This window comes from Rhinoderma darwinii, chromosome 7 (assembly GCF_050947455.1).
Source record: "Rhinoderma darwinii isolate aRhiDar2 chromosome 7, aRhiDar2.hap1, whole genome shotgun sequence".
NCBI lineage: Eukaryota > Metazoa > Chordata > Amphibia > Anura > Rhinodermatidae > Rhinoderma > Rhinoderma darwinii.
In genome coordinates this window covers 139,014,131-139,085,696 of record NC_134693.1, presented here as the reverse complement: position 1 = coordinate 139,085,696, position 71,566 = coordinate 139,014,131, and the positions used below count along the sequence as shown (strand labels likewise).

General features: G+C 46.7%; 3 protein-coding genes across 5 annotated transcripts; 1 reads left to right on the top strand and 2 right to left on the bottom strand.

Annotated features, from left to right (window-relative positions):
- The first annotated feature begins 3,728 nt into the window (after positions 1–3,728).
- Positions 3,729–23,789, top strand: RBSN (rabenosyn, RAB effector). Its single transcript, XM_075832425.1, has 12 exons — positions 3,729–3,830; positions 11,325–11,563; positions 12,319–12,462; positions 13,203–13,303; positions 13,981–14,026; positions 15,695–15,856; positions 16,083–16,327; positions 17,528–17,598; positions 18,114–18,200; positions 20,225–20,327; positions 20,524–20,628; positions 21,978–23,789. The coding sequence occupies exons 2-12, from the start codon at positions 11,401–11,403 to the stop codon at positions 23,028–23,030; spliced, it is 2,280 nt and encodes a 759-aa protein (XP_075688540.1). The 5' UTR covers positions 3,729–3,830; positions 11,325–11,400; the 3' UTR covers positions 23,031–23,789.
- Positions 23,790–33,188: 9,399 nt separating this feature from the next.
- Positions 33,189–38,939, bottom strand: MRPS25 (mitochondrial ribosomal protein S25). The gene is made up of 4 exons (XM_075832424.1): positions 38,730–38,939; positions 37,905–38,011; positions 37,468–37,555; positions 33,189–33,512 (listed from the first exon to the last, which is right to left on the bottom strand). Exons 1-4 carry the CDS (start codon positions 38,861–38,863, stop codon positions 33,320–33,322), a joined length of 522 nt encoding a protein of 173 aa, XP_075688539.1. The 5' UTR covers positions 38,864–38,939; the 3' UTR covers positions 33,189–33,319.
- A 2,848-nt stretch (positions 38,940–41,787) lies between these two features.
- Positions 41,788–70,234, bottom strand: NR2C2 (nuclear receptor subfamily 2 group C member 2). 3 transcript variants are annotated; one of them, XR_012849769.1, is made up of 15 exons: positions 70,155–70,234; positions 66,247–66,336; positions 65,484–65,753; positions 65,289–65,391; positions 64,202–64,381; positions 60,730–60,877; positions 59,458–59,551; positions 59,235–59,368; positions 57,069–57,240; positions 56,793–56,914; positions 54,672–54,811; positions 54,428–54,565; positions 53,280–53,385; positions 51,144–51,530; positions 41,788–43,743 (listed from the first exon to the last, which is right to left on the bottom strand). XR_012849769.1 is itself a non-coding variant. In XM_075831835.1 (14 exons), the coding sequence occupies exons 2-14, from the start codon at positions 66,316–66,318 to the stop codon at positions 51,356–51,358; spliced, it is 1,854 nt and encodes a 617-aa protein (XP_075687950.1). In that variant the 5' UTR covers positions 66,319–66,336; positions 70,155–70,234; the 3' UTR covers positions 41,788–51,355. The 3 variants fall into 3 exon arrangements, 2 of the variants coding, with proteins under 2 accessions (XP_075687950.1, XP_075687951.1); XM_075831835.1 differs by having other exon boundaries at positions 41,788–51,530; XM_075831836.1 differs by lacking the exon at positions 70,155–70,234 and adding an exon at positions 69,324–69,371 and having other exon boundaries at positions 41,788–51,530.
- Between the last annotated feature and the right edge of the window lie 1,332 nt (positions 70,235–71,566).

Genomic DNA, 71,566 nt, shown 5'->3' with positions numbered 1-71,566 from the left:
ATAAATTATAAAGATAGAATTATGAGAACAGGAACAAGGCGCCCCCCCCCCCATATTAATTTCCTTACAACCCCCTACCATTCACATTATACCACCCGCAGTTCAGGATCATCTTCTGTCGATGCGCTTGACTTTGATGCGTTAATCGGGATCCATTCACGCCTGATACGGTATATAATACACAAGATAATGGTCGGGCCACAAATAAAGCGCAAATTAATATGGGAATGATGCCTGCGATGATTTGCATAATCCTTTGTCACTATGAATATAGACAGATTAGTGATACAGATCACCAGTTAGTAATAACCTTGTAGAATACAAGACATACAGACAGGGCCGATTCCAGCTTTCCTGCTGCCTGAGGCGAAAATTAAAATGGCGCCCCCCCCCTCCCTCCATCCGCAAAAAAAATCATAAGAAATCCAAGTAGCCAAACTCTGATGGATCATTCACACTACAAAAATGTTCATACTGCTACTTTTTTTTGGTAGGTTCCGCTGGACTAAGTCGTGGATTTGTTGGACTACTTCCATGATCTATGTTTTTTTTTAAAATAAAATAGTAAAAGAGGGTTGCGTGGGGGAGTTTTTAGTTCAATTAAAAATATTTTCTTTTGCCTGTGTTTTTTTTTATACTTTATAGCGCCTTAGTAACGGCAGTTGTCTGATTGACAGCATTCGATCACTAAGGCGGGGCTTAGTGTTTGCCAGTAAAAAGGCTATCACTAACCGCCCCATTATTACCCGGTACCCATCGCCACCAGCGGTACAGGGAAGTGCCGGGTACGATCCAGCACCCGACCATCTGTAGTGATGCTCGGGCACCGGAGCGGCCGCAGGCTGGTATTATTAGGCTGGGAAGGGACAAAAACCGTGGGCCTTCCCACCCTGGTAATGCTAGCCTGCTGCTGTGTTGTATCTGGCTGAAAAATAGGGGAACCCCACAAAGTTTTTTTCAAATTTTTTTTTTTTTAAAAAGACGTGGGTCCCCCCCTATTTTTTATAACCAGCCAGACACAACACAGCAGCAGCAGCCTCGCATTACCAGGGTGGGAATGCCCACGGTTTTTGTCCCTTCCCAGTTCCATAATACCGGCCTGCGGCCGCCCCGGCGCACATCCATCGTTACAGATGGTCAGGTACTGGATTGTACCCGGCTCTTCCCGGTACCCCTGGTAGTGGTGGGTACCGGGGTAATAATGGGGGGTTAGTCTTAGCCTTTTTACTGGCTAACACTAAGCTCCAGCCTTAGTAATGGATGTTGTCAAACAGACACCTGCCATTAATAAGGCGCTAATAAAGTATAAAAAAAACAGAGGCATAGGAATTTTGTTTTATTTAAATAAAAACTCCCCCACACAAACCTCTTTGACCATTTACATTTTTTATTTTTTTTAATGTGTAAATCATCGCGGTGGTCCAACGAATCTTCGACGTAGTCCCAACGGTCCAGTGGAACCTGCAAAACAAAAATTAGCAGTATGAAAATAAAAAAAAACGTGTACTCAAGTCCAGCGGTCTTCTGTCTTCTCCCCTGTGCCGCAATAGAAACTGGAGGTCAATACTATTGTGGCGCACAGGACCTAGAGATGAACCGGAAGTATCAATAGATATTAATAATTCTAGCGCATCTGGGAGGTCCTGTGTGCCAGAAAGAGCTAAAGCAGGGACTCCTAATAAAAATTATAGCACCTTTCCTTTAAAGTGTAACTAAACTTTTAAAAAACTTCTGAGATGTCATAGTTTTGATCGGTGGGGGTCCGAGCACTGAGACCCCACCGATCGCTAAAATGAAGCGGCAGAAGTGCTCGGGTGAGCGTTGTGCCGCTGAATTTCTGATCGGCTTTTCTCAGAGCGGTGTACGAGCTCAATAAGTCTATGAGCCCGTACACTGCTCCGAGGAAAGATGATCAGCAACTAAGAGGCACAACGCTTCTGCCGCTTCGATCGGTGGGGATCTCAGTGCTCTGACCCCCACCGATCAAAACTTCTGACATGTCACTATGACATCTCAGAAGTTTTTTAAAAATTCAGTTACAGTTGAAGCCGCCAGACACCCCCCCCCCCTTGCAATATAATAACGAGGGCGCTATGGGGGAAATGAAACTACAAGGGGGTCTGAGCATCTGACTGCCGAGGGCTCTATGGGGAAGTATTATACTGCTCTCAGCCTCTTGCCCCCACTAATTTAAAAGTGATTGGCTGATGCTGGGGGGAATTATACTGCAAGGGGGGGGGGGTCTGAGTATCTTGCTGACAGCGGAGGGCTCTGTGGGGGGAGAATACCCCCCCCCCATAGAGCCGTCAGTATTTACTATACTGCGAGGGGGGGTTGTCTGAGCATCTGACTGCTGAGGGCCCCCATAGAGCCCTCTGCTGTCAGCAAGATGCTCAGACCCCCCCTTGCAGTAAGACCCCCCCCCCGTAAGCGGCGCTCTGTCAGCCTTACCTTACAAATCACAGGCTGCTCTGCTCCTCCTGCTGCTGACCTGCTCCTATCTGGCGGTGCGTGCTTGGTCAGAGAGGAGTGTTCTAGCGGATGTGCACCTATCGTGGTGCATGTCTGCTAAATAAGTGCCGCCTTGCCCTGATCCCCTACGACGCCCCTCCGATGCCCAACCTGTCTCTGGCTCAAAGTGCAACAAAATGTCGCCCCCATTTTTAGCAAGGTGGCGCCACCTGAGGCAGCAGGCTCACGTCGCCTCATGGCAGGTGCGGCCCTGAATACAGATGTAGCAGAGCTGAATGTGTTACTTAACTTTTTGGGGCTGTATCTTTTGCATCGGGTGTTAACTCTACCTGCAGTCCTATGTAACACCACTGATAACATCGTAATGCCACCATGAGTTGTGCCAAATGACAAACTCAGCACCTGCGCATGATATTGCTATCTACAACCATTAAAAGTGAAGGGGGCACAAACTTATACATGTTATATAAAATTCTCCACCTGCACTCTAATGTCAGGGTTGTTTGACGTATCCCAGCCAAAAAATGTGGCAAAATGATGTCAGAAATTTTAATATATGAACTGTGTGTCATATTTATTAACCCTTCTTCAGAATCAGAAGAAGCCGAAATTAGCAGAAACTCAAGTCGGGCGAGTACAGTGTCCCGGCGTACCTCTATATGTGGATTGTCATCCTCCATTACTCCTAGGCTTGTCAGTATGATTGAAGGGTAAGTAGAATTTAGCAAAAATTAATTTTAATTGCTCCAATACTTCTAAAATAAGAAACCACTTTGTGTCTACCCCCCTATATTTTACTTTGCACTGGAGCAATACTAATACCTGGTTGTGTTTTCACCCTTTAAAAGAATCGCAGTTTGTGGTTGCGGTGAACTGAGGAAAAATCCCAGGAGAATTACAGGACTATTCGTATTGTTCAAAAGGCTTCTCTGCTGCGGTGTGCGCCATTATATCCTGGATCATATATATATATACACTGTATACATACACCCATACCATATACCAAAGATACAAACATGATGACAAATAACATAAAATAATACACTGACATTAATAAACATGTTACAATATTCTGCAGCAGCAATAATAATAGTAGTAGTGATAATAATAATAATAATAATAATAATAATAATATTGGTGGTAGTAGTAATAATAATGATAGTAATAATAATAAGAATCTTATCATTACCATATTATATGAATCAGACATCTGCTTTCAGACCTGACAATCTATTGCTCGGCGCTCCGCTCTCTCTGCCTCTGTCAGGCTGCATAGGATCAAACGCCGAGCTATCGATTCCGGGAGTGACAGCTATGGCGTCCGGCGGAGGAAGAGGGAGGGACACAAATAACTGGGGGTAAGAGACGATCACGGTGAGATATTAAGAAGGAGAGTGTGTGGAGAGACAGCTCTGTGACAGGAGAGTGAGGGTGTATGGAGAGACCGCTCTGTGACTGGAGAGAGTGCGGGTGTATGGAGAGACCGCTCTGTGACAGGAGAGTGCGGGTGTATGGAGAGACAGCTCTGTGACTGGAGAGTGCGGGTGTATGGAGAGACCGCTCTGTGACAGGAGAGAGTGCGGGTGTATGGAGAGACCGCTCTGTGACAGGAGAGAGTGCGGGTGTATGAGAGACAGCTCTGTGACTGGAGAGAGTGCGGGTGTATGGAGAGACCGCTCTGTGACAGGAGAGTGCGGGTGTATGGAGGGACAGCTCTGTGACTGGAGAGTGCGGGTGTATGGAGAGACAGCTCTGTGACTGGAGAGTGCGGGTGTATGGAGAGACCGCTCTGTGACAGGAGAGAGTGCGGGTGTATGAGAGACAGCTCTGTGACTGGAGAGTGCGGGTGTATGGAGAGACAGCTCTGTGACAGGAGAGAGTGCGGGTGTATGGAGAGACAGCTCTGTGACTGGAGAGAGTGCGGGTGTATGGAGAGACAGCTCTGTGACTGGAGAGTGCGGGTGTATGAGAGACAGCTCTGTGACAGGAGAGAGTGCGGGTGTATGGAGAGACAGCTCTGTGACAGGAGAGAGTGCGGGTGTATGGAGAGACCGCTCTGTGACTGGAGAGAGTGCGGGTGTATGGAGAGACAGCTCTGTGACTGGAGAGAGTGCGGGTGTATGGAGAGACAGCTCTGTGACTGGAGAGTGCGGGTGTATGGAGAGACCGCTCTGTGACTGGAGAGAGTGCGGGTGTATGAGAGACAGCTCTGTGACTGGAGAGAGTGCGGGTGTATGGAGAGACAGCTCTGTGACTGGAGAGAGTGCGGGTGTATGGAGAGACAGCTCTGTGACAGGAGAGTGCGGGTGTATGGAGAGACAGCTCTGTGACAGGAGAGAGTGCGGGTGTATGGAGAGACAGCTCTGTGACTGGAGAGAGTGCGGGTGTATGGAGAGACAGCTCTGTGACTGGAGAGAGTGCGGGTGTATGGAGAGACAGCTCTGTGACTGGAGAGTGCGGGTGTATGGAGAGACAGCTCTGTGACAGGAGAGAGTGCGGGTGTATGGAGAGACAGCTCTGTGACTGGAGAGAGTGCGGGTGTATGGAGAGACAGCTCTGTGACTGGAGAGAGTGCGGGTGTATGGAGAGACAGCTCTGTGACTGGAGAGTGCGGGTGTATGGAGAGACCGTATGGAGAGACAGCTCTGTGACTGGAGTGAGTGCGGGTGTATGGAGAGACAGCTCTGTGACTGGAGAGAGTGCGGGTGTATGGAGAGACAGCTCTGTGACTGGAGAGAGTGCGGGTGTATGGAGAGACAGCTCTGTGACTGGAGAGAGTGCGGGTGTATGAGAGACAGCTCTGTGACTGGAGAGAGTGCGGGTGTATGGAGAGACCGCTCTGTGACAGGAGAGTGCGGGTGTATGGAGGGACAGCTCTGTGACTGGAGAGTGCGGGTGTATGGAGAGACAGCTCTGTGACTGGAGAGTGCGGGTGTATGGAGAGACCGCTCTGTGACAGGAGAGAGTGCGGGTGTATGAGAGACAGCTCTGTGACTGGAGAGAGTGCGGGTGTATGGAGAGACCGCTCTGTGACAGGAGAGTGCGGGTGTATGAGAGACAGCTCTGTGACTGGAGAGTGCGGGTGTATGGAGAGACAGCTCTGTGACAGGAGAGAGTGCGGGTGTATGGAGAGACAGCTCTGTGACAGGAGAGAGTGCGGGTGTATGGAGAGACAGCTCTGTGACTGGAGAGAGTGCGGGTGTATGAGAGACAGCTCTGTGACTGGAGAGTGCGGGTGTATGAGAGACAGCTCTGTGACAGGAGAGAGTGCGGGTGTATGGAGAGACAGCTCTGTGACAGGAGAGAGTGCGGGTGTATGGAGAGACCGCTCTGTGACTGGAGAGAGTGCGGGTGTATGGAGAGACAGCTCTGTGACTGGAGAGAGTGCGGGTGTATGGAGAGACAGCTCTGTGACTGGAGAGTGCGGGTGTATGGAGAGACCGCTCTGTGACTGGAGAGAGTGCGGGTGTATGAGAGACAGCTCTGTGACTGGAGAGAGTGCGGGTGTATGGAGAGACAGCTCTGTGACTGGAGAGAGTGCGGGTGTATGGAGAGACAGCTCTGTGACAGGAGAGTGCGGGTGTATGGAGAGACAGCTCTGTGACAGGAGAGAGTGCGGGTGTATGGAGAGACAGCTCTGTGACTGGAGAGAGTGCGGGTGTATGGAGAGACAGCTCTGTGACTGGAGAGAGTGCGGGTGTATGGAGAGACAGCTCTGTGACAGGAGAGAGTGCGGGTGTATGGAGAGACAGCTCTGTGACTGGAGAGTGCGGGTGTATGGAGAGACAGCTCTGTGACAGGAGAGAGTGCGGGTGTATGGAGAGACAGCTCTGTGACTGGAGAGAGTGCGGGTGTATGGAGAGACAGCTCTGTGACTGGAGAGAGTGCGGGTGTATGGAGAGACAGCTCTGTGACTGGAGAGTGCGGGTGTATGGAGAGACCGTATGGAGAGACAGCTCTGTGACTGGAGTGAGTGCGGGTGTATGGAGAGACAGCTCTGTGACTGGAGAGAGTGCGGGTGTATGGAGAGACAGCTCTGTGACTGGAGAGAGTGCGGGTGTATGAGAGACAGCTCTGTGACTGGAGAGTGCGGGTGTATGAGAGACAGCTCTGTGACTGGAGAGTGCGGGTGTATGGAGAGACAGCTCTGTGACAGGAGAGTGCGGGTGTATGGAGAGACCGCTCTGTGACTGGAGAGAGTGCGGGTGTATGGAGAGACAGCTATGTGACAGGAGAGTGACGGTGTATGGAGAGACAACTCTGTGACTGGAGAGAGTGCGGGTGTATGGAGAGACCGCTCTGTGACAGGAGAGTGCGGGTGTATGGAGAGACAGCTCTGTGACTGGAGAGTGCGGGTGTATGGAGAGACAGCTCTGTGACTGGAGAGAGTGCGGGTGTATGGAGAGACAGCTCTGTGACTGGAGAGAGTGCGGGTGTATGGAGAGACAGCTCTGTGACTGGAGAGAGTGCGGGTGTATGGAGAGACAGCTCTGTGACTGGAGAGAGTGCGGGTTTATGGAGAGACAGCTCTGTGACTGGAGAGAGTGCGGGTGTATGGAGAGACAGCTCTGACTGGAGAGAGTGCGGGTGTATGGAGAGACAGCTCTGTGACTGGAGAGAGTGCGGGTATATGGAGAGACAGCTATGTGACTGGAGAGAGTGCGGGTGTATGGAGAGACAGCTCTGTGACTGGAGAGAGTGCGGGTGTATGGAGAGACAGCTCTGACTGGAGAGAGTGCGGGTATATGGAGAGACAGCTCTGTGACTGGAGAGAGTGCGGGTATATGGAGAGACAGCTATGTGACTGGAGAGAGTGCGGGTGTATGGAGAGACAGCTCTGTGACGAGAGAGTGCGGGTGTATGGAGAGACAGCTCTGTGACTGGAGAGAGTGCGGGTGTATGGAGAGACAGCTCTGTGACTGGAGAGAGTGCGGGTGTATGGAGAGACAGCTATGTGACAGGAGAGAGTGTGGGTGTATGGAGAGACAGCTCTGTGACTGGAGAGAGTGCGGGTGTATGGAGAGACAGCTCTGTGACTGGAGAGAGTGTGGGTGTATGGAGAGACAGCTCTGTGACAGGAGAGTGCGGGTGTATGGAGAGACAGCTCTGTGACTTGAGAGTGAGGGTGTATGGAGAGACAGCTCTGTGACTGGAGAGTGAGGGTGTATGGAGAGACAGCTCTGTGACAGGAGAGAGTGCGGGTGTATGGAGAGACCGCTCTGTGACAGGAGGGTGAGGGTGTATGGAGAGACAGCTCTGTGACTGGAGAGAGTGCGGGTGTATGGAGAGACAGCTCTGTGACAGGAGAGAGTGCGGGTGTATGGAGAGACCGCTCTGTGACAGGAGAGTGCGGGTGTATGGAGAGACAGCTCTGTGACTGGAGAGAGTGCGGGTGTATGGAGAGACAGCTCTGTGACTGGAGAGAGTGCGGGTGTATGGAGAGACAGCTCTGTGACTGGAGAGAGTGCGGGTATATGGAGAGACAGCTCTGTGACTGGAGAGAGTGCGGGTATATGGAGAGACAGCTATGTGACTGGAGAGAGTGCGGGTGTATGGAGAGACAGCTCTGTGACTGGAGAGAGTGCGGGTGTATGGAGAGACAGCTCTGTGACTGGAGAGAGTGCGGGTGTATGGAGAGACAGCTCTGTGACTGGAGAGAGTGCGGGTGTATGGAGAGACAGCTATGTGACAGGAGAGAGTGTGGGTGTATGGAGAGACAGCTCTGTGACTGGAGAGAGTGCGGGTGTATGGAGAGACAGCTCTGTGACTGGAGAGAGTGTGGGTGTATGGAGAGACAGCTCTGTGACAGGAGAGTGCGGGTGTATGGAGAGACAGCTCTGTGACTTGAGAGTGAGGGTGTATGGAGAGACAGCTCTGTGACTGGAGAGTGAGGGTGTATGGAGAGACAGCTCTGTGACAGGAGAGAGTGCGGGTGTATGGAGAGACCGCTCTGTGACAGGAGGGTGAGGGTGTATGGAGAGACAGCTCTGTGACTGGAGAGAGTGCGGGTGTATGGAGAGACAGCTCTGTGACAGGAGAGAGTGCGGGTGTATGAGAGACAGCTCTGTGACTGGAGAGAGTGCGGGTGTATGAGAGACAGCTCTGTGACAGGAGAGAGTCCGGGTGTATGGAGAGACAGCTCTGTGACTGGAGAGAGTGCGGGTGTATGGAGAGACAGCTCTGTGACTGGATAGAGTGCGGGTATATGGAGAGACAGCTCTGTGACTGGAGAGAGTGCGGGTGTATGGAGAGACAGCTCTGTGACTGGAGAGAGTGCGGGTGTATGGAGAGACAGCTCTGTGACTGGAGAGAGTGCGGGTGTATGGAGAGACAGCTCTGTGACTGGAGAGAGTGCGGGTGTATGGAGAGACAGCTATGTGACAGGAGAGAGTGTGGGTGTATGGAGAGACAGCTCTGTGACTGGAGAGAGTGCGGGTGTATGGAGAGACAGCTCTGTGACTGGAGAGAGTGTGGGTGTATGGAGAGACAGCTCTGTGACTGGAGAGAGTGCGGGTGTATGGAGAGACAGCTCTGTGACTGGAGAGAGTGCGGGTGTATGGAGAGACCGCTCTGTGACTGGAGAGTGAGGGTGTATGGAGAGACAGCTCTGTGACAGGAGAGAGTGCGGGTGTATGGAGAGACCGCTCTGTGACAGGAGGGTGAGGGTGTATGGAGAGACAGCTCTGTGACTGGAGAGAGTGCGGGTGTATGGAGAGACAGCTCTGTGACAGGAGAGAGTGCGGGTGTATGGAGAGACAGCTCTGTGACTGGAGAGAGTGCGGGTGTATGAAGAGACAGCTCTGTGACTGGAGAGAGTGCGGGTGTATGGAGAGACAGCTCTGTGACTGGAGAGAGTGCGGGTGTATGGAGAGACCGCTCTGTGACTGGAGAGTGAGGGTGTATGGAGAGACAGCTCTGTGACTGGAGAGTGAGGGTGTATGGAGAGACAGCTCTGTGACAGGAGAGAGTGCGGGTGTATGGAGAGACCGCTCTGTGACAGGAGAGAGTGTGGGTGTATGGAGAGACAGCTCTGTGACTGGAGAGAGTGCGGGTGTATGGAGAGACAGCTCTGTGACTGGAGAGAGTGCGGGTGTATGGAGAGACAGCTATGTGACAGGAGAGAGTGTGGGTGTATGGAGAGACAGCTCTGTGACTGGAGAGAGTGCGGGTGTATGGAGAGACAGCTCTGTGACTGGAGAGAGTGTGGGTGTATGGAGAGACAGCTCTGTGACAGGAGAGTGCGGGTGTATGGAGAGACAGCTCTGTGACAGGAGAGAGTGCGGGTGTATGGAGAGACCGCTCTGTGACAGGAGAGAGTGTGGGTGTATGGAGAGACAGCTCTGTGACTGGAGAGAGTGCGGGTGTATGGAGAGACAGCTCTGTGACTGGAGAGAGTGCGGGTGTATGGAGAGACCGCTCTGTGACTGGAGAGAGTGCGGGTGTATGGAGAGACAGCTCTGTGACTGGAGAGAGTGCGGGTGTATGGAGAGACAGCTCTGTGACAGGAGAGAGTCCGGGTGTATGGAGAGACAGCTCTGTGACAGGAGAGAGTGCGGGTGTATGGAGAGACAGCTCTGTGACTGGAGAGAGTGCGGGTGTATGGAGAGACAGCTCTGTGACTGGAGAGAGTGCAGGTGTATGGAGAGACAGCTCTGTGACAGGAGAGAGTGCGGGTGTATGGAGAGACAGCTCTGTGACTGGAGAGTGCGGGTGTATGGAGAGACCGCTCTGTGACAGGAGAGAGTCCGGGTGTATGGAGAGACAGCTCTGTGACTGGAGAGTGCGGGTGTATGGAGAGACAGCTCTGTGACTGGAGAGTGCGGGTGTATGGAGAGACAGCTCTGTGACTGCAGAGAGTGAGGGTGTATGGAGAGACCGCTCTGTGACTGGAGAGAGTCCGGGTGTATGGAGAGACAGCTCTGTGACTGGAGAGTGCGGGTGTATGGAGAGACAGCTCTGTGACAGGAGAGAGTGCGGGTGTATGGAGAGACAGCTCTGTGACAGGAGAGAGTGCGGGTGTATGGAGAGACAGCTCTGTGACAGGAGAGAGTGAGGGTGTATGGAGAGACAGCTCTGTGACTGGAGAGAGTGAGGCCTCTTGTCGTGTGTGGCCCTTTAATAACCAGTATGAGACCACTAGTCGGGGGTCTTCTGTTTGTTCCCTCTGTATTATGGGATGTCACTGCCGTTTCTTATTGGTGGACTTTCTGAGGTCCGCGGTTCACATTTCCAGTATTTCTTTTATTCCCCCCCCCCCCCCGACTACAATTTGTCTTCACCTGTAATAGCCGTCATTACCGCTCTCCCCGGACAATCACCCAGCTTTCCCACGCCCCTGAATGGTAAATCTGCTTGGTTATGCCTTTATAGATTCCCCCGCTCCTGTACTTACCACATATCCAGGCAGGTTTGCTGTTCAGGTCCCTAAAAAATCCAGATGACACCACCCCTGGGAGCTGTAACGACGGCCATATTGGCTACCACCCAGCTTTCCCAGAGACTTGGCTACTAAGAAACGTCTAAATATAATTTTTTACTACTTTACCTAAAAGGAATCAGATGATTTTTAGGGTAAATGACTCTTTATAGAGGTCGCCCACCTCTGTACACCCCTAGGGGACTGCAGGACCCCCCTGAGATCAGCTTCTCCCAATGAAGCCCTGTGATATGATTGGGGGTCTGTTCTCTGGACCACGCTCTTTGCAGCACCCCCTATGCTCCGGCTACTAGATGAGAGCCCCAGGCAGAGGCCTAAATGCCCAACCAGGACATATGTAACAGCCATGACTGGTCCTAGAACCTGCAGGGATCTCCCGGTCCGATGACGGATGTTTCACTTTCTGTCTCCGCAGGTTTGTCTGAGGGAGTTGCAGAGTTTCTTGAGTTACTTCAGCCTCGTTGTAGAGGTCGGGGGTGCCCGGGTTACTCATGGCGGCGCAGTACAATGCCCCGTTTGATGAACAAGGCGAAGTTCGAGAAGGTTTCCTGTGCCCCCTGTGCCTGAAGGATCTTCAGTCCTTTTACCAGCTGCAGTGTCATTATGAAGAGGAGCATTCCAGTGAGGACAGGGATGTAAAGGGCCAACTCAAAAGTGAGTGTTTCGTTTCCAATATATGATCTGTCGCTTTAAATACTGGGGTCAGTGTGGAATGACACTACTGGAAGATCAGGGACCATACAGAAAGAAAAAGGGGACATACAGCTAAAAATATTATGGCATCTGACCGCTGAAGGACTGCAGCACTCCCGGGATCGGTGTAATCTGACGACAGTGTATATGATGCGTCAAACAAAAAAGCATGGCGGCTTTTTTCCAGAAAGAGCGCCACACCTGTCTATGGGTTGTGTCTGGTATTGCAGCTCAGTTCCATTGAAGTGAATGGGGCTGAGATGCAATACCGCACCCAACCTGTGGGCAGGTGTAGCGCTGTTTCTGGAAGAAAGCCGCCATGTTTTGTTATTTGATGCATCATATACACTCATTAGGTTACACTGGCAGCGCCTCCAGGCGGGCATGTTTTTCTAATCCTGGACAACCCATTTAAAGGGGTTATCCAACATTTTTTACAAACTGCTGCAAGTGTTATAAAAATAAAAAAAAACAGTACTGACCTCCTCTTTCCCCCGAGTATCCAGGGCTTCAGCATGTGACTGCTGCAGCCAATCAGAGGCCTCGGTGGTCACGTGCCGTATTCCTGAATTAATGGTTTCGTCCAGCAAGTTGAGCCAACGTCATCCTTATATCTTACACAGTCCCTATCGCCTACAATTCATCATCTCATATCAAATGACAAGTTTTCGAGCTACGGCCTGGGGTCCGTCTTAATTTTGTGTCTTCTCTTTAAGATCTGGTTCAAATTGCTAAGAAAGCAAAAAACAAACTGCTGAAGAAGGATGGAGGTGATCGGGCCGAGGGTGGATCCCAGGATCGCTATGAGGCATTCAGCTACGGAGGAGTGGACCCCTGTATGTGGGACCCACAGGAGATCGGTAAGTTGAATGTACTAATACTGTTAATGCTGCCCCGATGAGGGGCGGCTGGAGCTGGGATGAGGGGCGGCTGGAGCTGGGATGGGGGGCGGCTGGAGCTGGGATGGGGGGCGGCTGGAGCTGGGATGAGGGGCGGCTGGAGCTGGGATGGGGGGCGGCTGGAGCTGGGATGAGGGGCGGCTGGAGCTGGGATGGGGGGCGGCTGAAGCTGGGATGGGGGGCGGCTGGAGCTGGGATGGGGGGCGGCTGGAGCTGGGATGGGGGGCGGCTGGAGCTGGGATGGGGGCAGCTTCTAATATACACCCAGCCCCGATTCTACGTCTGCCGACTTGAGTATTGGACTCTGCACGGAAGCAATGCCACGTCTGTGCCAAGAATCAGGTTGGGGTGTATATTCGAAAACTGCACCCCGGCCTGTGTGCCAGCATTAAATATACGTTGTGAACCCCTTTATTTAAAGTTTGTGGGAGCGCTTCTGGTAGCAACATCACAATAGGGAATCGCCCTACTGGTAGAACCGGAGCACAGATGTCCGGCAGATGTGGCAGCTATGACTCCCCGATATGGCTTATGATATGGGGCCGTGTGATAGGCCGGTGGTAGATACATAAAGGATGATGATATTCCAGCGTGTTCCACCCTTTTGCTATTGGGGTGCTCTCTTGCATCTCGTCGTCTCCACTTATTTGGGTGGGTTTTTCTTTTAAAGTTTTTTTTTTTTTTCTTTTGGCTTTTCTCAGGGGCATTGCGGAGTCACCTGTCCGACTTTAAGAGGCACCGAGCTGCTAGAATTGATCACTACGTGGTGGAAGTCAACAAGCTGATTATACGCCTAGAAAAGGTGAGTTTTATCGGGGTTTAGACCGCTCGGATTTCTCGGACAGCCCGGATGTCTATTGATTTCAACTGCTGCCTTCTTATGCTCTGCCCTCCCTGTAAATGTAATGCAAGGAAAACACAGGATAGGTAATAAATATCTGATCATTGAGAGGCCGATCGGCGGGACCCCCACGATCTCGAGGACAATCTTACCTGACCGCCACCGCTCCATTCATTTTCTATGGGGTTGCCGAGCGCTATCTCCCCATAGAAAGTGAATGGAGCTGTGGCCGAGTGTGCGCAGTTCTCATATGGAGCACACAGGGATGGCCAGGTCAGCCATTCTCAGGATCGGTGGCGGCCCCAGCGGTCGGACCCTCACTGATCAGACATTTATTATTTGGTGGTATTTACTTGTGCAGTATATTAGTTTTGCGGCATATAGGGGTGGCGGTAACATATGGCACTGTACGGTGCTTTTTATTCTGCAGTGTTTGCTATGATTATTTGTACACTGTATGACCATACACCATATGGAGCAGCAGGGGGCGCCAAAAAGGTACCACATCGGGCGCCATCCAATATAAGTCCGGCCTTGGACGCTCTGATCAGTTAGAATCCGATTTCCCGACGGTTACATTGAATATTTGGATCAGCGGGGAGAAAGGATTGTCATTAACTCTTCCTATTTGTCTCTAGCTAACATCGTTTGATCGCACCAATACGGAGTCCGCCAGGATAAGAGGTACGCCGGATCTACTTCCCGAATGATTGCAATGGGTATTGGGATTAAGGGGTATTCTGATAACTGATCAATAGGATCTGCCATTAATGTCTGATCTTCTGGGTGCTCGACCATTGGGATCTCCACTGTGGGCGGCTTTTTTCCTATACTGCGCCGCTCCCAACACGGCTCTGTGTAGGCTATTCCTGCACTATTTAACCCCTTAGTGACCACCAATACGCCTTTTCACGGTGGCCCAATCTAAGTCCTGCACGGGTGTCCCGTGCAGGCTGGAGCCGGGGCTCTGTTGTCTGATGGCAGCCGAGCTCCTGCTGCGACAACCGCGATCAAAGTTTACTTCGATCGCGCCCGTTTAACCCGTTAAATACCACCGTCAATAGCGGCCACGGCATTTAACTTGATTACAGAGGGAGTGAGCTCTCTCTCTCATCCATCGGCGGCCCGCAAATGCAATCGCGGGTCTCCGATGGGGTGTCATGGCAGCCGGGGGCCTGATAAAAGCCCCCAGGTCTGCCCTGGACATATGCCTATTAGGACGCCGGAGGCACGTCCTAATAGATTGCCTGTCAGATTTACATTGACAGGCAATAATGCTCTAGTATACAAAGTATACCAGAGCATTATAGCAGCGATCTGAAGATCACATAGTAAAGTCCCCGAGTGGGACTAAAAAAAAAAAGTAATAAATGTGAAATAAAAATTACAGTAAAAAAATCAATTTTTTCCCATAAAAAGTGGTTTTATTTAGTAAAAGTGTAAAAAAATAAAAGTACACATATGTGGTATCGCCGCGACCGTAATGACTCAATTAAAGTTAATATGTAATTTAATCCGCAAGGTGAACACCGTAAAAAAAAAAACGCAAAAAACTATGGCAAAATTGCTCTTTTTTTCCATTGCCCCCCAAAAAAGTCGTCATAAAAATTAATCAAGAAGTCCCACGTACCCCAAAACAGTACCAATCAAAACTACGTCTCGTCCCGCAAAAAACAAGCCCAAAACATCACTAGATTGATAGAAAAATAAAAAAATTACGGCTCTTGGAAAGCGACGATGCAAAAACAAATAATTTTAGTTCAAAAGTGTTTTTATTGTGCAAAAGTCGTAAAACATAAAAAAAACTCTACATATGTGGTATCGCCGTAATCGTACCGACCCATAGAATAAAGGTAACATGTTATTTACGCCGCACAGTGAACGACGTCAATTTAAAACGCATAGAACAATGCCGGAATTTCAGGGTTTTTTTCTATCCCCCCCCAAAAAAAAGTTAATAAAAGTTAATCAAAAAATTATATGTACCCTAAAATGGTGCCATTAAAAAGTACAACTAATCCCGCAAAAAACAAGTCCTCATCCAGCGATGTCGACGGAAAAACAAAAAAGTTATAGCTCTTTGAATGCGACTATAGAAAAATGTATAAAATAGCTTGGTCATTAGGGCCTAAAATGGGCTGGTCACTAAGGGGTTAAGAGAATGTGTTGCAGTTCCCAGACAGCGTTAGATCAGGAGTAGGGCCACATAGGAGACCAGACAAAGGGGATGCTGGGCTTCCTCGCACTCGGCTTCATTGAGGTCGCAATGGACGGACCCCGTTAACCGATTGATGACATTTGATATCCATCATTGTCAGACGACCCCTTTAATTTGTTTTGCTTTTCTCTCAGCCATAGAGCGGTCTGTGGTGCCGTGGGTGAGCGACCAAGATGTGCCCTTCTGTCCAGACTGCGGGAACAAATTCACCATCCGCAACAGGCGACACCATTGCCGGCTTTGTGGGTCCATCATGTGCAAGCGATGCACGGAGCTGATCACCATTCCATTTGCCAGTAAGATGTAAAACCATTTGGCCTTGGTGGTTTATCTGTGTCCCTGGTATACGTCACGCTGTGTGGTCCGTTTATTCCTGAATTATTCTGTATTCCCGTCCGGGGGATCTCCCTGTATACAGTATATCTCTAACCTACACAACAAACAGTCCCATGTCAGGGCTATAATAATACATTCGAGGGTTCTGTTTTATTAATACTTTTTGTCTTGCTTTTCTCTTCACAGATAAATTAACTAGTGCCAGCAAACACTCCGTCTCTACCCATGGCAGCCCCAACTTATCCCCTAACACTAGTGCTCAGACCTCCCGTCGGGGCAGCATCAGCAGCCTTAGCAGCGTCAGCTCCGTCCTGGATGAGAAAGACGATGATAAGATCCGCTGCTGTCAGCACTGCAAGGACACGCTACTAAAGCGGGAAATGCAAATGGATGAGAAAGACCACACACCGGAAATTGTCAAGGTGTACCAGGTAAACCTTCTGCGGTGAGGGTGCTGCTCATGTCCGATATGTAGACAAGCAGAAACATTTTTCTGGCATCCATATATTTTGGGGTTATGACATTTTTATTAGTTTGCTACAATGGCACTCTGATACTTTGGGTACAGGATAATGATACACTGACACTTGGGGTGCAGGATAATGATACACTGACACTTGGGGTACAGGATAATTATACACTGACACTTGGGGTACAGGATAATTATACACTGACACTTGGGGTACAGGATAATGATACACTGACACTTGGGGTGCAGGATAATGATACACTGACACTTGGGGCGCAGGATAATGATACACTGACACTTGGGGCACAGGATAATGATACGCTGACACTTGGGGTGTGGGATAATGATACACTGACACTTGGGGTACAGGATAATGATACACTGACACTTGGGGTACAGGATAATGATACACTGACACTTGGGGTAAAGGATAATGACACGCTGACACTTGGGGTGCAGGATAATGATACACTGACACTTGGGGCACAGGATAATGATACACTGACACTTGGGGCACAGGATAATGATACGCTGACACTTGGGGTAAATGATAATGACACGCTGACACTTGGGGTAAAGGATAATGACACACTGACACTTGGGGTGCAGGATAATGACACGCTGACACTTGTGGTGCAGGATAATGATACGCTGACACTTGGGGTACAGGATAATGATACACTGACACTTGGGGTGCAGGATAATGATACACTGACACTTGGGGTGCAGGATAATGATACACTGACACTTGGGGTACAGGATAATGATACACTGACACTTGGGGTGCAGGATAATGATATACTGACACTTGGGGTACGGGACAATGATACACTGACACTTGTGGTGCAGGATAATGATACGCTGACACTTGGGGTGCAGGATAATGACACGCTGACACTTGTGGTGCAGGATAATGATACGCTGACACTTGGGGTACAGGATAATGATACACTGACACTTGGGGTGCAGGATAATGATACACTGACACTTGGGGTACAGGATAATGATACACTGACACTTGGGGTACAGGATAATGATACACTGACACTTGGGGTGCAGGATAATGACACGCTGACACTTGGGGTGCAGGATAATGACACGCTGACACTTGGGGTGCAGGATAATGACACGCTGACAATTACACTTTTTTTGTTTGTTGCAGAGACTCCGACTCTGTATGGAGAGGGTGGATGAGAAGGCCCCTGAATACATCAGAATGGCACAATCTATAAAGTTCGTCCAATCATTTTTGAGTGATTCTTTCAAATGAGTGTTTTGTTACATGTAAATAGGATATCAAACAGAGAGTAGTGGGACCCCAAACAATCCTAAATTCTTGGGAGTTTCCATTCATAGCTATAGATAGTAACTCTGCATGCTTAGCTGATTCTCTGTGAATGGCTGTGACCAACAACAACCTGTCCTCAGAATCTCAGCAGCCGGACCCCTGACACCCGTATATATCTATTACATGCGCCGCTCATAAAGGACTTTTTCTGATTTCTTACTCTGCCTCTGAATGGCGATGATCCCTCTGCTGTGTTTGGCGCGTGATCGTCATTCTCTGATATCTGTTTTATTCCTTTAAACAAATTCTTTACAAAAAGAAACACTGGCTGGTGAATGCAATGGATGTGGGTGGTAGTGGAGGCTGCGCTGCATCTCTCCTGCCCTCCCCCAATATGTGACAAGGGGTAATTATCTGACAAACAGTCTGCAACATGTTTTGTGTTTATTTTAATCTGCAGCGCTGGCGAGACAACCTACAATTTGGACCATGCCAACAACCTGAGGATCGAGGTGCAGAAACTCTATGAGTTAATAGATGCTCTGAGGTGAGACGTGACGCTGCTGTGGGGGCAGGGAGAACGCTGTCTTGTACCCCAAATGCATGGAGGCTGCTCTGTGCAGGGAGGACGCTGGTCCAGCACCGCGCATGACCGCCGTGTTTACACATTCAGGACATGATGAGGATTTCGGCGTGGATCATTTTATACCACGGTCACATGCAGCGGAAAAAATCCATGTGGACTATTGACCGCGCTGCGTATTTTAAAGTCGGCAGCACGCTCATTATTTGCGTGGAATTCCCATGGAAAAGCAGCGGATTAGCCCCATTAAAGGGTAGCTAAATGTTTGACAAACTTCTGACGTCGGAAGATTTGATCGGAGGAGGTCCGAGCACGGAGACCCCCACCAATCGCTAAAACGAAGCAGCAGAAGCGCTTGTGTGAGCGCTCAGGCGCTTCGTGTCTATTCGGCTTTTTCCGGAAATCAATGTATCAGAGTACGGACCCAATAGAAAGTCTATGAGCCCGTACACAGATACACCGGCTTTCCGGAAAAAGCCGAACACAAACTAAGCGACTGAGTGCTCAGAGAAGCGCTTCTGCTGCTTCGTTTTAGCGATTGGTGGGGGTCTCCGTGCTCAGACCCCCTCCGATCAAAACTTCTGACATGTCACTATGGCATGTCAGAAGTTTGACACACATTTAGTTACCCTTTTTTTGCAATGGGGCTCATCCAAGTGCAGATTCACTGCAGCAGAGTCTTTTAATAACCTATGTTGGATTAGCCTATGGCAAATCCTGAATACGTGACCACGCTGCCGACTTGTTTCGCTGCAGATTTATTTTTTTTAGCAAACCACGCCATGATGCCTGTGGATTTAGGTGCATATTTTACCCTATACATTGCAAAGGGTTCGGCTTCTTTCACACTAGCGTTAGTCCACGTTTACCTCCTCGTCAGAGGAAGAGAGGATCGAAAGATTAAAACGGAAAGTAACGGTTCCGTTAGACTTACCATTGATTTCATTGGTAATTCTTTTGTTTCGGTTGCTTTCCATTTCTCTCCAATCGCTACCTTTCTGTTTTTTTGTTCACGGAAACAAAAGTTCTGCAGACTGCACTTTTGTGTCCGTCAAAAAAAAACGGAAACCTAGCGAACGGGGACAAACGGAAAGCAACTGAAACAAAATAATTACCATTGAAATCAATGGTGAGTCTAACGGAACCGTTACTTTCCGTTTTAATCTTTCGATCCTCTCTTCCTCTGACGGATAAATGGTAAACGTAGACTAACGCTAATGTGAACTTAGCCTAAAATCCGCGACGAATGCGCAGCAGAATTGTCATGCTTAGGATTCGGATATCCACAGCATGCCCTTAATTCCGCGCCAATGTTTCCTGCTACATGTGGATGGGGGTTTTACCAATCATTGTTACAATTCTCGATCGGACCGCCGTGTGCCCTTTATTATTTACACCATGTTGTCTCTATGGTTGGCTGTGGCTGCAGTACCCAGTACAACGGTCTGTATGGGTGATCCGCCGTAACCCCCGAAGGTGACGTGGCACTCCAGCCCCTTAATTCTGATGATCGGTGCGGGTCCCGGGGGTTAAACCTCCACCGATCAGAGGCCTAGATGGCTTTTCTAGTGTAAATATATGGAAACGTTCACATCCTATAGAATTGAATATTACATTTGTCTATAGCTGTGTTCACATTTGCATTATGGCTTCTGTTCATTTTGCTGGATCAGTCATACGACGGATACCACCAGCACCCAATGGACCCCATCAACTTATAATGCAATCCTTTGGGTTCGGGCATGGTGTCCGTCGTTTTGACCCAAAAAATAGCGCATACAAAGCCTTCGATGCAGAATTGATCAGTGTGCTTCCATCCTGGGGTGTCCGAAGAAGGATTGAAATACCCATGCAAATTATTTGCCTAAAAAAATTTAACTCATTCATAGCATCAGCGTTTCTAATCGTATTATTTTACACAATTCTGTCATTTAGAATTCTTAATATTATTTATTTTTCTTTTCTTTTTTTTTTCCCATCGGCCTTAGTAAGAAAATACTAATCCTGGGATTGAATGAAGAACCCAAACCCCACCCCAAGAATCTACGGCTGCAGAAGATGATCAGATACTCGGCGACATTGTTTGTGCAGGTAAGTCACCTTTTCATTCCGATAGGCCAGGACTCCATGGCGACAATTTTGTTTGCCGTAAAATCACGACTGTTGCAAAACTTCAATATTTTCCTATTGGAGTAAAAGTTGCAAGAATCCCACTATAGTCATCCCAATTCATGGTTTGACCCCCATGTCGTTTTTGTGACGTGACCGACCTTTTTTATTTCCTTAGGAAAAACTGTTAGGTTTAATGTCACTGCCAACTAAGGAGAAGTATGAAGAGTTAAAGGAAAAACGGAGACAGGAGAACGAGCAGAAACTACAACGAGAACGACTGGTGAGATTTTACTCCTTTAGGGCTCGTCCACACGTAACGGAATTGCGGATGGAAAATATACAGCGGAATACGGTAGCAGCAAAGTGGGTGAGATCTGACAAATCTCATCCACGCGCTGCGTAAAATTTCCGTCCCGGAATTCACCTGCGGTGCTTATTTTTTGTTCTGCAGCGTGTCCTGCTGCGGAAAGTGGACTGAATTGCTGCGTTTTTTAGAGGAGACGTCACCATCCCCCAACATTGAGGAAAACAGAAAAATCTGCACCATTTTCTGCAGTAAAAAACACAGGAAATGGTGCAGCTTTTCCGCAGCGGAATTTCTTCTAGTTTTAGGTTGCATGCACACGTTGCGTATTTTGCTGCGGAAAATACGCAGCAAAACCACAAGAAATTTGCAGGAGAAAAACACACCGGAAGGCGCGTTTTTTTTATTTTTATGCGTTTTTCGATGCTGCGTAAATCGCGGAGTTTTCATACTGCAGGTTTTGCTGCGTATTTCTGCAGAACTACAGGGATAAAATTCGCAAGCGGAATCGCGAGCTAAATTGACATGCGGTTCCGAAAATACGCACTTTGGGTCAATTTACGTCCTAAAAATACTGCAGCGTGGACATATTACCTGGAATCTCATTGACTATGCTGGTACCGTATTACGCTGCAAATACACGCAGCAAAACCGCACTTAATACACCGTGTGCATTGACCCTTAGCGGAAACGCTGCAGAAATTTTCTGCTGCAATTCCGTTACGTGTGGACGAGCCCTTAATGTCCAGCGTACAATGGCGGGTTTACAGTTTTATACATCTTGTGGGATTACTGACGTTTTTGCATGCAAATTGGGATACATGACCGCACAGGATTATGGGAATCGATCAAGTTATGTCCAGTTCAGAAAAATTTAAGATAATTCAATAAATATTACAAGCAATAGAATAAAGTCACCATAGACATCATCATCATCATCAGTTTGGGTACCCCCCCAAATTATCATTGCAAATATGCTCAACTTAAAGGGGGTTTATAATTTTATGTAAACAAAGATCAACTATTGTATAGTAAGTTTGGAAATTTTCTTATATACTTTATCTTTGAATTTTTTGCAGTTTTCAAAATCTCTGCTTGTTGAGAGTCATTGTTTACACAATCCTGATAACTTCCAACTGACAAGGGTGCACAGCGCTAACACACTGTAGCGAACCATGCAACTATTCAAGCAGGACATGTGTAGGATAGGTTTCCAGACTGTGGCTGTAAAGGTTTCCCGTTACTGACAGCAAGCAGAGATCTTTCAAATAGTAGGAACTAAAAACATACACATTTTTTAAAAATTGCATATCTTTTTCCGGCAGGCTGCTCTTGAAGTACAGAGGAGAAGAGATGAGAAGAAAAAAGACGCCCTCCCGCGGTCCTCTGAAGCCTTGAATGGAGAGCTCCAGCAGACGGGTCGTATTCGGAAGGTGGAGGGATGGTTACCAACCTCTGGTGTTCCTCGAAATCGAGAGACCTCTGACCCCCTCCTCCAACAAATCGAGAACATCACTTCCTACATCCAGCAGGCTCAAGTGGCCGGACGTGCGGACGAGGTTCAGATGTTGGAAGAAAACCTGAGACAACTGCAGGACGAATACGACCAGCAGCAGGTGGAGACGGCCATTCGGATGTCCAACAAGCTAGCAGAAGAGGAGGAGATGCAGCGAGAACAGCTGGAGGTGCTTAGAAAGCGGGAGGAAAGCCGAGAGCAGAAAAAGAGCTTGTCCCAGCACAGCAGAGCCCACTCGCTGGACTTCAGAGACCATCGACAGGTGACGGGGTGGCAGGATAAACACACGGCAGCACTAGATCTGCAGCTTCCCAGACAAGACGTCATCCCTGTCCAACCAGCACCGCCTCAAAGTCCTCCGAGACCGGTCCTCAACTTCCGCATCTCTCCTCTACTCCCTAGCAAACCTGTGCCCTTAAATCCCTTTGAGGATGCAGAAGATGAGGCAGAATCGGCCCCTTCAGACCACATCCGGCAGAACGGCAACAAGGAATACAATCCATTTGATGAGGATGATGAGAACAATCCAGAAGATGAAGCGGGGAGCAGCCATGAGGTCACACAAGCCGCTTCCAATCCCTTTGAAACGTCACCGGAACATGACAATAAGCCACAGGGTCCAAACAACCCATTTGAGGAGGGGGAGGGAGCCGGCACGGGGAATCCTTTTGAGGAGCCCGATGACTTAGGAGCCAATGAGGAGGTGATTGAGGAAGATCTGCTCCTACAACAGATCGATAACATCAAGGCGTACATATTTGACGCCAAGCACAGTGGACGGCTGGACGAGGTGGAACTCCTTACCGAGAACCTGAAGGAACTTAAGAAGACGTTGGCCAAGCAGAAAGGACAGACCGAGTGACCGGGCGACTGAAGAATCCACACTGCAGTTCACTCTACCAGTTTACCAGCAAAGCCTATGGTATCAAATACATTACCCAGATTATACCTGCGTGCTTCATAAATACCAGCGGAACCGCTTTTGGATCGCTGCTGTATAAGGTATAACCGCGGTATAGACTGGACAGGTCAATGGAGAGAGGTGGGTTGGAACTTTATTGACCCTTATGCTGCCTGACCGTAAAGGCCACTGAATGTGAAGAGACCCTTAAAGGTTGTATTTAATCTCATGAGTCCATTATGTGGATTAATCCCTAGGGAAATTAGCCACTGCCCATAGGAACAAAACTACATGGACCATATTATGTTGTGAAGGAACCTGATCTAAGCAGAATGATGTGTGGACCAATAATTTGCTACAACTTCATTACACTACAGGAAGGGAGTGGAGAACATATGATATTATCAGACAAGGGGAAGCTACTGCCATCCTGTTCCTGCCTCTAACTGGTGAGCCCTGTAGAAAGACGTGTAAATTCTGGCATACCCTAAAACCGGATTACAAAATCATGGTTGCATTATTTAAAGGGCATGTCCACCTTTTGAACACTAATATATATATATATGTCACTTTGTAAATGCATGACTACATCCTGTATTATACTCCAGAGCTGCACTCGCTATTCTGCTGGTGGAGTCACTGTGTACATACATTACATTACTGATCCTGAGTTACTGCCTGTATTATACTCCAGGGCTGCACTCACTATTCTGCTGGTGGAGTCACTGTGTACATACATTACATTACTTATCCTGTACTGATCCGGAGTTACATCATGTATTATACTCCAGAGCTGCACTCACTATTCTGCTGGTGGAGTCACTGTGTACATACATTACATTACTTATCCTGTACTGATCCTGAGTTACATCCTGTATTATACTCCAGAGCTGCACACACTATTCTGCTCGTGGAGTCACTGTGTACATACATTACTTTACTTATCCTGTACTGATCCTGAGTTACATCCTGTATTATTCTCCAGAGCTGCACTCACTATTCTGCTGGTGGAGTCACTGTGTACATACATTACAATACTCTCCAAGCAGAATAGGGAGTACAGCTCTGGAGTGTAACTCAGGATCAGTACAGGATAAGTAATGTATGTACACAGTGACTCCACCAGCAGAATAGTGAGTGCAGCTCTGGAGTATAATACAGGATGTAACTCAGGATCAGTACAGGATAAGTAATGTAATGTATGTACACAGTGACTCCACCAGCAGAATAGTGAATGCAGCTCTGGAGTATAATACAGGATGTAACTCAGGATCAGTACAGGATAAGTAATGTAATGTATGTACACAGTGACTCCACCAGCAGAATAGTGAGTGCAGCTCTGGAGTATAATACAGGATGTAACTCAGGATCAGTACAGGATAAGTAATGTAATGTATGTACACAGTGACTCCACCAGCAGAATAGTGAATGCAGCTCTGGAGTATAATACAGGATGTAACTCAGGATCAGTACAGGATAAGTAATGTAATGTATGTACACAGTGACTCCACCAGCAGAATAGTGAGTGCAGCTCTGGAGTATAATACAGGATGTAACTCAGGATCAGTACAGGATAAGTAATGTAATGTATGTACACAGTGACTCCACCAGCAGAATAGTGAGTGCAGCTCTGGAGTATAATACAGGATGTAACTCATGATCAGTGCAGGATATTATTTTAATATGTAAACTGTAAAACAATGTTCACAGGTGGACATACACTCCAATGACTAATGCCGTTTTCTACAGCATCTAAAACACTAAACCAGGGCTGTTACCCATCTCTCCATAATACTAAACTATCCATGTGATCTCTCACCTTCCCTTTGTAGACAGTATGGTTTCTACATTGTAGCAGTCAAAGGAGTTTCCACTTTGATGTAAATTAAGCTTAACCACTGTCTGATGAAATGTTCTACAACTTTCTAATATACTTTGTGCTGCAATTCCTCACTATTTAAGATTTTTGCTTGCGGTCAGTGAACGAGAACAATTTTGTTTACAGCCAGCTGCAACAAATCTGTAGATCCCTAGTCCTGTCGATACAATGAATACATTGTAGCAAACCACCAGAGAGATTTGTTCTGCTGCTGCTGCTGATGTATTTCGCTCATTGTCTAGACTGATACAATTGTATGAACTTCTCAGCTGAGATCTGGACCCGCTATGTACCAGTTTCCAGTCTCTGAATGTAAACAAGAATGTTCTGATTCACTGACTGCAAACAAATACCTTGGAAATGGTGAGAAATTGAAACACAAAGTCTATTACAAACTTATAGAACTTTTCATTTATACAGACATTACGCTTTATCTATATACAACCCGAGAACCCCTTTAATGTTTATTTTGTGCCGTCGGATTCCACCCCCTTCTGGTATTTCACTGCCGCTACACAGATGTCATGTGACCTAAGCTCCACCCCCAGGGTAGGAAGGATTAAGAAAATGATGGATTGAAATAATGCATCATGTGACTTTAGTAAAATTAAAAAAATAAGATATTTATAATGTTCCGTTCTACAATGCCCAAATCTCCTACGGGGGGGGGGGGGTCGGTCAGTCATCAATGTAATATCGGGTGATGCGGCGCACGTCCTGTAAGGATCACCGCCTCTCTTTGTCTCCGTCCTTCATGAGCGATCCTCTATGATCAGGTCGTAGTATCCAGCGTGGATGCAAATACTAATCTTTATACGAATCCAGCAGCTTCCACCGTTATGTGAGACATCGGCTCTTAGGGAAGGTATCATCAGGACAGGGTCCCTATAGATTAGGCCATACACAATGGTCTAGCAAAGCTTAGGCTGTGTTCACATCTGTGCTTCTCTGTCATAGGAATAGTACAACGAATCATCAAAGCCTCCGGATCTGTCGCATCCCCGAAACCAACGGCGCCTGACGGAATCCATTGATTTGAATAGGTTTTGTCGGGTTTCCGGCGCGGTGTCCGCGGCTTTGCCTGCAAAATATTTAATTCCCGCCCAAAACAACTAAATCTGCAACAGAGGTTCCGAACGGAGCCTCGGACACAGATGTGAACAGAACCTTAACTAGTGGGCTCGATACTTTGTTACACTGTATCAGTGCGAGTAAAATGTTTTAGCTTATTCCATTGTCTAGACTGAATAGAATTGTAGCGAAGCCTCAGCTGTGACAAGTTTTAGGCCCGTACAAGTGGTGAATGTTCCCATTCACTGACAGCAAACAGAGATCTTGAAACAAAATATATTAGAAAGTTAGACTTTTCAGTATACATTAAATTAAAGGGACCTGTCCCGAGGACGAGCACCGGAGAATGACAATCCCCATCCTCTAAGCTGCGCTGTTTAGAAATGGCCGAATTAAAGCGACGGTTCCCCTGTATTTTCTAACGTCAGAGACATTCGGTGGGGTCATAAGCGGACAGCCCCTCGGAGTGCTACAATAAAGGGGTCTCTACCTCTACCGAGCGTGTTGCCTCTGTCATGTCAGAAGATACAGCCGAGTCCTCACTTTACTGCCTGTTGTGATGTCGGTATCTGGATAAGTTCATGGAGGAGACTTTTGCTTGAAGCACAATTGATCTCATCAGTATTTTATATGTTAATGCCGAAGATTGTATTATAAGGAGCTGCAGTATTACAATGTGTGTGTATCATGTGTGCGTGTGATCGGATCTGGCGTCGCCGACCGTCCCGGTTACCTCTATTTATTCCTGATTGGCTCAGAGCTCCGCTCTCAGAATCCCTCTGCGTCTGCTGCCGAGATAATGATTGCAGGATGGATCATGTCTTATGCTCCGGTTACATCCAAAGCTGCATTTTACATTTATGCTGGTTTCCTGCCCCCTCACTCCTCCCTCTTCTGGTTCACTGTGTGCATAGAGCATGTGATGCTGTAATGTATTGTGGGAGATGTAGTTACTGCTCACACCAGGCATTTTTCAGCAGAAACACACTACCTCTCCTTGAATGCAATGCACCAACATACAGTCCATTTCAGTATAAGCTGTCAGTGCTGGGTCGGTCACCCGCTCAGTGCAGACTGGTTCTAGTGGCATCCATGCAGCTCTGGATGTGACTGCAGCGTAAGACATATGATAAAAAGCAGAGCTACATTGCCGAGTGCCCACATGAAGGGGGCAACTTCTGATTCTGCCCCCTTACACCAGTTGTGGGACTTGGGGGGGGGGGGCATGAATTCTGAGTTTTACTTCTGCCTATTGCTGTTTTTCCGTTAATGGGAAGCACCACTGATTCTGTTACCCAGCGCACGTACACATTACATGACGCCCTATACAGCGCTGCAGAACCGTTACAACCAATCAGCAGTCAGATGTGGGGTCCACAATGAATGCTGATTGGTAAATGACCATCTGTGGCATTATTATTATTATATTTATCTTTCTTCTTCAGTGTTAATACGTTTCTATATATTCGATTATGCTGACCTGGTGCGGCTGCGTGGAGAGTAGAGGGGGCACTGCTCCCTCCGCTGAGATGATGTTTCGCTGTAAAGCCTATGTGCACTTTTGCAAACTTTTTATTTTCTTTGCTCCAATGAGTCTAAAATAAAAATCAGCAACTTAAGTCTTGATTTAAAAAAATAACAAAAAATCTGTTTTGTATTTACAGCTCCTAGGCAGACCTATGTGTCTCCTTGGTTACAGACTACAAAAACAAACTATGTGTAGTCTGATCCTGCCGTCATGTATTCTTCCTTCTGCAGAGGCCTTTATGGTGAGTGCAGGTCAGTGTTGTTCACACACAGCACGTTGTATATCCCTGAGCGGCATTATCTCCCACGAATCGCTGCTTGCACAGCTGTGTCAGGGTGAGAGAGGGAAGGAGGAGACACAGGGTAGAGCATTGGGAGAAAGCAGGTTTAGGGGGAACACCCACTGAGCCCTGAACCTGCAGCTCACAAGCAAAATGTCCAAGAAAACTGTTCAAAGAAACATTATAAAGCAGCCTGAACCTCCGCAGGTTCATATCTAAAAAGAGTAGTTTCCATGACAACGGTGCACATACGCTTTAAGCTGCAATGGACCAAAGACGGCACAGGCGTCTTCAATCTCAAGATACAAGGAAGGTTTTCTGCAGAGCAACTATGTTATCACCTACTTTTAGAACAATCTATGGGAGAATAAGTGTAATCATGTTGATCCAAGGTCCACCATAGAATGTACTTAAAGGGGTGCCCTCTACTGTTGCTGGGTCTTAGTGGGATCCATATTTGCAGAAGGATTTTTCAGATTACCACAATATTTCTCCCTTAGTTCTGTATATACCTGGATAGGACATATACAAGGGAGCACTAATCACACTGTTCACAGAAAATCGCTAACTTAGACCATAGCGGCCAATGTCTTGTCTATCCACTGAGGACTTGGCTTCCTGACTAGACTTGTCTGGGTGCAGCTACTTAGGCCTGGTTCACACTTTGCGGTAGTGTTGCAATAGTCTCCTCTCAAGAAAGCTGTGCATTAAAACACGCAGCGCATGTTCCTCGAAATATGGAAAACCGAATAGTGGCATCAGATGTACGGAAACCAATCGTGGTTTTTTTTCGCCATTAAAGTTAAGTGGGGGAGAAAACCCGCAGCAGAGCCTAGAAACTGCTTAATAGTCAAATGCAAAGTGTGAATGGGGTCTTATTTTTCTATCTGGTCCCTGCGGTTATTCCATAGCGAGAAAAAAATGCTGCAAATAACGGCACAAAAAACGCAAAATGTGAACGAGGTGCAAAGAAGCTGTACTTGTTGCCTTCTGTGTATGATTTGTATTAGTAGAGAACAGCAGCCGCCTATGACGGGACACTGCCGCTGCTCATTGACAAATCAGCCGATTACTAACAAACAAATATTAACCAGATCTGCACTATAATCAGCCCCAACATCCATAATGTAATGATTGAACGTGATTATCGCCCTGTAAACACTATCAATATCGCGCCACTACTAGTATTACAGCGTATAGGTCTCTATAGTGGAGCCGCAAAGGGGGGAGATGCTGGGAGTTGTAGTTTCAAAAGCACTTGGGAGCCACGAAGTTGGCCAAGATTGATGTATTTCATGGCCCATAAACCTGCAAGATGCCACCAGGGGACTATACCTCCCATCAGACGGGTCTTGTGCTAATTATTGGGGTTGTCCACGTTAGGGCCCCAAACAATACATAAGGAAGCGCTAAAAGAGGGGGAGGGGGTCTCAATTAAAGGGGTTGTTCGCTCTTAGGTAAATAAAGCTCAAAGAGTAACTAATTCTAAAAACTTCTGATATGTCGCTATAACATATCAGAAGTTTTGATCGGTGGGGGTCCGGGTGCTGTGACGATGACGACCGATCACAGCCGAAGGTGCTGAGCGCTTCTCCTTGTCTCAGCACCTGAACCTGAGCCCCCACCGATCTAAACTTCTGATATGTTGCTACAATATATCAAAAGTCTTCTGAATGGGCAGTTGCTGTTTATATTTTAAAAAAAAACTTTGCAACTTTATTTTATACTTTTGGTTTCCTTTTCTGATTAGCCATGCTTGCTGTCAGTAAATGGAAACATTGTTAAATACATTCAGAGAATAAAAATTCACCCTAACCTGATGCTTCTCACAGCCGGGGCTTTGTTACAATTGTATCCAGTATATACAGAGAGCAGGTTTACCTGCACTAATACATTGTAGCAAACAGGGGAGAGATTTGTGCTGGTGTGTTCATCTCACAGAAGATTGTCTATACTGGATACAATTGTAGCAAGCCCTCAGCTGTGAGAAGTATTAGGCGTGTCCCTAGTTTGCAGCCTTTGTATGTGAACAAAAATGTTCCCATTTCACTGACAACAAGCAGAGACCTTGAATCACAAAGTATATTAGAAAGCTGCAGAACTTTTTATTATACAATCTACGTAAGACTGGACTGGCCCTTTAAGACTGTTTAATGGGTGGCCTGTAGATCAGCGTTATCTATAGGGCTCTGTGCACACTGCGTTTGCTGTATATGCTGGAAAAGCTCCTGGCGTATACATTTAAACGTATTTATAGGCCTCCGTCAGGGCGGTAGACGTCAGTGTATCGCCCCAAAAAAAAAGTATGGACTAGTGCATTTGGGACTGTTCACATCGGCGTTGGAGGCTCCGTTATCTGCGACGTGTGAACTCAGCCCTGGTCACAGATTTCCATTGCGGATTTTACCCTTTGCAATGCAAAAGGGTGAAATCTGCATCAAATCCACAACATGTGAACTCAGCCTTAGGGGCCTCCGTTGCAGATCCGGCCGAGATTACCGGACACGAAGAGCAGAATCTTTCCGGTATAACCATGGACACCCTGACGGAACCCATTAAAGTCAATAGGTTCCGTCGGTGATGTCCCTGGTGCAACGGAACCGTTGCTTCCAGTTTTACCTTGTTCTGCTCCTCTGACGGAGGAAACGGGAAAGCCCCGACGCCCGTGTGAAGACTACGCTATTCAATACAACGGTATCCAGTAAAAAAAACTTATGCCGCGCAGTCGTTTTTTTTTTACAATGGTACCCTATGGGTGATCTTTACCGCTGCTCGCCTATACAGTGGGATACGTTGCAGCCTCCCACCGTACATGGTGCACAGAGCCTATGGGTATGTTCACACAGGCTATTTCCTGCTGTTTTTCAGGCCAAAAACGGCCAGACAGACGGCTGAAAAATCGGAAGCAGAACGCCTCCAGACATCTGCCCATTGATTTCAATGGCAAATACGGCGTTCTGTTCTGATGGGGCGTTTTTTTTACACCTCATTTTCCAAAAACGGCACGTAAAAAGACGCCTGCGAAAAATAAGTGCAGGTCACTTCTTGAGCCGTTTTTCATTGACTCTTAGAAAAACCGCTCCAAAAACGGCCGTAAAAAACACAGCGAAAACAGCGCCGTATTTTCTGACGTTTTTGGTTAAGCGTGTGAACATACCCGAAGGTGACCCAGCGTTATGTGACAGGACCAGCGCGGTACAGACGAGCTTACGCAAGATCACTAAACCTAAGACGACACTGTAACGCCCGCCGCGGTGCTGTGAACATCCAGGAGCCGCCTGAGAGTGACGCGGTTATCGTAAGAGCCTGAATGCACGTGATTTATTTCTGCTAAAGACCGGATTACGCGGAGCAGATCGCGCATGTAATAACTTCTCGTCCTGCTGTGACTACTGGACACTTTTGTATAATTAAAATGAAATAAAAGTCGAATGATCGCAGTTTGTGTTATTGGTCATTCAGAGAACTCCAAAGTGTTAAAAATGCAAAATATACTGAAGGTCTCCGACTCTGGACCCCCCTTTAAAACCCAGAGCCGATAAAAGCAGCTACCGCTGTCGCACACCCTGCCCACCATGGATTACCGTTCGTGCTGGCGGCAGCAAAGGAAATCTATAATGGGGTGGCAATCGCTGGACCTGCGATCATCTGCTGATCACTAAGGGTCTCTCTCTAGAAAGGATCTCCTCCAGCATCATCTTATTTCAGCCAACGCGATTGTGGCAGCCACTCACTGGACGGCGGCGGTGCTGTCACCCTGGATGACCTGTCACGGCCTCAACCAGCGAACGGCTGCCACGTTCATATGTCAAAATATCCTCACCAGCGATTGCCCAGAAGGAACCCAGTATCGGCAGCTTGGTTGGAAAGTCCCTTTAAATCGAACGTGTCATTGGGGGCAGGGTGTTTCACATGAGGTCATTCTACAGGCGCCGCAATAAGGCCGGAGCTCCACCGCATTTTATCGCCTGCGAAGTGTATTGCAATCTCGTGTGTGTGATCACGTAATATGTGAACTCGTGTAATAGGGGAGCCACGTTTGTCGGCACCAGGGCGAAGGACTGATTTTTTTGGGGATCGTGAAGTCGCAGGTAACACATGCGATGTCATAGCGTTCCCATAGGCTAGAATAACATTTGATATCGCAATGCAATTTAGCGCGTGATAATCAAACCGCCATCGAGCCTTGGCCTAAAAAAAATACACAACCAGAGCGCACAACTGCACCATTATATGGACCCCAAGTGGCAGTCAGGTGCTGGAAAATAGCTCAACACATACAACCCCCTAGGAGTAGCGCCAAGGGTACTCACATGACACTTCCTGGCAGTCCTGACTCCTTGTAATAGTCCAGTTTTCTAGCAGTTATGGGCAGGCTCCTGAATGGTTTTCCTTATTGTAGTTCTGTCTCCTTGTTTAATACCCTGATCTGAATGGATCCTGCACCGGTGACCGTTTCTTCAACAAGAAAAATCCCCAAATTTCCAGTGTACATATTCAGTTGCTGGAGGTTGGAATCATGGACTATATAGGCAGCCACCCAGGCCTATGCAAAGGGACGATCTGTAGTTTCACATTAATGGACGCCAGTTAACGGGTTAAGGATATTCATTGGAATAAAGAGCTGCCCTACTTAGAGCAGGCGGCAGCGGGTATCGCTCTGATCTACTTCCGTATCTGCGATCCCTTTCGCTCTAATCACTGAGAGGCAGACATGGAAATGAGCCGCTAATTACTGCTCCGACATCAAAAGGCTCCAGAGAGAGGGGAGAAGTCGGCTGATCAAAAGCTTCGGAGAAATGTAAATCACCCCGGATTACCTGCCATTACACGAGCGCTCGATGGCGTCGGAGGTGTCGCAGGAAGAACTGACGGAATCGGAGAAAACTTCCTTAATTACATTTCACTCCACAGACATAATACTATATATATATAAACGACATATCACGCCAACAAACTAATCTCCAGCTGGTGTAAAACTACAACTCTCAGCCGGCAGCTGTCAGGGCATGCTGGAAGTTGTAGTTTTGTAACTCCAGGAGAGCCCCAGGTTGGAGACTAATGCACAGGGACCTCATCCAGGGTGTATTTCATGGGGCTGCAGCCTTGGGCTCTCCCCCCATAATGGGCGAGGGTGGAAGGCAAAAAAATTGTACAAAGAGGAAGGTCCTGGCCGGGACTTCGAGAACTACAATGTCGGCAAAAACCACCACCTGCTAGAATAAGGGCAGACATGAGATTTCCGCACAGGGGTAACTTTTTTTTTTTTTCATGGTAATTCTCCTTCACTAGTATTATTATATCAATCATGGGGCGCACAAGAGCGGCGGAGACCGACCGAGGATAAAATAGGCGTGAAAATAACCAATATCTTTTAATTTAACAGAATATAGAAAAATATTTACCACAGCGATAAAAATAAAACAACGATCCGTGATCACAGCCCGGTGACCCCCCCCCCCCCCCGGTGCCTCTCCGCATCATTATGGGGGTCACACCTCTGTCCCGGCCCTCAGTTTAGCTTTGTATTTCCCAGTCATTTCCTTTGGCAGCGGCACCAGTCCTGGGCACGGAACCTGCCCGTCCACCTCACACATGCACTCACGCAGGTAGTACTTTTTAGGGCCAAAGTTGGCCGGATTGGATAACACCATTTTTGCCTTTTCTTCTGCTTTCAGGGTCTCTCTGCGGGGGGGGGAAAGACGAGACATTTACACATGAACGTCATAAACGTGTAAGTGACTAATAAAATCACCTCTGAACATCCCCCCAATTTGTTCTAAATATGTCCAAGATCCTGTACCGATTGGTTTCTTAATATGTCCTTATATCAGTTGAAGATCCATTATTCTGATACACAGCTCCAGATCCCCTGCATAGATAGTTACATGATAAAATTCTACCTGCAGTCACCACTAGAGGGAGCTCACTACATAAAGATATATAAAGCTCCTTTAGTTACATTATAACATTCTGCTGCATACAGCCACCACTAGGGGGAGCTCACTACATACAGATATATACAGCTCCTGTAGAGTTACATTATAACATTCTGCTGCATACAGTCATCACTAGAGGGAGCTCACTACATACAGATATATAAAGCTCCTGTAGAGTTACATTATAACATTCTGCTGCATACAGTCACCACTAGGGGGCGTTCACTACATACGGATATATACAGCTCCCGTAGAGCTACATAACATTCTGCTGTCTGTAGCCACCACTAGAGGGAGCTCACTACATACAGATATATAAAGCTCCTGTAGAGTTACATTATAACATTCTGCTGCATACAGTCACCACTAGGGGGCGTTCACTACATACGGATATATACAGCTCCCGTAGAGCTACATAACATTCTGCTGTCTGTAGCCACGACTAGAGGGAGCTCACTACATACTGTTCATACATTGAACTCAATGAAAACACAGTATATATAATAAGCTCCCCCTAGTGGTGGCTGCAGGAAGTCAGCATGTTATTATTTATATCTATGCAGGGGATTTTGAGCTCTGACCCCTATAAAAAGATATATTAAAAAATTAACTAGGGCAGAATTAGACCTAAAAATGGCATAAAGGCCTATCGTCAATATTTTATAACCTGGTTTTAGATTGTTGACACCCCCTCTCCCTCATGAGCTGATCGCAGGCACGATGGGAGTCAGCTGGAGAGCCATAGGTTGGGGACTACTATTCTAAAGAGCAAGGCTGCAGGTCACGGTGTCATGTGATCAATTCTCATCCTTGTATTCTGGAAAGTTCAGATATACTTTGTTTCAATTTCTCACCATTTTCAAGATCTCTGCTTGCGGTCAACAAATAGGAGCATTATTTTTTCTTTTATTCAGAGACTGAAAACCTGCACACACCTGAGAGCTGAGGGGTTGTAACAATTATATCCAGTCTAGACAATCCTCTGAAGAAAACACATCAGCAGCACAAATCGTTGTCCTGTCCTTTGATACATTTTACCTACACGGATACATTGTAAGGGCGGGTTCACACATGGCGGAATTGCACTTAAATTCCGCTGCGGACACTCCGCAGCGTTAATCCGCAGCGGAGCCGTTTCTACATTGACTTTCACTTTAATTTAGCAGTGTTCGTTTACACGATGCGTACAATTCCGCTGCGGAGCATAGGCTGCGGAGCGGAATTTGGTGTCCGCAGCATGCTCTGTCTGTTGCGGAGCAGTGGCGGACTCATGGCGGAATTTCTCCATTGACTTCAATGGAGATTCAAAGTTCCGCAATGAAGTCCGCAGCTGTCATGCACATGTCATGTGTGCTGCGGATGCGTCTTGCTTTTTTTACTTGACATTTCTTCATTCTGGCTGGACCTATGTATTTCTAGGTCTACAGCCAGACTGAGGAAGTCAATGGGGCTCCCGTAATGACGGGAGCGTTGCTAGGAGACGTCAGTAAATAGTCACTGTCCAGGGTGCTGAAAGAGTTACGCGATCGGCAGTAACTGTTTCTGCACCCGGGACAGTGACTACCGATCCCAATATACATGTATCTGTAAAAAAAAATGAAGTTCGTACTTACCGAGAACTCCCTGTTTCTGTCTCCAGTCCGGCCTCCCAGGATGACGTTTCAGTGTAAGTGACGGCTGCAGCCAATCACAGGCCAAGCACAGGCTGCAGCGGTCACATGGACTGGCGCGTCATCCAGGGAGGTCGGGCTGGATGCCGAAGGAGGGACGCGTCATAAAGACAACGGGCGGTAAGTATGAATTTCTTTTACTTTCACTAGGGAAAGTGCTGTCCCTTCTCTCTATCCTGCACTGAATAGGGAGAAGAGAAGCACTTTTCCTGCAGTCTGCAGCAGCTAGTCCGCATCAATGTACTGCACATTTTGTGCAGATCCGCTGCAGAATCTGCAACGCAGATTCTGTGCGGCATCGATGCGGACAGTTGCGGAGGAATTCCGCCATGTGTGGTCATGCCCTAACAGTCTGGAGTCCGGGGTGTTTAGTTCACAGAGGATTGTCTACACCGGATACAATTGTGGCAGATCCTCAGCTGTGAGAAATATTAGGTCTGTGCGGGTTCTCAGCCGCTGGATGTAAATAACAATGTTCCCATTCACTGACAGCAAGCAGAGATCTTAAAAATTGAGAGGAATTGAAACACAAAGTATATTAGAAAGTTGCAGAACATTTATTTATACAAGGATTTAAAGGGGTTTTCTCTTAAGTAATATTTTTAGCACATGGATATCCAGGAATTATGGGTAAACCCCCTTCAGGCCATTTTTCAGTTTCTAATTTTCGTTTTTTTTCTCCCCACCTTCCAAAAGCCATAACTTTTTTTTATCAATATAGTCCTTTGAGGGCTTGATTTTTGCGAGACGAGTTGTAGTTTTTCGTAGCGCCATATAATGTACTAGGAAACGGGGGAAAAAAATTATTTGTGGGGTAGAAAATTAAAAAAACAGCAATTCCTCCATTGTGTTTTGCGCTTCGTTTTTACGGAATTCAATGTGCAATTAAACAGAATGTTAACTTTATTCTGCGGGTCAATCCGATTACGGCGATACCAAATATATATCGTTTTTTCTATATTTTACAAGTAAAAACCGAAGTGTAAAACATGAAAAAAAAAATGTGTCGCCAAATTCTGAGAGCCAGAACTTTTTTCTTTTTCCGTCGCTTAAGTGGCGTGAGGGCTTATTTTTTGCGGGATAAGATGTCGGGTACATGCGACGGTTTGATTACTTTTTTATTCAATTTTATGTGGGCGGCGATGTGACCAAAAAAATAGAGATTCTGGCGTTTACATTTTTTTTTTTTTTACGGCGTTCACCGTGCGTGTTAAATAATGATATATTGTAACAGTTCAGACTTTTACGGACGCGGCGATACCAATTATGTTTATTTAGGGGGAAAATGTTTTTTGTTTTTTTTAACTTTTAATATTTTTTTATTTTTACATTAAAAAAAACAACAACTTTATTTTACTATTTTTGACTTTTTTTTATTAGTCCCCCTAGGGGACTTCAACCAGCGATCGTTGGATCGCTTGCACGATATACTGCAATACTAATGACTGCAGTATATTGTGATTCTGACAGACCGGAGGCAGCGCTTAATAGGAGAACAAAGATGGCGGACCTGGGGACCTTCATTAGGCCCCCAGGCAGCCATCGCCATACCGCGATTGCATTGCGGGGGGCACGATGAGCCGTTCGAGGGGGTCTCCCCCCTCTTTCTAACGATTTAAATGCCACGGTCGTTATTGACCTCGGCATTCAACTAGCGGGATCGCGCTCATTACTCTGAAGTGTCGGCTGTAACAAACAGCCGACACCCGCATCGTATGGAGCGGGTTCACTACGTGAGCCCGCTCCATACTTCCCCTACCCGACTTTGGCGTATGGATACATCAAATGTCGGGAAGGGGTTAAAGAGGTTGTCCAGGATAAGAACAACATGGTGGAAAACAGCGCCACACCTGTCCATGGGTTATGTTTGGTATTGCGGCTCAGTTCCATTGAATTGAATGGGGCCTAGCTGTAATACCATATACAACCTGTGGACAGGAGTGGCGCTGCTTCTGATCAGTTTCTAGCACGATCAAGATCCAACCGATGGAGACATCACATGACCCGTATACAGAGGCGTCGTGGTCTTACTCGGTCTTGCCCAGGATTTTCTTCACGTGATGTAAGATCTCCGTCCGGCTTTTGTCTTCCATATCGACCAGGACCTGATCCCCGTCATCTGCCGAAACAAGACAGGCGGACAGTGAGAAACAGCGGGACAACCCTGGATTTATAAGACGCTCCCGAGACCGCCGCATCCAGACTGGAGATAATCAGAATGAATACATTGTCTATTAATAAGAAAATCCTGTTTACTGTAAGAAAGTGCTGCTCATCCGGTGCTTCCTGGTTCATGAACAGTGAGGACTGACACAGGCAGAGCAGGAGGAGATGTGGACGCTGGGCGGCGTTGCTATTAGAGGTGGTCACTCAGGTCATATAAGAAAAGCTCAGTGATAATCGGTGATTGATGCCGCTGATCTCCTCTCCCCCAGAGATAACGTGAAACAAGCGGCTCCTGCACTTACCGAGGTAGAACCTTAGGAAGGGCGACGGCGTCATGTTCTTCAGCAGCATAATCTGCAGCCAGGGATTCTTATACTGGATCTGAGGGATGTTAAAGAACACGAAATTCCTGCAAGAAGAAGAGAAGAATTAAAGGGGAAGTTACAAACAAACCCTGAGCCCCTAGTGCCTTACCCTGTGCCCTCACCCTGTGCCCTCGCCCTCCTTATACCACTCACCCCGTGCCCCACCCTGTCCTCGCCCTCCTTATACCACTCACACCGTGCCCCTAGTGCCTTACCCTGTGCCCTCACCCTGTGTTCTTGCCCTCCTTATACCACTCACCCTGTGCCCCTAGTGCCTTACCCTGTGCCCTCCTACCCCTCACCCTGTGCCCCTAGTGCCTTACCCTGTGCCCTCACCCTCCTTATACCACTCACCCCGTGCCCCTAGTGCCTTACCCTGTGCCCTCCTAATACCACTCACCCCGTGCCCCTAGTGCCTTACCCTGTGCCCTCCTAATACCACTCACCCTGTGCCCCTAGTGCCTTACCCTGTGCCCTCCTACCCCTCACCCTGTGCCCCTAGTGCCCTCCTACCCGTCACCCTGTGGCCCTAGTGCCTTACCCTGTGCCTTCACCCCCCTCACTCTGTGCCCTCACCCTCATACCTCTCACCTTGCGCCCTTAGCCTCCTCACCCTTTGCAAGTACACCCCCTCACCCTTTGCCCTCTGTCAGTACACCCCCCTCACACCTTGCCCTCTGTCAGTACACCCCCTCACCCTTTCCATCTGTCAGTACACCCCCCTCACCCTTTGCCCTCTGTCAGTACACCCCCTCCCCTCACCTGGCTCCCTCTCCGTGCTGGCTCCGGGTGTTGTAGTTGACGGTCATGATCTTGACGCTGTTCTTGAAGACGATCTCCCCGCTCTGTAGATATTGCAGGGTGCGGCGGATCGGGTAGAGCCCCTTCATCGGCATCTTACTGCTGGCCGGGGACACTTACAGGAGCACGGGCGCAGAGCACGCCGGGAACCAGTGCATGGTGGGAGAACACTGTCAGCAGCCACCGCATTGCATGCCGGGAATTGTAGTCCTGTCACATCTGTGCCTGCTCTTGTCATGTGACCTAAGCTCTGCGTGTGTGCTGCAGCCTGATCTTATTGCGACCATCGACAGTTATCTGCCGCAAATCACGTGACGATATGATATTGTTATTTGAGCGATGGTCACCAAAGCAAATGTCCATCTTTAAACCCCATTTTACATATAGAATTAAAACATTGTATTACTTATTCTGTACAGTCTGTACTCTGCTAAGCTGTTCTGGAGATATCTGACAATAGGTTTGCTGACTGAATCCAATAACCACTAGCAGCATAGTGAGTGCAGCTCTGGAGTGTAATACAGGCTGTAACTCAGGATCAGTACAGGATAAGTAATGTAATGTATGTACACAGTGACTCCACCAGCAGAATAGTGAGTGCAGCTCTGGAGTATAATACAGGATATAACTCAGGATCAGTACAGGATAAGTAATGTAATGTATGTACACAGTGACTCCACCAGCAGAATAGTGAGTGCAGCTCTGGAGTATAATACAGTATGTAACTCAGGATCAGTACAGGATAAGTAATGTAATGTATGTACACAGTGACTCCACCAGCAGAATAGTGAGTGCAGCTCTGGAGTGTAATACCGGCTGTAACTCAGGATCAGTACAGGATAAGTAATGTAATGTATGTACACAGTGAGTGCAGCTCTGGAGTATAATACAGGATGTAACTCAGGATCAGTACAGGATAAGTAATGTATGTACACAGTGACTCCACCAGCAGAATAGTGAGTGCAGCTCTGGAGTATAATACAGGCTGTAACTCAGGATCAGTACAGGATAAGTAATGTATGTACACAGTGACTCCACCGGCAGAATAGTGAGTGCAGCTCTGGAGTATAATACAGGATGTAACTCAGGATCAGTACAGGATAAGTAATGTAATGTATGTACACAGTGACTCCACCAGCAGAATAGTGAGTGCAGCTCTGGAGTATAATACAGGATGTAACTCCGGATCAGTACAGGATAAGTAATGTAATGTATGTACACAGTGACTCCACCAGTAGAATAGTGAGTGCAGCTCTGGAGTATAATACAGGATATAACTCAGGATCAGTACAGGATAAGTAATGTAATGTATGTACACAGTGACTCCAGCAGCAGAATAGTGAGTGCAGCTCTGGAGTATAATACAGGATGTAACTCAGGATCAGTACAGGATAAGTAATGTAATGTATGTACACAGTGACTCCACCAGCAGAATAGTGAGTGCAGCTCTGGAGTATAATACAGGATGTAACTCAGGATCAGTACAGGATAAGTAATGTAATTTATGTACACAGTGACTCCACCAGCAGAATAGTGAGTGCAGCTCTGGAGTATAATACAAGATGTAACTCAGGATCAGTACAGGATAATGTAATGTAATGTATGTACACAGTGACTCCACCAGCAGAATAGTGAGTGCAGCTCTGGAGTATAATACAGGATATAACTCAGGATCAGTACAGGGTAAATAATGTAATGTATGTACACAGTGACTCCACCAGCAGAATAGTGAGTGCAGCTCTGGAATATAATACAGGATGTAACTCAGGATCAGTACAGGATAAGTAATGTAATGTATGTACACAGTGACTCCACCAGCAGAATAGTGAGTGCAGCTCTGGAGTATAATACAGGATGTAACTCAGCATCAGTACAGGATAAGTAATGTAATGTATGTACACAGTGACTCCACCAGCAGAATAGTGAGTGCAGCTCTGGGGTATAATACAGGATGTAACTCAGGATCAGTACAGGATAAGTAATGTAATGTATGTACACAGTGACTCCACCAGCAGAATAGTGAGCGCAGCTCTGGAGTATAATACAAGGATGTAACTCAAAGGGTATGTGCACACACACTAATTACGTCCGTAATTGACGGACGTATTTCGGCCGCAAGTCCCGGACTGAACACAGTGCAGGGAGCCGGGCTCCTAGCATCATACTTATGTACGATGCTAGGAGTCCCTGCCTCGCTGCAGGACAACTGTCCCGTACTGTAATCATGTTTTCATTACGGGACAGTTGTCCTGCAGCGAGGCAGGGACTCCTAGCATCGTACATAAGTATGATGCTAGGAGCCCGGCTCCCTGCACTGTGTTCGGTCCGGTACTTGCGGCCGAAATACGTCCGTCAATTACGGACGTAATTAGTGTGTGTGCACATACCCAAACAGTCGAGTCACTGTGTACATACATTACATTACTTATCCTGTACTGATCCTGAGTTACATCCTGTATTATACTCCAGAGCTGCACTCACTATTCTGCTGGTGGAGTCACTGTGTACATACATTACATTACTTATCCTGTACTGATCCTGAGTTACATCCTGTATTATACTCCAGAGCTGCACTCACTATTCTGCTGGTGGAGTCACTGTGTACATACATTACATTACTTATCCTGTACTGATCCTGAGTTACATCCTGTATTATACTCCAGAGCTGCACTCACTATTCTGCTGGTAGGGTCACTGTGTACATACATTACATTACTTATCCTGTACTGATCCTATGTAGAATAATTCTATATGGTAACTACACGATGGAGGTTGGACATTCTCCATAGACATTATACACTCCTGTCATATACCAACAATCCCTCCTTGGTCACTCTGATCACATCTCATGCTCGATCACTACCGCTGACCCTCTGACCTTGGCTGCAGCTTTTTGTGTTGCGCTGCAGTCACATGATGATGTATAAGTTTGCTCAGCGTGCGGTCTGTGTAAAGCTCCATGGAAACTTTTGGTAGTCCACCAGTGGTCGTAAGCGTGAAATAAATAAGAACACGTTGGGAAAGTTTGTTATTCACTTTAATAGTATAAACCTCATTCAGGGAGTTATGAAGCAACGAGAAAACAACGCCACGAGGAATCTGCATTTAATAAAATGCATCAGCTAATCCATGCACCGCAATACTCTATATACAAAACAACAATGCAAATCTCTTCGTGACGAAGACAATGATTAGATAGAAAATTCAGATAAAAAAAGAAAAACGCACATGCTGTATTCTAAAACAAGGCTGGTGACGGAGGAGGACTGACGTGGAGGGCGGAGGAGCCGGACTGGCGGGTGGTCAGTGTCCAGCTCTGAATCAGGGAGAGAGATCAGACCTCCTGACAGCTAAGAATATATAATGCAGCGGCTGACAGATACAGGTTCAGGTCCTCCAGATCCTGCAGCCACTAGAGGGCGCCTGAACCTCCAAACGCAGCAAAACCTCTGACCGTTAATACAATTGGTAGAAAATTGTAGAAAATATTTTCTGCTCGTTATTACAAACAGTAAGGAGTGAAAATGACAGGAGCAGCGTCCTCAGTGCAATCCGTCCGGGAGGTGACAACATGAGGCTGAATTACAGGTAACTGCATGGCTGAGGCCGTCCACCCCCTTCTACTGGAATGGATAAGAGGGAGTTTGCATCCCGGCCCCCATACACCTCATGTATCATTTGTAGAGATGAACCCCTGCTTTTGGCTGACAACCCCCGTGTAAGCCCTCAGTTGGCCCTGAATCCCCCCCTTCCCACTACATTGGCTGCAGTGTGGAGACCTGTGTGTAGTCAAGGGTATGACTGAAGGATCTGACTACACAGGGTTGGTTTGTAGTCTGTATCCATGGAGACACATAGCTCTGCCTAGCAGCTGTATATACAACATTTCTAAATTGCTAATTTTAGCTGCATTGGAGCAAAAATAAATAAAACATGGTTTGTTACAAAGGTGGACATAGGATGTAAAGGGTCGTTTCCAGCTGACACATTTATGGAACCCTGTTTATTAAAAGAGAAGGGGTCCCAGAGCCCCGCTCTTCTAGCCAAGGTAGGTGTATCCATGCTTAGACCAACTGGAGAGGTGTCTCTTTCCATTGAGTTCTATGGGAGTTACGGAAACAGCTGAGCAAGCAACTGGCCGCTTTGGCCCGCAGAAGGGGAGCAGGGGACCTCTGTTTCCCTGATCGGTGGGGTCCTGCTGATCGTATCGTTTTAAAAAAGTAAAATATTATCGTTGCCGGCAGCGAATCTTGGTGTGTAATCAGGGAGACGCGCTGCTGACATGATAATAATGTATGGGGACGAGCGATCGGAGTAACGACCGCTCGTCCCCATCCATAGCTCCGTGTGACAGGAGCAAACGAGCGCCGATCAACGATGTCTCATTGATCGGCGCTTGCTGCACCGGCCGAATATCAGCCGGTGTAAAAGGCCCTTTAGACAGTAAACAACCGTAGTTGTTGCCGCTTATCTTTTCTTTTTGTTCCTTCGTGCAATGAGCTGCTCTGTCCAGAAATCCTTTGCCAATGGCCAAAATCATACAAAATACATATAACAAATAAGTGTTTGGAAATATGAAGACGTTGGGATCGGAGTTGTACTTCTGCGACAGCTGGAGAGACACGATGGGGACCACCGCCATGAACCTCTTTATAAGTCGCACTTTCTATACTGGATTCAGGTAGACATATCGGATTTCTGGTCTTCAGATAAAGGACAAGTAGCGGAGGGGGGGGGGGGGGGGGGTAGACGTGACGCGTCGTATGTTCTCTTCATGATTGTCTGACGCGTCCTATGAACTAGTGAATGTCTAGAGGTCTCGCCTGTGGCAGGTCGTCCGTCCTCAGGACTGGTTAATAGACGCTGCATGTTAAGCCGGTTCACAAAGTGCTCGAGTCACAAGATACATAACAGTCCATATAAAAGGCGGGGATCACGGGGGGAAAAACAAAAAGTCTGCAAATGATCCGGGGAGCTGTAGGAGAACACAAAGGCAATTTGTCACCAGGCACTGGAACATGTTAAATGAGTGATCTCCATCCTGCGGCTCTTAAGATGTTGCAAAACTACAACTCCCAGCATGCCCTGAAAGTCGCATGCTGTTAGGGAATGTTGGGACTTGTAGTTTTTCAACAGCTGGAGAACAATAATCTATAGGAAACAACAAAGGGGCTGAAATAACGTCTATAGAGCATCTAATGGGAGCTCCTTAAAGGGCTCTGTCCAGGTGATAGACTTCATTTAATATCGTATTTACAGTAAAATTCCTTTAATCCGGCAGCCGATAATCCAGAGATTCTAATAATATGGCACTTATACCCGGCACACATAATCTTGTGGCAGAAGAACGAGCAGACTGAGAAGACACAAATAACCTGGTCCCATTTCAATTTTCTCATTTGTGTATTTATTTCTCAATATCTGTTTGCAGTCAGTGAATGGAATCTATATATGTTTTTAAATCCAGAGGCTAATAAGCCTACCTGACCTAGTCCTGTTCACACAGGTGAACGTGCAACTAGGTCAGGATGGGTTTTCAGCCTCTAGATGGAAACAAGAATTTCCCTATTTCCTGACAGCAAGCAGAGAGTGTGAAAATGGTGAGGCAGTGGAACACACAGTCTATTAGAAGGCTGCAGAGCGTTTCATTATACATAAGACTAAGCTTCATTTACATAAACCTAGAAAACTCCTTTAATGCCGGATTAAGAAAAATTTCCTTTACTTCGATGGGCGCAGTAACTTTGTCTACAGACCGATACATGTCCATAAAGGGTTAAAATACTGTGAGCCGAGTGCGCCATTTGTCAAGGCAAATCTACATAAGAAGTTGAGAAATTTTGTAAATCCTAAACTTTATTCGTCCTGGGCTGATTTTCAGTTATATGTTCTCTTCTCCTGTCACATCTAAAGCTAAATTTAGCAGAGAGCAGTGCATTGTGGGAACTCAGCTAACCATTACAGAGTTCAAGCTAAACTGGTAGGTCACATGGGTGGAGCGAAACCACCGTCTGTTTCTAAAGACAAACAGCAGAATTTTGAAAGCAGCTCTGGATGTGAGTGGAGAAAACAAGACAGTGGGTGTGATATATCGAGATATTATTGGGGGGCTGGTGAAGAACCAGGAGGTCGTGGTGCACATTGGCACATGTTTAGAGGCAGGTGGAAGGACCCAAAACAAGATTTCAGGGACTTGGGTAACAAGTTCAGGCCAAGGACCTCTAATGTAGTATTCTCAGAAATATTACCGCTACCACGTGCCGCCCCAGAGAGACAGCGGGAGATTAGGGAGGGGAACAAGTGGCTGAAGAATTGGTGTAGGAAGGAAAGGTTTTGGTTCTTGGAGAACTCGACCGACTTCTCTGTTGGCTGCAGACCCTACGCTATGGATGGGCTGCACCTGAATGGGGAGGGGGCCGCGGTGTGGGGGGTGAAGACGGCTAGAAGGTCGGAGGAGTGTAAAAACTAGGAAACGGGGGGACGGGACAAAAACTGTATAGGAGGGGAGCACAGCGCAGCTAGTGAGTAGGGGCCGAGAAATGAACATGGGGTGGAATAGAGGGAAGGGTTAATAGGAATAAGAGGAAAAGCAGATAAATATATAAAGTGCGTGTATAATAACGCCGGAGGAGGAGATTAGAGTTTATAATGCAGGAAAAAATATTAACAAAGTGCGGATAAGTGAGACGTGGCGGGATGAGGACTATAGACGCGGCTGGATGAGGACTATAGACGCGGCTGGATGAGGACTATAGACGCGGCAGGATCAGGACTATAGACGCGGCGGGATGAGGACTATAGACGCGGCTGGATGAGGACTATAGACGCGGCTGGATGAGGACTATAGACGCGGCTGGATGAGGACTATAGACGCGGCGGGATGAGGACTATAGACGCGGCAGGATCAGGACTATAGACGCGGCTGGATGAGGACTATAGACGCGGCTGGATGAGGACTATAGACGCGTCTGGATGAGGACTATAGACGCGGCGGGATGAGGACTATAGACGCGGCGGGATGGGGACTATAGACGCGGCTGGATGGGGACTATAGACGCGGCAGGATGAGGACTATAGACGCGGCTGGATGAGGACTATAGACGCGGCAGGATGAGGACTATAGACGCGGCTGGATGAGGACTATAGACGCGGCAGGATGAGGACTATAGACGCGGCTGGATGAGGACTGTAGACGCGGCTGGATGAGGACTGTAGACGCGGCTGGATGAGGACTATAGACGCGGCTGGATGAGGACTGTAGACGCGGCTGGATGAGGACTGTAGACGCGGCTGGATGAGGGCTATAGACGCGGCGGGATGAGGACTATAGACGCGGCAGGATGAGGACTATAGACGCGGCTGGATGAGGACTATAGACGCGGCAGGATGAGGACTATAGACGCGGCAGGATGAGGGCTATAGACGCGGCTGGATGAGGGCTATAGACGCGGCGGGATGAGGGCTATAGACGCGGCTGGATGAGGACCGTAGACGCGGCTGGATGAGGACTGTAGACGCGGCTGGATGAGGACTATAGACGCGGCAGGATGAGGGCTATAGACGCAGCTGGATGAGGGCTATAGACGCGGCGGGATGAGGGCTATAGACGCGGCTGGATGAGGACCGTAGACGCGGCTGGATGAGGACCGTAGACGCGGCTGGATGAGGACTGTAGACGCGGCTGGATGAGGACTATAGACGCGGCAGGATGAGGACTATAGACGCGGCTGGATGGGGACTATAGACGCGGCTGGATGGGGACTATAGACGCGGCTGGATGGGGACTATAGACGCGGCTGGATGAGGACTATAGACGTGATTGGATGGTGACTATAGACGTGGCTGTTCCATACACTGTACACTGACAGCTGCTACGGATATAACACCGCGTGCGAACGAATGAAAATTAAATCCACGTAAACAATGAAGAGTTTGCGGCGCTCGTACGAGCACAGTGGCCCCTTCAAACAGCTGATCGGCGGGGGTGCTGATAGTTGGACCCCCTCCGATCTAATAATGATGGTCTATTCTAAGGATAGGCCATCAATTTGAATATCCCGGATAACCCTTTATCTACCCGGCTATAAACTGGGAGGCAGAAACCTGCAGGTCCAACAAAGAAACAGAATATAAAGAATAAAAGACAATTACCTCTCACAACCGGGGTAGGACACAAAGAAGGGGTGGGGGGGGGGCACTTCTAGACCGGACAGGATATCAAAACGTTGGGGTCACCTAGGAAATCGTGACCGCAACGTGATACATGTTCTTGTATCATTAATAAGATGTTTGGTGGAGGAGCAAGAAAAACACTAAACTTCAGAAAGGACAATTTTCATGGGCTGAGGCCGCACACGACCGGATTTTTCAGACGTAATTACGGACCCATTCATTTCTATGGGCTATGGACCTTCCCCTATTTTTATGGATGGGTGTCCTTTCAGTATAAATGATCCGTAAAATATAGAACATGTCTTATTCTTGTCCGCAATTGCGGTACCGGCTTCCCATAGAAGTCTATGGGCGCTTCCGCAATTGCGGTCGGCTACGGATGTGTATCTGTAGCCGTCAGATCAGTATTTGCGGACAGTAAAAATCCATACGGTCGTGTGCATGAGGCCTAAGGGATGACCTCAAAACAAACACAAACAAAATTTTGAAAAGCCTCTTAAATATAGAAATATAAACCTTATGGGAATAAACAAACTAAAAACACGTGAAACCGATGAGGTTAAATAAAACAGTAAGGGGGGGGGGCAATAAATGACAAAAATAAAGCGCTCAAACTACTGAAGCAGGACGGGAGTGACGAGGCATTATATAATTATAAAGAAAAAAATAAGTTGTGCAAAAGACAAATAAAGGAGCAAAGATTGAAACAGAGAGAATCAAACGCCAAAGAAAGTGGAAATAACCCAAAAAGACATAAATAATAAGATAGTAAAAACGGAAAAATAATCTGGGTACAATGGCGGAGGAGGAGGAGGAGGAAGAGTCTGGTCTATTAAACGCCTTTTTCTCTGCTGTATTTACACAGGAAAATCCGAGGTCAGACGACAAGATTAGGGATAAAGTCAAGTGTCCATTAAGGGGAAGGGGTCATGAAATTATTATTTTTTTTAATCAAATTGCTTTTAGTATGATATTAAAATAAATTTTATTTATTTGTGTTCTCATGTTCTACTTTTTTATTTCTTTTACTTCTCTAGGGGGGCTGCCATTTTTTTTCATCTCTGTATGTGTCGATTAACGACACATACAGAGATGGAATACGGCACATACAACCCCATAGAGAATGCGAACGGGAGCCGTTCCATTCTCTGAAGCGTACGCCGTCTGTGTGGGAACAGCGCATGCGCCGCTCCCACACAGGCCAAAAGGAAGGTCTTTGGCAGAGCGACATCTGGCGCCATTTTCATGTGCATCGGAAGCCGCGGCCGGACAGTAAGATTACGACTTCCAGCCTCGGCTTCCAGCCATATGTTCAAGGAAGCGAAGGCGCAAGGAATAGGAGCGGAGACCAGCGAAGGCGGCAGCAGCAGGTAATTTATGTTCGTGTATGATGTGTGTATTATGTTTGTGTATGTGATGTGTGTATTATGTTCGTGTATGTTTGTGTTATACTGTCTGCTGAGCACTGTATCTAATCCTCCTACACTGTGCAGTCGCTCAGAAAATGGCGGCACACAGTGTAGGAGGTTTGAAGATTCAAACCCCTCCTTCTCCTTGGATTAGCGAGAATAAGGGAGGGGGGATTGTGTGAGGACACTAGAGAGAGTGAGTCTACCCCAAATTTGCAGCATAAATCAATGAGGTTGCTTTACCACAGTGACCATGCTGCAATTTTGGGAACTGCTCCCTCTAGTGGCCAGCACATGGAAATGTTATAAATTAGAATCTAATTTATAATATTTCCTGACTTGTGAAAAAATGTAAAAAAATTAAAACAATCACGTAAATAATAATTGTTTAACTTAAAAAAAATTCTAACGACACATTCCCTTTAAATGTCACCTGCTTAACCCAGCAAGAAGCGCAGCGCCGCCTTAAAAACACAAAAACAGACAAATCACCGGGTCCGGATGGCAAAAGTACAATAATAATACACCAGGAAAAACTGCCACTAAAAAAGACTGGGGGATAAGGCTGGACAGTAAACGTAACTTTAGCAACCAGTGTCAGGCAGCTGCTGCCAAGGCAAACAAAATAATGGGGTGCATCAAAAGAGGCATCAACGCTCATGACAAGAACATAGTTTTGCCTCGATATGAACCACTAGTCAGACCACACATGGAATATTGTGCACAATTTTGGGCACCTGTGTATAAGAAGGACATGGCTGAACTAGAACATCCGCCTCATGTGTTTTTTTTTGCCTTCCTCTGAATCAACATGATAGGATCATAGGTTGGACCTGTGTTATTTTTCAACCTTATCAACTATATAACTGAAAATCAGAACTAGAACAGCAAAGTATTGGCAAAGTTACTCAACTTTTTATCTTTACCTTGTATTAGGACTGTTCGGCCATAAGTTGCTGCGCGTTAGTTCCCACCTTAGTAAGAAGCGCGTGGTGTGCTGCCATTTTACTAATGATATGTCCGGTAAGAGAAATGTTTAAAATCTGAAATTAGATTGACCAATGCTTAAAGGGGTAGTCCCATCTTAGACTAATCCATAGGATGTGTCATAAATGTCTGATAGATGCAGGTCCCAGCACTGGGACCCCCATCTATGTTAAGAAAGGGGCTCACCCGACCCCCATCCCGCCTAACAAGAAGAGAATATACGAAGAGGTGGCGTGCGGCGCGTCTCTCTCCATTCTGATCTATTAGAGTTACGGAAACACGCTCAGATGTTTCCGCAACTTTTATAGAAGTGATTGGAGACCTCTCCATATATCGCCAGGCGGGACCCCCAATTTCAACATAGGTGTGGAACTCAGAACTGGGACCCGCATCTATAAGACATTAATGGCATATCCCATGGATTTGCCATAAATGCTCAAGATGGAAAAACCGCTTGGTGGAAATGTTTCAGGTGGACACCACTGGCGTCAAGACTGAGGACCCAGCACAGGTAGGACAGATACTAAGTGGGCAGTCCCTATGCATGGTCCTCGCCACCAGGTGATACAGTACAACTGCTAGTGTGCAGACTACATATCCCGGTCCAGGGTGTGACCGCTCTCTGATCGCTTCGCCCTGCCGAGTTCCTCCAGATAGGAGGACCTAATGCACTTTGTTGGGAGCAATTTTATGTTAATAAAGCTTAATTGTTGTATACTTTCTGCAACTTTCTAATGTACGTTGTAGTTCAAGAGCTCTGTTTGCGAACAGTGAATGGAATCATTCATTTTTACCTCCAGGGATTCCAAATTTGTACAGACCTAATACTTGTCACAGCTGAGGGTTTGTTACAATTGTATTCAGTCTTGACAATCCTCTGTGAGGTGAACACATAAGCATCACAAATCTCTCTCCTGTCCTGATACTTTGCTACAATGTGTCAGTGCAGGTAACATGTATCAGCTTGGAGTCCAGACGGGTTTAGCTCACAGAGGATTATCTATACTGGATAAAAAGGAAGTAGAATCTCAGTTATTAGGACTGGACGTAAACAAAAATATTTTTATTTGACGACAGCAAGCATAGATCTTGAAAAAGGTAAGGAATTGGAACACAAAGTATATTAGAAATCAGCAGAACTTTTCATTATACAGCGATTAAGCTTTATTTAACCTGAAAAGCCCCTTTAAAGGCGATGTCTCATAAAGACAACCCCTGTCCAAATGTCCTATTAGAGCATATGGACATTATAGAGGGAGGGGTCCGCTGCTAAGGACTCCCCTATGAGCTACTATGTAGAACCTCACTGTAAGAACAGCCCCCGTTCTGGAGGACTCGAACCGTCCATGTATATTACATGCAGTTCCATCTGAATGGCCACCATGTAATACTACATTTCCCCTGTAGTGGCCGCTGTAGAGGACATGTCTGGCTGGCCGCGGCTAGACCCACGGCGATCACCTGATTGCTGCTCCGACTCACACATGAAAGGAATTGTCTGTAATGAAATATTAGAAAATATCTTAACCCATTTAAGGACATCTAATTAGGGGAAAATGTAACTGGAAAAGCGACGGCTCGGAGTAGATGCCTCATGACAAAATCTGTCCGTCATCCCTCTGTGAAATGATGGGTACACCTTACGTACTGCCTTTCTATGACAAGCTCCTGCCCAACATATGGAATAGTATGTACCCTTACTGCTACATAGATATAGTGGGGTGGGGTACCAGGTTACAGTATCTTTTAGGGTACATGAAGTTACACGGCTAGAAAACATTGAACTGTAACAGATATACGCTCCTACCTGATAATCTGCTTATGGCTGTCCAATAATGGAAGAAAAGGTTACGGCTATTGAAATGTTCACGAGCGGAGGATATAAAGGTGCGAGGGGGAGGGCAGCGTTTACTCCTGAATGGGATATAGGTACGTGTTCCCTAAACGTTAGTGCGCTTTCTCACGCCCTGGAAGGGTACGTTGAAAAGTGCTTGATCCGTGCGCCAGTGCTAGTTCTGGCTATACGCTGGTCCCGGTGATCTGCCCGTTGTATTCTGCCGTCTCCATCTTCAGGATGTATGGGATGATACTGTCGATAGGAACGTTGCCGATAAGGCCGGTAAAAAAAAGTTCCTCCGTGATGTTGGAGCTCATAAGTCTGAGAGCTGGGAGTCGCACCAGGATTCGGGCCAGTCTACAGGAGTGTTAGGGAAGATGATGAGGGGGGAGGGGAAAGTAAATTAAAAGGGAATTATATCAAGAGAAAAGAGACAACATTAAAGAATTCATCTAAATAAGAAGTGTCACTGTGTACATATATTACATTACTTATCCTATACTGATCCTGAGTTATATCCTGTATTATACTCCAGAGCTGCACTCACTATTCTGCTGGTGGAGTCACTGTGTACATATATTACATTACTTATCCAGTACTGATCCTGAGTTATATCCTGTATTATACTCCAGAGCTGCACTCACTATTCTGCTGGTGGAGTCACTGTGTACATATATTACATTACTTATCCTGTACTGATCCTGAGTTACATCCTGTATTATACTCCAGAGCTGCACTCACTATTCTGCTGGTGGAGTCACTGTGTACATACATTACATGACTTATCCTGTACTGATCCTGAGTTATATCCTGTATTATACTCCAGAGCTGCACTCACTATTCTGCTGGTGGAGTCACCGTGTACATACATTACATTACTTATCCTGTACTGATCCTGAGTTATATCCTGTATTATACTCCAGAGCTGCACTCACTATTCTGCTGGTGGAGTCACTGTGGGAATACATTACTAGTCCTCAATTTACAGCCTGTATTTCAAACCAAGAGCCAATTCTGCTAGTTTTTATTGGAAAAAGTCAGCAAGCTTGTGGACACACAACCCTCTAACAGCTTAGCAGAGTTCCTGAAGGCACACAGAAATCATCCGTGTGCCGTCCGTGTGTGACGGAGCCGTTGCCTAGCAACGACCGGGCGGGCAGAAGTACATTAGAGATATTACACTAATCGCCAGCCACTTCTCTCTATCCAGCACTGATAGAGAGAAGAGGCTGCTGATAAAAATAAAAAGCAGTTCATATGTACCCAGTCGTTGTCTTGGTGACGAGTCCCTCTTCTTCCTCCAGTCTGACCTTCCTGTATGACACGGCAGTCCATGTGGCCGCTGCAGCCTGTGATTGGCTGCAGAGGCGGTCACATGGGATGAAGCGTCATCCCTGGAGGCCGGCCTTCTGACGTCATCCAGTCCGGCCTTCTGTTATGACTTTTATCCCATGTGACCGCCACTACAGCCTGTGATTGGCTGCAGCGGTGACATGGGATGAAACGTCATCCCAGGAGGCCGGACAGGAGGAAAATGCAGGGAGTTCTGGGTAAGTATGAACTGATTTTTTATTTAATTCGAATTGTATTTTGCGAGCGCCGAGCATGGTCATTCTTCAGCGCTAGTCACTGTCCAGGGTGCTGAAAGAGTTACCGCCGATCAGTGCAGCCCATTAACTCTTTCAGCACCCTGTACAATGCCTAGCGCTGAACAACCCTGCTCTTTCAGCACCCTGGACAGTACCATGCTCGGCGTTCGGAAACACGGAGTGCACACGGATAACAAAACGGGCACACGGATCCGTAAAAAACGGCAAAAAGGAAGTGTGCACGAGGCCTTATGCAGGGGACAGTTCGTTTTTTGCTACAGCCGATGACTGTACAGAGCCTGGTGTAAATATTTCATTTTCTTGAGTGCAAATAACCAGAATGTGCTGTGTGCAGGCATTAAAACTGAAAGGGATGCTGAAAATGTTTTAGCTCTGAACCCTGCAGAATTGTAAATGCAGCTCTGGAGTCAGATACTTAAAATTGCTGTTTTCTTTTTTTCCTTCAATGTAACTGGAGCTTATTATGTGATTAATGCACGGCTTAAGCTGCGTCTACCTGTATGTGTCCTCTGGGTATGTTTTCTGTACATAATCTTGAAGCTCCATTTGTGCCTTTTCCTGAAACTTCTCGATTTGCACTGTACTGGGGAGACCTGGGTGATCTGTAATGAAAAAACAAACCATAGGTATTACTAGCAAGTAACCTCAAGCCTCAAGATAAACCAATAATGACAGCATGAAAACAGTAACCTAAAGGCTATGGACACCTCAGACATGGAAAACATGAATTATACATATGTTAGTGGTTATACCGAGAGTTAAAAAGTTGCAATCTTCATTTTCAGACCCCCCTGGTTCTCTATTTGCAACCTGCTCCTAGTTTCAGACCGGCTAATAAATGTGTGTCTCTCCAGGTAATAGTGTGTCTCAGTTCTGGGTCCAGGATGCTGCTGCCTTCACTAGCTCTCACATATCAGCACAGCTTTATTCCTGCACTGCTTCCCCCTTCCAATACAGCTCCTGTGTGATCTCCTCCCTGACACAGATACTAATGCTGCCTGAATGTGTAAGATCTCTCCTCACTCTCTACATTGCCACTACCTGTGTGCTCTTTCCCCCCTTCCCAGGCAGATTCTGCTTGGCTTCTCTCCTCTCTCTACAATGATAGATGTCTCTCCCTCCGTCTGCAGTTTCTGTCGTGGGTTATCTTCTCCCCATCACTACACTCCCGCTGCATGTCCCCCGTCCCCCACACACTTCCCTGGCAGATTCTGCTTTGGGTACTCTCCTCTCTTTCTACACTGATGCTGCCTCTGTGATCTCTCCCCATCCCCCTGCAGACTTTCGGGGCTGACCTCCCTTTCTAATACTGAGAGGCAATAGTGGGAGAGCAGAAAGAGCAGATGACGTCAGCCTTGAGTCGACAACAGCCAGGAGAAGTACGCTGTCTGAACTATGTCAGAAGCAGCAACACAGCCAGCTATGTAAATGAGTTGCACAGACTCTACAGCAGAAAAATGGTAGGGAGTGTAAACGCGTCAGTTAGCCTTTAAAGGGGTTTTCTCTACAAGGTTAGTATTATGTTAGTCAGGGAAAGATATTAACAGGTGAACATCTTGTTCCCTCTTGTATTGTCATGGATGGGGGGGGGGGTATTGGATTTCACTGAATGCAAATCAAACCAAATGATCGAAAACTTCTAACCTGGACTGAAGAGGACCACGGCCTTGAGATAGGCATATTCATAGCCGTCAATGTCCATTTTTGCCATACTGTTGCAAAACTCTTGGAGCTTCCATATGTGTTCCATCACCTGCTTTATTCGGTCACCGGAAAGTTTATCTGAAAAAAACAAAAGTGACTGTGACTGTTCTACTGATATAGGATATCCTCCTCGGAAGTCAGTAATAGGATGTACCAGGCTGTACGCAGCACGTTAGGGACGCACCTTCCTGTATGCTGTTTTGCAGATGGTTGACAATGGCGGCCAGAATGGTGGAGAGGCTCATCACTTGTGAACACTGTGCAAGACCCAAGGTGAACAGCTCGTTCCAACAGGCACGTACAAGACTTGTGTTACAATCCTGCCTGAAAGAAATCATGGACAGTCCAGATTAGATATCATGGGTATTATATGTAGAAAAGGGCGGGATGGGAAACAGCTCAGTTTAAAGCCTCATGCACACGACCGCAAGGGTGTTTACTGTCCGCAAATCCGGATCCGTAGTCATCTGCAAGTCATCCGCATATCTGGCACGTTGTCCGCAAATACGGTCTGTAGTGCATCCATATTTACGGATCCGCCCAAAAAAAAGGGAGGCTACAAATGTCACCAACATGTGCCAACCCCTTGAAAAGGTATCCATGGTGAATCCCCTGCCGTCGCATAGCAACGCTTCAGCAATTAACGACGGCTACGGATAAATATCCGCAGCCGTCTGTGTCGCAGTTGTGGACAAGAATAGGACGCGTTCTATATTTTGCAGATCATTTCTACGGCCCGGACACACATCCGTAAATATACGGAAACTTGTCCGTGGCCTATAGAAATGAAAGGGTCCGCAATTTCATCCGCAATTACGGATGAATACTACGGTCGTGTACATGAGGTCTAACTTGTAGTCAACGGTAATGTCGCAATTTTACTGGGACTCGCATGGCCGTGGAGCCTTAGGGTTCGTAAATACTGCGGATTTTCTGCAACGGAATTCGTTGCGGAAAATCCGCAGCATATACAGTAGCAGCAAAGTGGATGAGATAAAACAAACCTCACCCACACGCTGCGTAAATACTGAGCGGAAAAAAAACGCTCAGAAATTGACCTGCGGTGCAGAATTTTATTCCGCAGCATGTCAATTGTATTTGCGTAAACGCTGCTTATTTGTTGCGAGTTTTCCCCATTGAATTTAATGGGGAGGTAAATCCTGCAACAAATAGCAGCTGTTGCGTTTTTTGCGGCGAGTTCGTGGTTCTGCCACAAAAAACGAAACTCAGAAAAAAAAAATCTCATACTTATCCAGAAGTCATGTGACCGCTGCAGCCAATCACAGGCTGCAGCGTTCTCCTAGGATGAAACGTGATCCCAGTAGGCCAGGTAAGTGTTGCAGTTTTCTGCAGCGGACATTCCTGGCGAAAAACTGCACCACAGCTTGGAGCGCTTTTGCGCCCGGAATTCCCTGCAGCGCACAGGGCGGATACGCTGCTTGCTATTACGCAACGTATGTGCCCCGTGAACTCAGCCTTAGCCTTAAATACAAGGAAGTAAATTACCCGGTTCTTCAAACTACAAGATGCACTTTTTAGCAAGAAAAAATATTTCTATAAAGTGTATGCGTCTAAGGGTATGTTGACACGGCAGCGTCCGTTACGGCTGAAATTACGGTGCTGTTTTCAGGAGAAAACAGCACCGTAATTTCAGCCGTAAAGGCATGTGCAGGCGTCTTTCGCTGCGTCCATTACGGACGTAATTGGAGCTGTTTTTCTATGGTGTCAATGGAAAACGGCTCCAATTACGTCTCAAGAAGTGACAGGCACTTCTTTGACGCGGGCGTCTTTTTTAAGCGCCGTCTTTTGACAGCGGCGCGTAAAAAAAATGACCGTCGGCGCAGAACATCGTAAGACCTATTCAAATGAATGGGCAGATGTTTGCCGACGCTATTGAGCCGCATTTTCGGACGTAATTAGGGGCTAAAACGCCCGAATTACGTCCGTAAATAGTGTGTGTGAACCCAGCCTAATAGTCTGCAGTCAAGGGATCATGGAGGTGCAAGACACCTCGACCACTACTTACTGATTGGCGGAGCGCTTATAAAACACTCCAGTACGTAACGTAACTTACTTTACTTATTATTACCTAGACGTCCGTATTAGAGGTAGGCCTGTGTGGAACACTAAACCCCGCTGCACAACGGCATGATGGTGGTTTAGTGGCTCAAATCGTACTGTCAGGTTCGCTTTAGGGCCGCATTTTATTATTGGTTATCTGGGTTTGTGCTCTACACATCTATATGATCTTAGGTCACATTATATGGGGGCCATGTCTGGTATTTCCCAGCAGGTGAATACTTACCCCAGGGCTTGGAAGGCAGGTATGGAGCGGGCCCAGTGCATGGAAAGGAATAGCAAACGAGATGCAGACTCGCATATATAATGTACGTTCAGGTATTCGGGCATTGGGCTGGGCATTGTAAGCTGCAAGAGAGCAGAAACATCAGAACACCACAGTTCTTACAGAGGATCTCAGCTGTTGTATATAGCTGTACTGTGTACGGACCGAATGACCTTTCCAGACTGACCATTTAAAAAGTCCTATCAAACCAGAGCTCCTTTCACTTCTTATACGGACCTTAAAAGTGACATGTGTGTCTGAGAGGAGCGGTCCTTCCACCTCAAGAATAGGTGTGGCCTGATCCCGACTAATGACATGAATGTTCCCTCCTGCCGCGGTGTCCAGCCCGTCCGCCAAGTTCTGTCCGGCCTCGGCTGTGTTAAGTGCTTTTGCTAAGGTGTCAAATGCCCTGCAAGAATAAACAGAAAGAAAGCCAAATTAATGTAGAATGAAAAGTAATTCAACCTCCTAATATATTTTGTGTATCAATTCCTTACAGTTTTCAAGTTCTCTGTTTGCAGTCAGCGAATGGAAATTTTCTCATTTACATTCACAGACTAAAATCCTGTTGCTCACAAATATTCAGGCCATGTGTAAAACCGGCCTTAGGGTAGGAACACGCACGGCGTAAACACTGCGGATTTTCCACAACAGATTCATTGCGGAAAATCCGCAGCGTATTAGAGTAGCAGCAGTGTGGGGGAAATTTCAACAAATCTCTTCCCCACGCAGCAGATAAAAGCCGCCGACAAAAACGCAAATAAATTGACCTGCGGTGCGGTTTCTTCAGCCGCAGAATGTCAATTAATGCTGCGGAATCTCTGCTCTTCTGTTGCAGGTTTTCGCCATTGACTTCAATGGGGTGCTTAAAACCGCAACAAAGTGTTGTTTGTCTGCTTTCTCTCCAGTCCGGCCTCCTGGGATGACGTTCCATCTCATGTGACCGCTGCAGCCAATCACAGGCTGCCGCAGTCACATGGCCTGCAACGTCATCCAAGGAGGCCGGACTACACGCAGAGAAGAGGGTGCGATTTTTCTTATGGCATTCCTTGCGGTGTTCAAGGCGGATACACTGCGCAGCTTATCCACCCTGAACACGCTGTGTTTGTTCCTACCTATAGGCCTTATTCACACGAGCGTATAATATGTCCGTGTGATGGCCGTTAAAACAACGGCCGTCACACGGATGTTTTTCAATGGGGCTGTTCACATGGCTGTTGTTTCAACGGACCGTGTGAAGGGTCCGTTGAAAAATAGAACCTGTCCTATTGTCTTCTGTTTTCACGGATCGCTCCATAGGCTCAAGTCTATGGTTATCCGTGAAAACGGGACCCGCACAGGGGCGCCTCGGACGTGAAAAACGTCACTTTTTCATGCCCGAGTTTCCCCACAGGTTGGTGTGAATAAGGCCTTGCTGTGTATCACAGCTATCTCATCTAATGAGCTGTGCAGCTGTGTGAGCAGGACTAGGTCAGGAAGGGTTTTCAGCCACTGAAAGTAAGGGTATGTTCACACGAGGGCGTCCGTAACGGCTGAAATTACGGGGATGTTTCAGCCTGAAAACATCCCCGTAATTTCAGCCGTAACGGCATGTGCAGGCGCTTGAACGCCGCGTCAATTACGGACGTAATTGGCGCTGCTATTCATTGGAGTCAATGAATAACGGCTCCAATTACGGCCAAAGAAGTGACAGGTCACTTCTTTGACGCGGGCGTCTATTTACGCGCCGTCATTTGACAGCGGCGCGTAAATTACGCCTCGTGTGAACAGACAAACGTCTGCCCATTGCTTTCAATGGGCAGAAGTTTGTCAGCGCTATTGAGGCGCTATTTTCGGACGTAATTCGGGGCAAAAACGCCCGATTTACGTCCGTAAATAGGCCGTGTGAACATACCCTAACAATGAATGTTTCCAAGCAGAGATCTGCAAGACTTTGAGGAACTAAACGATGATTAATGTGTTGCTCCCATCTCATAAAGTGATCGCCAATCGCTAGGATAGGACATAACTTTCTATCAGCGGGGTCCGACCTTTGGTTTAGTGTTGCGGCCCCTTCACTGTGTTTCCCGCACAGCAGCATGTGAATGGGGCCGGCTTCAGTTCCCTGCACAGTTGGTCGCCGGTAGTGCCGTTGTGCAGGAAAAAATTTGAAGGGGACATAGTGCCGCAGCCCCTTCATTTTCAGGATCTGTGGGGGTCCTAGAGGTCAGACCCCACCGATCAGACACTGATGGCATATCCTTTCGATATGACATCACTCTATGAAATAGGTATAAGCACTTCCGACTTTATTTACATAAAACCAAAAACCTCATTGGTTCACGTAGGATCTTTCTTGGGGTTCCCTACGAAGGTTGTAAATCTGGAGACATTTCCAAATACGGATAATGCTGAAGTACTCACCGGGTAATTTCACTGGAGAATTGGTCCTCTTGTTGGACATCCGACGTGTCCCCGTTATCTAATGACTCGGTCAGGTTGGCGAGCGACGTCACAACATTTGCCAGGGTTCCCAGCCCGCTCTGACTTGTCTCTGTCTGTTGGACGCACAACCAGTCCATTGATTCTAGTAATCTTACCATAAAACAACCAAGTGAATTGTCAAGATGTTTAATATTCACCTCACCTTGGAATCTGCGGCCAGGACCACGGTGCCGTCATCGCGTATGAGAGGCTGCTGAATATTCACCAACATCCCTGGATCTAGGAGTCCTGCTTGTCTGCAGCGGTAAAGCATCAATACAAGGACAGAAAGCAGAATGCACCTTTAGGACGAGCTCCTACTAGGACTGATGGAAATGTGTTTAGCTCGAAATTTTCCCTTCATCTGATTAAACACTTTAATGGGGTTTTCTGGGCACATATAGAACAGGTTGTATGGCTTCAAAACAGGTAAATACACTTTTTTTCAATATACCGACTGTATGGATTCTTCCCCGCCACCTCCTGCTTCCTTCAGTACTGGAACCGGTAGTTTTGGATTAGAAAAACATAAGCTGCTTTCTTCCAGAAACAGCGCCACACCTGTCCACAGGTTGCATGTAGTATTACAGCTCAGCCCCATTCTCTTCAATAGAGCTGCAATACCAGACACGACCCATAGACAGGTGTGGCACTGTTTTTGGAAGAAAGCTGCCATGTGTATCTAAGGCTTCGTTCACATCTGAGTCGGGGGTTCCGTCGGATCTTTCTGTCAGAAAAATTTCCATAAACGGAACCCAAACTGAAACCATAGCTTTCCGTTTGCATTACCATTGATTTCAATGATGACAGATGCGGTGCGAATGGTTTCCGATTGTCACCGGTCTCTAAGGTTTCGACTGCGCTATTGATTCCGTCAAAACAACGGAAACCTTACAGAACGGAGATGAACGGAAACCATTAGCAACGGAGGCGTCACCATTGAAATCAATGGTAATACCAAAACGGAAAGCTATGGTTTCCGTTTGTTTCAGTTTGGGTTCCGTTCATGGATTCTTCTGACTGAAAGGTCCGATATCGAAGCAGTGAAAAAAAGAAGCTATGCACGGCGCCACATAATGAAACCGATGAACGGAGCCCTGACGCAGAACGAAGAAAATGCATGTGCGGCAATACCGATAAATGATAGTTGCAGAAATCAGCATCATTTTCCTCTGGGAAAATCTGTCCAATCTTTGCAGAGATCTTGCGGTATCTGCCCCTTTAACGACTGGTGTTTATCTAGTGATACCGGTAGCAAATTGATATCTGTATGGTGGAGCTTTCCGTTGCGGCTGCGTCCTTCTCCTTTAATTATGACTATTGCCGCAGCTCCCTGAACACCAAGCTAATAAAGTACATGCAAATCCATAGACCCCGCCAGTAACAGAGCATGACCGTCCATACAGAACACATACGAGGCCCGGCACACACTCACCTCCCTCCTTCTTTGTCAGTCACAAATGTGGGTGTTGCTATGAGGGGGCTCCTCAGGTCCTTTCGGATGTAGATCTTCTCTGTTGAGGCTGCACAGTTGGAGGGTTTCTCCCGCTGGATGTCAAAGGGTTTCCTCTCACTCTGCACCGCTGAGATATAGAAGCACAGCCATGGCAAATTAGGGTTTTTTCTGCCTTACACCTGTACAGGGGCCTGGCGCACCCCAGGAAACTATGCCCAGTGCAGGCAATGTACGAGTGAGGTCCCTGTCACTTTAAGGCAGATACTCCCTAAATACAACGTATGAACATCTCCAACCAACACCAACATGCTTTATGAAGCAATGTGGCCCCTTCACTTAAGGAATCCGTGGGGCCCCAGCTCATAGACCTTGTCACTGTGATTCTCTGACATGTCTATAGCCTGTTTAAAGTAAATCTCCATCCTTTGAAAATCCTTTTTTACAGTTTACATATAGAATGAATCTAAATAAACATATGAGTCACCATGTATATATTCCACACAGTGACTGCACCAGCAGAATAGTGAGTACAGCTCTGGAGTATAATACATGATGTAACCCAGGATCAGTACAGGATAAGTAATGTAATGTATGTACACAGTGACTCCACCAGCAGAATAGTGAGTGCAGCTCTGGAGTATAATACAGGATGTAACTCAGGATCAGTACAGGATAAGTAATGTAATGTATGTACACAGTGACTCCACCAGCAGAATAGTGAGTGCAGCTCTGGAGTATAATACAGGATGTAACTCAGGATCAGTACAGGATAAGTAATGTAATGTATGTACACAGTGACTCCACCAGCAGAATAGTGAGTGCAGCTCTGGAGTATAATACAAGATGTAACTCAGGATCAGTACAGGATAAGTAATGTAATGTATGTACACAGTGACTCCACCAGCAGAATAGTGAGTGCAGCTCTGGAGTATAATACAGGATGTAACTCAGGATCAGTACAGGATAAGTAATGTAATGTATGTACACAGTGACTCCACCAGCAGAATAGTGAGTGCAGCTCTGGAGTATAATACAGGATGTAACTCAGGATCAGTACAGGATAAGTAATGTAATGTATATACACAGTGACTCCACCAGCAGAATAGTGAGTGCAGCTCTGGAGTATAATACAGGATGTAACTCAGGATCAGTACAGGATAAGTAATGTAATGTATATACACAGTGACTCCACCAGCAGAATAGTGAGTGCAGCTCTGGAGTATAATACAGGATATAACTCAGGATCAGTACAGGATAAGTAATGTAATATACACAGTGACTCCACCAGCAGAATAGTGAGAGCAGCTCTGGAGTATAATACAGGATGTAACTCAGGATCAGTACAGGATAAGTAATGTAATGTATGTACACAGTGACTCCACCAGCAGAATAGTGAGTGCAGCTCTGAAGTATAATACAGGATATAACTCAGGATCAGTACAGGATAAGTAATGTAATGTATGTACACAGTGACTCCACCAGCAGAATAGTGAGTGCAGCTCTGGAGTATAATACATGATGTAACCCAGGATCAGTACAGGATAAGTAATGTAATGTATGTACACAGTGACTCCACCAGCAGAATAGTGAGTGCAGCTCTGGAGTATAATACAGGATGTAACTCAGGATCAGTACAGGATAAGTAATGTAATGTATGTACACAGTGACTCCACCAGCAGAATAGTGAGTGCAGCTCTGGAGTATAATACAGGATGTAACTCAGGATCAGTACAGGATAAGTAATGTAATGTATATACACAGTGACTCCACCAGCAGAATAGTGAGTGCAGCTCTGGAGTATAATACAGGATGTAACTCAGGATCAGTACAGGATAAGTAATGTAATGTATATACACAGTGACTCCACCAGCAGAATAGTGAGTGCAGCTCTGGAGTATAATACAGGATATAACTCAGGATCAGTACAGGATAAGTAATGTAATATACACAGTGACTCCACCAGCAGAATAGTGAGAGCAGCTCTGGAGTATAATACAGGCTGTAACTCAGGATCAGTACAGGATAAGTAATGTAATGTATGCACACAGTGACTCCACCAGCAGAATAGTGAGTGCAGCTCTGGAGTATAATACAGGATATAACTCAGGATCAGTACAGGATAAGTAATGTAATGTATGTACACAGTGACTCCACCAGCAGAATAGTGAGTGCAGCTCTGGAGTATAATACAGGATGTAACTCAGGATCAGTACAGGATAAGTAATGTAATGTATGTACACAGTGACTCCACCAGCAGAATAGTGAGTGCAGCTCTGGAGGATAATACAGGATGTAACTCAGGATCAGTACAGGAGAAGTAATGTAATGTATGTACACAGTGACTGCACCAGCAGAATAGTGAGTGCAGCTCTGGAGTATAATACATGATGTAACCCAGGATCAGTACAGGATAAGTAATGTAATGTATGTACACAGTGACTCCACCAGCAGAATAGTGAGTGCAGCTCTGGAGTATAATACAGGATGTAACTCAGGATCAGTACAGGATAAGTAATGTAATGTATGTACACAGTGACTCCACCAGCAGAATAGTGAGTGCAGCTCTGGAGTATAATACAGGATGTAACTCAGGATCAGTACAGGATAAGTAATGTAATGTATATACACAGTGACTCCACCAGCAGAATAGTGAGTGCAGCTCTGGAGTATAATACAGGATGTAACTCAGGATCAGTACAGGATAAGTAATGTAATGTATATACACAGTGACTCCACCAGCAGAATAGTGAGTGCAGCTCTGGAGTATAATACAGGATATAACTCAGGATCAGTACAGGATAAGTAATGTAATATACACAGTGACTCCACCAGCAGAATAGTGAGAGCAGCTCTGGAGTATAATACAGGCTGTAACTCAGGATCAGTACAGGATAAGTAATGTAATGTATGCACACAGTGACTCCACCAGCAGAATAGTGAGTGCAGCTCTGGAGTATAATACAGGATATAACTCAGGATCAGTACAGGATAAGTAATGTAATGTATGTACACAGTGACTCCACCAGCAGAATAGTGAGTGCAGCTCTGGAGTATAATACAGGATGTAACTCAGGATCAGTACAGGATAAGTAATGTAATGTATGTACACAGTGACTCCACCAGCAGAATAGTGAGTGCAGCTCTGGAGGATAATACAGGATGTAACTCAGGATCAGTACAGGATAAGTAATGTAATGTATTTACACAGTGACAAATTTTTCTGTAGATTAAGTCTAAAATGTAAACTGTAATATTCTGCTCACAGGTGACATGCAATTTAAGCATTACCCGAATAGTTTTGGAAAAGTTGCTGTAATTATCCTTATTAGTTGCGCACTTGTTAGATTTGTTTCCAGCATTATTTAAGAAACACAGAAATGTTTGTTCTTGGAGAAACAGAGACTTTGATTTGACCCTGAAATCCTGCCCGTCCTCTGGGAGCCAAACTTACATTCCATTTTCATGCCCATTTCTAAGCACTTCTTGAGCCGGCAGAACTGGCAGCGGTTCCTGTGGTGTTTGTTGATGACGCACTCTTGGCCGCTGCGACAGCTGTAAGTCAGGCTTTTCCTGACACTTCTCTTAAAGAAACCCTTACATCCTTCACAACTAACGGCGCCATAATGACGACCTGCGGGAGAGGAGCAGAACAGAAGCAAAGTTACTTTTTTTTTCTAAAAGTTTAGTTTAAACAAAGGGCAAGTCTGGATCCAATGCAGAGTATTAGGCCGGGTTCTTATATGGGGTTTGCGTGGGGTTTGTCTTATTCGTTTCTAGTATTGGTTGTTGAGTTTCTTCGACTCAGTGTCTCTGTGTGAAACTTGCTCAAATACATTTAAAATAAAAAACAAAAAAATCTCCTAGTTTTTTTTATATTCAGCTCCTATGCAGATCTATGTGTCTCCATGGTTACAGACTACAAACAAACCCTGTGTAGTCTGATCCTGCAGTCATACTCCTAAACACGAGACCCCACTTCCTGCATAACTATTAATGTACATTAGCAAAGAGTAGGGGACAGATGGAAATGTGACTGCATGATCAGACTACACCGGGTTTGTTTGTAGTCTGTAACCATGGAGACACATAGGTCAGCATAGGAACTGTATGCAAAAAAAACAGTAAAAGCCTTTTCAATCAAGAACATTTTTAAAGCTGCTTCTTTTTTATTTTAGATGCTATGGAGCGATACAAATAAATAGTCAACTCATTGTTTTCAAGATCTCTGATAGCGGTCATTGAATGATAACCCCATAGGTGCACAGCTCATTACTAGAGAGAGCTCTGGCAACTGTAACGAGCCCTGCAGCTGTGTGATCGTCACTTGACCAGGACTTCTTCTGGAAGGTTTCAAGGAAGGTTTACACTTGAAGACAGCAAGCAGAGATCTTGAAAATCATGAAGAATTGAAGTATGTTAGAAAACCACATAACTTTTTAGCAAAATGTGCCATCCCCCATTCTATGCGATTTTACTCGTGACTATGGAGGGAACAACCAGACCCGACATCGTTGACACGATGACTTCACCACCATCACCTGATGCTTTGTCTCCGCAGACTACACAGTATTCTACTATCTGCGGCCGCTGGGCTTCTGCCTTGCCCAATAGTCTCTCCACGGAGGCGGCATCTGTAACTATCTGGATGGACAGAAAACACAGGATGGAGATAATAAGAACCCCCGAAGACAAAAATAAAATGAATGACTGATCTCCCGAGCGTCTCCTCATACCTGGATCCTCCCTGGCACAATGTTCTCAGTGGTGAATATGAGCTGCTTGGCATTAGGAGACTCGGGGGTCGCCAGTATCACCTTCCCTGCCCCAGATCCATCAGGGCTGGTCAAGATAAACTGCTGCTTGTTAGATACGGAGGAGTCGATGGCCGTCACAATCTGAATCTTCTGCCCGGTCTGTTGATCTGTCACAATCTGAATCTTCTGCCCGGTCTGTTGATCTGTCACAATCTGAATCTTCTGCCCGGTCTGTTGATCTGTCACAATCTGAAAAGATCATAAAGCCCAATGTGGATGCTATAAATATGGTGAATACGGTGCCCACCCTCCATGCTTTACACTGCAGCTCTGCTCCATTAGGACACAGCTATGTTCCTGTCACTGCAGCTTAGATGCATTGTCTATCACAGTCTGATCAGAGGTTCAGGCTACTGCTGTGCCCACCCTCCATACTTTACACTGCATCTATGCTTGTTCAGATTGGCAGGAGGTCAGTATATGGAGAGATGATTTCCATTATAGCAAGGACAGAGTGATTATAAAATACAAGCAACTAAACCACCAGCGAGGTAAAAAAAAGATGATATGGAAACTGCCGCACGGAGGGGAGGAGCCTCAATGAAAGGGGAGGAGCTTGAATAGCGGCTTTACTAAAAGTTTTGGGTGCTGGGATTTTTTATTTTAACCCCTTTAATGTTGAGTTACAATTTCCTTCACAATTTCAGAATGTGTAACGGACATAATTTGGGTATTATAATACCTGGATGCGCTGTGGAGTGGATACGGCAGAGTCGGTGGAGATTATTTGGATACGCTGGGAGGAGCTGGTCATCACTGAAGATTCCTGAACCTGGAGAAGAAGAGCCAAATACTTTATAAAAATATATCATCAGCAAATACAAAGTATCCAGCAAATCCCTGACCTGGCGCCCTGTGAATGCACAAAGTGGTGTCACCTTCCAGGGTATGAAGACTTTCACAACCAATTATTTTATTGTTCCAATGCAGCAATAAAAAAAAAATTTAAGCAACTTTGCAAAAAGCCCAGATTAAAAATCTCTCGTTTTGTGTATAAAGCTCTTATGCAGAGCTATGTGTTCACGTGTTACTCCTCTCCCTCTGCGTGGAGTAAGGGTATGCTCACACGGCCTATTTCTGGCCGTTTTTTCGGGCCGTAAACGCCCGAAAAACGGCCGAAAAATCGGAAGCAGAACGCCTACAAACATCTGGCCATTGATTTCAATGGGAAAAACGGCGTTCTGTTTCGACAGGGCGTTTTTTTACGCGGCCGTTTTGAAAAAGACACTTGCAGGACACTTCGGTCTTATTCAGACTAACGGGATATACGTCCGTGCAACGCACGTGATTTTCACGCGCGTCGCACGGACCTATATTAGTCTATGGGGCTGTGCAGACAGGTGCGTGATTTTTACGCAGCGTGAGTCCGCGGCAAAAAAGTCACGACATGTCCGTTCTTTCTGAGTATTTCGCACATCACGCGCAGCACATGGAAGCACTTCTGTGGTACACTGCGTGATTCGCGCAACAGCAGTAAAAAGCATGAATGAAAACAGAAAAGCACCACGTGCTACAAACATACAAACAGAGTGTCATAATGATGGCGGCTGAGCGAAAATCACACAGCCTCGCATCATATGCTGCTGACACATGGAGCTGCTAAATGCCTTTTGCGCATGCAAAACGCCGCGTTTTTTTGCGTGCGCAAAAAGCACACGCTCGTGTGAATACCGCCTTCTTGGGACGTTTTTGGAGCTGTTTTTTATTGACTATTGAAAAAAGCTCCAAAAACGGCCGTAAAAAACGCTTAAAATACGTCTGAAAATCAGGAGCTGTTTTCCCTTCAAAACAGCTCTGTATTTTCAGACGTTTTTGACTCAGCGTGTGAACAGAGCCTAACACATGACTGCAGCATCAGACTACACAGGGTTTGTTTGTAGTCTGTAACCATGACAGAGACACTTCGGTCTGCACAGGAGCTGTGTACATAAAACGAAAGGAGATTTTTAATCAAGACTTGTCAATTTGCTTCAAAAACGACAAAACGACAAAAACAAAATTGGTGCGAAGGGTAAAATACAGGGGAGGGGTCGTTCGATTGCAACTTTACCCAAACTGGCCGAAGGGATAATTTATACAATTGTTTTAAATTTAGAAATCTTCACATTTCCGAGACGTTGGTGATGGAAAAATCGCAGTGAAAATCCGAATGTGAAATCTCCAGACTCCGTTACCAAGTTTCGCGTTAACGACCTCTCTGTAAAGGCGCTGACGACAACCTGCGCAGTCCCCGGCCCCGTATACAGTAGATGTTTAATTTAAGGATGAATGTAGGACGAGCTGGGGGAGAAGTGAACATCTACATAATGAGCGGAGCGTTACTTTGGCGCTCGTTACACCCGCAGTCTTCTAATAAACCCTGTGGGACGTTGGCAGTGATCAGGGAGAGGATAATTATAGGCTGAGCAGCGGCTCCGAACTGGAAGACGCCTCATTACCGCTCATCCAGCGAGAAGCGGAGAACAGAACCGGGAGAACTGATTAAGGACATGACACGTGTGCTCCAGATCTGCAGCTCTGCGATAGTAAGGTTGAATTTAGGAGAGACGTTTTTGGCCGTGTGGTAAAAAAACGCAATAAAAAAAATCGCGGCAAAAACGCACATGGTCAAAACGCAAATTGCGCGGTTTGCAATGCGTTTTTTTTCCTGTGCGGTTTTTACTGGTGAAACACATTTACTTTACCAGTTTCACCAGTAAAAACCGTACAGGCAAAAATCACGGGAAGTCGTGGTAAAACCGCGTGCGGTTTTAAAGCGATTTTTTTATTCCGTGTGGCCAAAAAAGTCTATTCTAAATGCACCCTAAATGTGTGTGCTCAGGGTGGAGGGAACAATTCAAGAGCATTTCCCACTAAAACAGTGATCTCTAACTTGTGGTTCGTCAGCTGTTGCAAAACTACAACTCCCAGCATGCCCTGACAGCCGCAGGCTTTCAAGGCATGCTGGGAGTTGCAGTTTCACAACAGCTAGAGAGCTACACTTTGGAGACCACTGCAATAAAATAAACACAAAATAGTAACTAGGAGTCATCCTCTCCTATCAAGTTTGGGTGTTTTACTTCCACGTCATCTCTGCTTGCTCTCATTGAATAGGAACATTCCCATTTCCATCCAGAGGCTAAAAGCCTATCCTGACCTAACACAGCTGAGGTTTTGTTACAATTGTAACCAGCCTAAACAATTCTCTGTGAGCTAAACAGTCTGGACTGATACATTTTACCTGCACTGATACAATGTAGCAAATTCTCAATACAGGAGGCAGATTTGTGCTGCTGGTATGCTTAGCTTACAGAGGACTGTCTATAGTCTGGATGTAATTGTAACAAACCTTCAGCTGTGAGACGTCTGTGCAGCTTTTAAGCCTCTGAATGCAACCAAAAATATTCTCAGCAAGCAGAGATCTTGAAAATGGTTAGAAAATAGAACAAAATGTAAGTAGGAGAACTTTTGCATCCCTAGTACACTAACAGATGGAAGGAAAGGGAAATAGTCCATAAAGGTCCGATGGGCAGCGGTAGTTTTTTCTTTGCGCCGCACCTGCAGTTTATGACATGTCACTTCCGAACGCGGTTTTCGTGTAAAAACAGTGTCTGATAGCCCATTAAATGTAACTAATCTACGTGCATATTCACGGGAGTTTAAACTGCAAAACTGCGTCTGAATTTCGACGGTCATTCTCGGATTTCTGCCGCAGATTCTCGGTTAAATCCACGTCTTATTTTTCGACATGAAAAATCCTCCGTGTGAACACGGCCTTACAGTGTATCACAGCTCTTTTCTTCTTATGGCACTTTTTATAAATGCGCCCCCATGTCTCTCCCTGGCAGGGGTTTTCTTTATTCTGCAGAGTCTGAACTTTTTATCTTGCCATATAATTAAGTGTGATCACAGTTGTACTCCTTTAATGTCACATAATGGAACGGAGACGCGTCATCATCTAGCACAACACCCCTCCCCCCTTGTTCACCTGAGGTTATTGGACGTGAAAAAAATAAATAAATAATAAACACTAAAAAAAAAAAACAAGAGAAAAAAAAGAAATGATTCTAATTGCAATAGAATCTGCGACCACTAGATGGCGATACTCATAGCTAACAACAATACTAGACATATTCTGCGCCCAAACCACGCCCCGAGAGCAAGTGATAGGTCAGTGGAAACGTCAGTTCGTAAATCACAACGCCCTCTTCCTCAAATCCGACAGCTAATTGGCTAGTTGAATGCACCCGCCCCCTCTTCGCGTCAGAAAATAAATAAATAAAGGAAGCGCGTTTAGCGGAGAAATATGGCGGTTATTGGCGGGCTGCCAGCCAAGAGGACGACGGGTACGGGCACCGGTGAGAGAGGGTCGTAGTCTCGCTGACGTCAGAGGGGGTTAGAAGGGTCTTACAGGCGGACTGTGGCCGAGGAGTGTGTGGGGTAATACAGTTGTCAGCGTTGTCGGGTACACTGAAAACGGTTATCATGCACGCCCGGTGTGAACTGAGGGCTAGCGGCGTTCTGTCAGGCGTTTTGCCGTTCATTACAAGCGATTTTACGTCAGTCTGGCCGCTCTGGAGAGGCCTCAGCTGCCGCGCAGCTTCGTCTTACCTCACCCAAGCGGAGGTTCTTATCAAAGCCGCATCCCCTCCGCTCCTGGTGGCCCCCACAGCTCCCCGCACCCGGGAATATCCAATGAACCCCGATTCTTTCGGTTGTTTTGAGTTTTTCTCTTCGGTGAGAGGTCAGAGGTCGTGACCCCGCACTCCGCCGCCTCTTTTCCCCCCCTCTCCTGTTTCCTCTTCCCTCTCGCTCGGATTGCAGGCGGGATGACGTCACCCGAAGACTAGTTTAGATTGGATGAGGAGTGTGGGCGTGGTGAGCCCTTTGCCCCTCCCATCGATCTCTTAGATCTGTCAGATTTTTTTTTTTTTTGTATAAACTTTATATAAATCTTGGCACTGCTGGTTCTGAGTCCGTTCTTGGCAGGGATACGAATTCTAAAAGCTTTATTGGTAAGGACAAAAACTTGTGACGTTCAAATACGTGGTTCCGCCTGCACGTAGAGTGCACACTGGATTTTTCGCAACGGATTTAATTGCTGCTACTATAATACGCTGTGGATTTTTCACAGCGTAAATGAGATTTGAAACATCCACACGTTGCGAAAAAATATCAGCCGAGAAACGGTTCATAAACTGAACTGCGGTGCGTCTTTTAATCCCCAGTAGGTCCATTTATGCTTCGGAATCGCCGCTCTTCTGTTGCAGGTTTTCACCACTGAATTCAATGGGGAGGTAAAACTCGCAACAAACAGCAAATGTTGCGATTTTTACAACGGAAAAACTGCCATTCAGCCGTAAAAATCGCAGATCATTGAACTTTTTTTAAATTAAATAGAAAGGTTGATGCCCCGCGGCGGTTGTCATAGCGACGCTTCTCTCTGCTACCTGCTTTCTGGGATAACTTTTAATCCCATGTGACTGCCGCAGCCAATCTCCGGCTACAGTGATCACATGGGCTGCAGCGTCATTCCAGGAGGCCGTGCTGTACTCCGAGCAGAGGGACGCGTTGCTCTGATAACGCCCGGGGATGAGAACTTTTTTACAACACCGTTTTAGCAATGGAGATTCCGCATGAAAATCTGCACCACAACTTTGGCGCATTTCTTAAGGCAGAATTCTCTGTGGGTTCCAGGACAGATATTCTGTGTACTTTTATGCAGCGTATCCACCCTGTGTGAACATGTCCTTATGGAGACCTAAAGTAGTGATCATGGGGGCATCTGGACTTCTTGTCACTCACCCTCCGTGGCGGATTCTCATTAGGGTGCACGGGTCCCCTCATGGCCGGAGGTGTCACTAGCACTGGAGAGGGCCCAGGTGATAGCGGCAGTCACATTCACTTGTATCCGAGTCCTCAGGACTCGTAGACTGGAAGCCACGTTAGGCCTGCAGCCTATAAGGAGCTAGGACGACTCCCTGCGCAGGACGGTGCGATGATGTACTGCATCATGCCGTTCT

Excerpts from the sequence above, each read along its gene's own strand:
- RBSN (XM_075832425.1), top strand. The coding sequence starts at position 11,401 with ATGGCGGCGCAGTACAATGCCCCGTTTGATGAACAAGGCGAAGTTCGA. Across the intron at positions 16,328-17,527 it reads AAATTGTCAAGGTGTACCAG|AGACTCCGACTCTGTATGGA; the intron begins GTAAACCTTCTG and ends TGTTTGTTGCAG. Across the intron at positions 18,201-20,224 it reads GAGTTAATAGATGCTCTGAG|TAAGAAAATACTAATCCTGG; the intron begins GTGAGACGTGAC and ends CATCGGCCTTAG.
- MRPS25 (XM_075832424.1), bottom strand. The coding sequence starts at position 38,863 with ATGCCGATGAAGGGGCTCTACCCGATCCGCCGCACCCTGCAATATCTA. Across the intron at positions 38,012-38,729 it reads CAGCACGGAGAGGGAGCCAG|GAATTTCGTGTTCTTTAACA; the intron begins GTGAGGGGAGGG and ends TTCTTCTTGCAG. Across the intron at positions 33,513-37,467 it reads AAAATCCTGGGCAAGACCGA|AGAGACCCTGAAAGCAGAAG; the intron begins GTAAGACCACGA and ends CCCCCCCCGCAG.
- NR2C2 (XM_075831835.1), bottom strand. The coding sequence starts at position 66,318 with ATGACCAGCTCCTCCCAGCGTATCCAAATAATCTCCACCGACTCTGCC. Across the intron at positions 65,754-66,246 it reads CCACTCCACAGCGCATCCAG|ATTGTGACAGATCAACAGAC; the intron begins GTATTATAATAC and ends TGATCTTTTCAG. Across the intron at positions 64,382-65,288 it reads CTGCGGAGACAAAGCATCAG|GTCGTCATTATGGCGCCGTT; the intron begins GTGATGGTGGTG and ends CCTCTCCCGCAG.